Source organism: Peromyscus leucopus, chromosome X (assembly GCF_004664715.2).
Source record: "Peromyscus leucopus breed LL Stock chromosome X, UCI_PerLeu_2.1, whole genome shotgun sequence".
Taxonomy (NCBI): Eukaryota; Metazoa; Chordata; class Mammalia; order Rodentia; family Cricetidae; genus Peromyscus; species Peromyscus leucopus.
Window position 1 is genome coordinate 120,874,205 of NC_051083.1, and position 72,089 is coordinate 120,946,293.

Genomic DNA, 72,089 nt, shown 5'->3' on the forward strand with positions numbered 1-72,089 from the left:
AGGGTTACAATTTCCCTACATCTTTACTGACATTTGTTGTCTTAGTTTTCTTGATGATAGCCACTTGGCATGATATAATGTGAACTCTAAAGGTAATTTTAACTTGTGTGCTCTGGCCCCACCACTTCTTTATGACACTGGTTACACTGGGTTCTCTCTGTGTTTCCACCCTCCTTGGCTTTCTTGAGGGCAGAACCTGGAGTTATACACATCTATAGAAGGTATGTAGTGAGTACTGGACTTGACTATAGGAACAAATTAATAAAAGATTCATCTTTGCATTTTGATTGGTTGTGGTTTTCTGTAATGGTCTCCATCTGCTGCAAAGAGCCATTTCCTTTTCTGGGGGCAAGGATTGCATTTATATTTTGTATAAAAGCAAATATTTAGGATGTGTTTAAGTATTATACTGGTCTAGCAAAGCAGTGATGCATCTATATAAATAACAACAATTAATGAAAAATAGAGGCTAAGAATTTGAAAAAGAGTAAGGAAGAGTATGTGGGCATGTTCAGAGTGAGTAAAGTAAAGTGGGAAATGATGTTATTATAATACCAAAAATAAAAGTAATAATTAAAGATTAATCTTATCAGTCCTTATGAAAATTGCACAAATATATTACCCCTCTAATTTACTCACCTTCACCACTGCCCTTTGTTTGACCTTATCTTTATTTCTTATCTTAACAGGCAATTTGCATTGCAGATATAGCCTTTTCTCAAATATATTATTAAATATTAGTAAAGAAATCATATGAAGAGTAACTTTTTGAAATGTTTCTTGTTGCATCTGTTCTAAATTTTTATGTAGAAAAAGAGTGGGATTCGTGGAGGGGAAGCAGTCAGAGTCCCACTTTCAGATGACCTGTCTGTTTGCTCTTAATGTTGATTTCTACAACAACTTAGATTTGAATTGGTGACAGCAGACATCAAATAAAGTATACAGAGACAGAAGCAATTTCCAACTCTATGGGAAAGTGCATAAATTCATGGGCTGGCAAGGAAAATTGTCTCCCTTGACTCTTTTGTAGTATAATGAGGACCTTCTACATATTTTTAAAATGAAGGCTTTAGACGCTACCAACAAAAAGGGATTTCTGTTTTTTACAAATGGATGGATGTTTTAAATCATTTTTTCCAAGTTACGAAAGATTTTAATATTTCTACAGCTTCATTTTTTTTCAATCTTTTCTGGAGAAGATGTGCTGTTCTTTGTGAATTAAAGGGAGGTATAGAAATGCAAATGTAGATTATAAAATTGTACAAAAGGACTGTCTGCTAAATTGATTTCAAGGCTATATAGGACATTGTATGCTGAGACAAAGGAGAATTGGTACTTAACAAAAAAGAGAGATTTAGGTAAAGAACTTAATGCAGAGATCTTTAAATAGATATGTAAGTTAATAAAAAATGGATTTATGTAGAAGTGACATATCAGATTGTTCAATTTAATTGTCTACCATCCTTGGTAGCTTTTGGCTCTCAAATTGTAGCAGCTATATAAAATGCCATTCTTTACTTCCAGTGTGGGACAGCATGAGAGATACTAACACAGGACAGCATATATGAAAGAATCCACAGCATACATATTACATTAAGAGCAAAGTCAGTGTCCATTAGAGCATATGTACTTATTTGAGTATTTAAGATAAGCAAATCAAGCCTCTGCTATTAAAATTATTAAGCTGATGCTTGCAGAGGAGAATCATTTATAAACTTGTCAGTGTTCTCATTTGAAGAGAGAAAAGAAAGTGACAAGCGATTAAAAGAAACTGATTAGTTTCCAGAAGTGATGATAAGAAAAGTCTCTATATATTTTTAAATCTTGTGGTGCTAATTTTTATGCATCCATCCCTACTCTTCCTCATCAGTTTCCTGGAGAATGATAGTTACTCCTTCATACCCTTTATAAGTGGGAACCCAAAATGGGTTCTAGGCTTGAAGCTTTCAGAATATGAGAGTTACATTTTCAATTAAAGACCAGTGACAAGGTGTTTCTCCTGATGGCAGATTACATACCTAACTTGAAGCCATCATAAGTGGAGAGTTCATTATAAGAGCGTGCATATGTCTCAGTGCCAGTACTCAGCGTAAATAAACATGGCCCAAGTTCATGTCCAGAGAGGGATCTGTAGCACCAGCATAAGTAATGAGCATGAAGAAAGATTATCATGTGAAAGTCACCACACCAGGTGCTATGTAGCACAGGACACTGTATGAACTAGACAGCCATCTTCAAAGAAGTTTACAAGTTTATGCAAAGGAAGATACATTTCATAGTATTAAAATAGAATGAACTGAGTTTGAGGAGTGGACAGAAGGGGAGGCAAGTATAAATGTTTGTGGAACTTCAGCTATCTAATACCCTAAATGGAATATGGGTGATATGGTCATCTTTAAAGATCGACTTTTATTCTAATCCCTCTCCCCACTGGTATTAGCTGGAGAGATACTTCTCAGCAATACTGATAAACGAATCCCTTTGACAAACTAAATACAATTGTTTATTGGTTGGGAATTATTTGGGAATGAAGCATAATAAAGACCATCTCTGAAACAATGAAAATGTACTAGAAGCTCTGTGCTTATATTTGCCCTTTACCATTCCAAGTGTTTATTTAATAGCCAGAGAGGTTTTTTTTTCTTTTTAAAAATTAGCTCTTTAGCTGGGTAGTGGTGGCACATGCCTTTAATCCATGATTCAGGAGGCAGAGGCAAGCAGATCTCTGAGTTTGAGGCCAACCTGATCTACAGAGCAAGTTTCAGGACAGCCAGGGCTATATAAAGAAACACTGTCTCGAGATCTGGAGAAACCAAAAATAAAAAAATAATAATTCTTTCATTATTTCCTTTTTCTTCCAACATAGTATTTTTATTGATTATTTTGCAATTTTACACAATACACCCCGATCACACTTACTTCCCAGTCCTCCCAGGTATTTTATCCTTTTTTTTTTTGTATATCCACTGTATCCAGTTAGTGCTGTCCATAGGCCCATGGATGAGGGGTTCAACACTGGACCACGGGCAACCTACCAGTGGTCACATCCTCAAAGAAAACTAAAACTTACTCTCCCTTCTCCAGTAGCCATCAACTACCCATAGCTCCTGAGCTGGCAGTGAAGGCTAGTGAGTTCCTCCTCCCTCCATGCTGGAATACTAACTGGTTTGATCTTATGCAGGCCTTACACAAATAACTACAGCTGCTGTGGGTTTGTGTGTACAAGAGTGCTTTCTTTTCATATCGTTTCTTTCCAATAGGTCTTCAGTGAGCGTAGTCTTTTCTTGTGGTTTTGCTATCCATCTTGTAGCCAGAAATTAAAGTGAGGTTGAAATGGTACATATTAGCTCACTAAGTCTATGAAACCTCAAGGACATATTTTTCTGAGGTCTAGACACTCCTCCAAGTTTTGGGAAACCAAAGAATGCTCCAAAAGATTCTAACCTGGCAGCTAATGACACTATAAATATCACTGATTGTTTTCTCTTTAAAAAGAGCAGTATTAAGAGCTCAATCAATGAACTAACTGAAAGGATAAGTGATAGACTGGGTGACTCACTGAACTATCAAAGCTTTGCACAGCAGTTCATAGAACACCTTTCGTAATGAGTGAAGTGTCAAGCCCTAATAGCCGGTTGGCTTGGATATGATAATCAGAAATGAAGTAGTTAAAAGGATTGTTAATTAAAAAACCCCTTGATTAGAGGTCAGGCTGAGTCTTGGAAGAGATAAGTAATGACAGTGTGCTTTGGGGCAATGTACTTGTCCAACACAATGGGATATCCATTAGCTGCCATTGTCATACTTCCTTTGATGTCAGAAGTGCATAGTGACTTCAATATCTGAAAATTAAAAGGATATTATTTGTGAATGAGAGCACAGGTAGTCTTTTCAGAGTATTAAATTTAGGGGTGTCTGTATGGAGGGGGAGGGCATACCAATGAGGCTTATTGAAGGAAGCTGTCCCTGAGTATACCTGCTTATTAACTTTCCTATCCAGTTTAACACATTTCACTGTAACCCCACAATACTGAGTCAATCTTACATAGAAAGAGAGAAGAAAAGGAGAGGCTTTTTACTATTTATCAACATACAAAGATGAATTCTTGAGGAAAAAATGTGCTTATATTCTCATTCAGCAAGTTTGATGAAAGTAACTTTTTGAAATGTCCTTTGAAAATATTTATTTTTGTTATTATATGCATATGTGTGTCTGTGTGTAGGAATGTACATGTAAGTGAAAGTGCCCACAGAGTCTGGAAAAGGGTACTGGATCCCCTGGAGCTGGAGATACAGTTGGTTTGTGAGATACCCATCGTGGGTGCTGGGATCCAAACTCAGGTCCTCTGAGAGAGCAGTGTGCATTCTTAGCCACTTAGTCATCTCTCCAGCCCCAGAAATGACGTTTCTTGATTTTTTCAAATATATCTCTGCAAAGAGTACATTTAAAGCTGAATGTAACAGAGTACATGCTACACAGCAATAGCTTGATGATAATGTGTTTAGAAATGGAGGTAGTATAATGTATAAAAAGCTGAAGGGTCCATGAACTTTTCCAAAGGGGTGAGCATCAGTGGAAAATTCACAGACTCTCATCCTGCATTAATGTTTTGTAAGATATCTATAAACAGTGGTACTTACCTGGCAATGCTGTAGTCTAGGCATGGTACATATATTGTCAATGGAACTATTTATATGAGTAGTAGGGCCTTTTGGATCATGTCAGGCAGTATACCTATTATGAAATAACTCATCTTGTGCCTATTTAAATTTTGGTCAATTGTTTTACCTTATAAACATACAGTTTAAAATGCATAGTTTCAAATCATGGGCTTTCTGATACAAATTTTCCCAAAGTTTATATATTGTAAATTTAACCCTCAAGTTCAAATGTTAATGAATTTGGAAGTAGGGACTTTGTGAGTTAATGAGGCTTACTTAGCTGGAGTCATGGAAGTAGGACCCATCATAAAGGTATTACTGACTTTGTAAGAAAGACAGAGATACTTAATCTATCATATTTGTTTTGTTTTGTCATTTGATGCTCTCTGTCATGTTATGTTGCAGGAAAATGCCCCTCAGTAGGTTCAAAGGAGATGCAATGGTCATACTCTTAGTCCAGCCTCCAGAATCATGAGTTAGGAAATATTATAAAATTACTGGTCTTAACGTTTTATTATAAGAACGTAAAATGGACTAAGACATAGATACAACCAAAATTCAAACTGTTCATCCCTGTATCAATTCATTCATCCCTTCAGTCACTCAATATCTATTGGGCAAATGTGATGGATGAATTATCATACAGAAAGCAGTAAGATAGATTCTATAAGGCCTTGTTTAATTTTTGGTGTTTCATCTCCAATACCCAGTATAATACAAAGAATATATAACATGCTTATATGGGGCTTGTTGACAAGTGAATGAATAATAAGGGATCGCTACACACAGGAGTAACTGTAATGCTTAAGTGATATAAGCTAACTGCCATGGGTAGTAAAGGAAGGGCGCAAGTAGCTCCACTTTGGATAAGGTTAATTAAGAAAGATTTTAAAGAGAAAATAGTATTTTAATTCATCTTTTTGGAGTGTATAAGACAAGGCACACACATATTGCAGACTATGATATTATGAAAAACAAATGTTTGTAGCAGGGTAAAAATACTTGGCATACTTTGGAAATGCTAAACAGGATGGTTAGATGAGGTGATGGTAGATGGGGCTGAGGGGGAAAAAAAGCACAATTTATAGTCATAAAAGACTGCGAATGTCCTAAGAGCTGTATAGCACTTAAGGTTTTAGAAGGGAGGAATAATAAGATCCAACCTAGTACTCATCATTTCTAAAAGTACACATGAAGCACCTATCTTACACTCCAAGGAGGATTTGCCCTCACAGAATCTGTAGTATCCATGTCTAAGTAAATAATTTCCTTTGGGAAGTATTTCCTGATTCCAGTCTGCAGTATTCTCTTTCCTTCTCATTGTAACACCTTCACAGTGCGGAGTAATTGCTTATTTCGTTTTTAGTTTCTTCCACTTGACTGAGATCTCAGGGAGGGCTGGAACAATGTCTACCTAGTTCATAATTATAATTATAATCCAAGTGCTTACAGCATGTCCCTGGCATGTAGTAGATATTCAATAAACACATGCTGAGTAAATAAGAAATTAACCAGTATATGGATCATATGATTAATTTGCTATATCTACAAAATGCAGAAGTACCCTTTGTGGAAGATTTCTGTTAGATGGAAAGAATTCATTTACTACATTGGAGAGTCTGTGGCATTTAGAAATGCAAAGCTCTGAAAAATAGGCAAGTATTTGTTAGTTACAGGGGACTTAGTTTCAAATTGAATATTTTCATTTAATTGATGGGATTTTCCCATAATGCCTTGAGGCTCAATATTGACAGAGGAAACTTCAGTGGACAAGTGTTTATCTCTGAGATGGCAAGATGCCTTATGAGAATAATACTTGCAGTCTCTGAGGACAACTGTAAAGACAGATTTGCTTGGTAAGTTTTAAGGGACAACTTAGTTGAACTAGAATTTGGGGCTATAGTGCTCTAGTACACTACTTATCCATGCAAAGAGGAGAGGTCCAGCAAATAGTTGCAGAGCCATGTAAGTATTTATTGAATGCCAGATTATATTTCCTAGGATGGTCTCATATATATATTTATCCCATCATTTTTGCTATAAAGAAGTGGAGTCACAGTTTTCACTTCAAACAGTATTTGTAACTTCCACTACCAATAAAGTACAATGAAAGTGAAGCTATGGAATTCTGGATGGCTTAGAGACAGTGGAATGGCCTTTGTCTAGTTTTCTTTCTTCATATCCTCTTCTTTCTCTTCTTCCCCTGTCTCCATTTCCCCCTTGCTCTTGTCACCTATCATGAAACCATTGGAAGCAAGCCACCAAGCTGTGAAGAAACAAAATTTTTCTCATAAAGACACTACATGGGGTAACACATGTGGAGCAGAATCAAGACCCCTTGTTGATAGTCAGCATGAATCAACAAACAGGCAAATGAATAAACCTTCAGATGATCTCTGCTCCTAGCCATTGAGCCTTCCAACTGAGTCCCCAGACATGGTAGGCTGAATACAAGCTTTTCTTCCCGTGATCTGGTTGAATTTCTGAGCCATAGAAATTATAAGAATGAATGTGTGATTATTATTGCTGTTTTTGAAATATATATTTTCCTTTTATTGAAAATAGATTTTGAAATATTTTTACATTAGCTGATTTATTCTCTGTCTGTGTGTGTGTGTGTGTGTGTGTGTGTTTGTGTGTGTGTGTTTGTGTGTGTATGTGTACACATACATAGATAAGTCAGAGGACAACTCAAGGAACTCATTTGTCTTCCTTGTACCTAGTGGGCCCCTGGGATTGTTGTCAGGCTTGATGGTAAGTTCCTTTATCCACTGAGTCATCTCACTACCCCTATTTGTTGTTTTAAACCACTAATTTTTGTTTTAATTTTTTCCAATTATCCTTAGGTCATGAATACACTAGATCTCTGTTCACCAGGCTAGTAGTATAAATAAACTTAAAAAACATATAACCTAAAAAAACCCAGACCCATCTGAAAATCATATGACAGCTACAATGGCCTCAAGGACTCTCATCTTCTGATGTTCACCCTTCTATAATCTCTTCCCCTAAAGTGTGGGCAGGACATTTGACTCCCTCACAGTCAGTACACAGTGGCTGATGAGATTATGTCCTTATATAAAGATTCCCTTGCAAGCAAACTCATTCTGTAGTCTTGCTGCCCTTGTTAATTTTGATGAACCAAGCTCCCAGGAATCCCATAATCAGGAGGAAATGAATTTTCACAACAAATAGAGTAAAGTCGAAGACCTTTCTCAAGACAAACATGATGGTTACACCAGAACCCAGGACTACACTTCAATACAGTGGTTTAGTTTCAAGTTGAATATTTTCACTTAAGTGATGGAGTTTTCCCATAATGCCTTGAGGCTCAAGATTGACAAAGTTCAAAGAACAAGTGTTTATCTCTGAGATGGCAAGATGCCTTATGAGAATAACACTTTCAGTCTCTAAGGACAACAACGGCACTCTCATAGGGGACTCTTCTTCAACTCCAGACCCACAAAAAGTTTGACATAATTGATAAGTACATTTTTCTTAAGGAAAAGCTGGATCTTCAGTGACTAATAGACAAGCAAGAAGGGCAGAGAGTAATAGTAATGAGTTAGTCATTCACAACATTAATGAACACAATTTGGTAAGTGTGCTACACTTTTTTTTAACTTTTCATTGGGAAGTTAAATTTAAGATACAACAATTTTTTTCTTTTGATCATAATTAAAATGCAACACAAAATATCTCTTCTTCATTATTTAAAGGTTTCTTTATACTTTTCTTTATTAATAACTGTTATATATGCTAATAAAATTGGAGGATATTGAAAATAACACCTACTATAAATTCTCTGACACTAGCATGTGGACATCCTCATTAAAGCTAGTGATCTATGCTTCGTTGTTTAGACAAATGTCTATGATTCCTGGTTATTGTTTTTTCCCCATATTATTCATTTCTTTGGTGAAGAAGCACAATCAAGTTCTGACAGTTTCAATTCCAATTTTTAATGTTAACAAAATGAAAGGTCAGTTTCTTTAGGGACCTAAATGAGGTCCTAAAATATATAGCCACACATGACACAAGACCTCTTGAAGCTCCCTTCCTCTTCAACTGTGTTGAGATCTTTGAACCCAGGACAAGCAGCAAGCAAATATTCACATGACTTATGAAAATGTCCTGCTTGCCCCACACTGGATAGTGTGGTACTCATCCACATATGGATCAACCTTGGACTGCATGGAAAAGTCCTCTTGCTGGCTTCATAACCAACAGGGATACAAGTTGCATGCAGGCATACAAACTGACTTAATCCTTCTCTACTTTCCCAATCACAATCAATTTGGCTTTGCCTATTGATTTTGGAGATACCATTAAAAGGAATACCATTGCTAATGTTATATCAGACCCCATTACGCTAGTGAGCTGCTTCTATTTTTTTTTCTTTCATGCTGTGGCATTTCCTTTCCCCTGAAAACACTCTTTCACTCAGTCTAGCAATTAACTGCTTGAACAGTATAATAAGGAAGCAATTAAGAGGTGACAGAGAAAAATTAACACTCCATTTCACATTAAAGGCTAAGTGAGTATCCTTGCCATTGTGAGTTAAACGTGTCTTTGAAAACCTGTAGTTTGGATGTATTTTCCTTTTGAATAAGAAGCCCAGCTCCATGTTTTTTGTCTAGCATCCCAATCTGAAAATGGATGATAACTAATTGGGTGCTGTCTGCTTAAACAGGCTATATTAATTGCAGTTTGTTCTCCTGTAAGTGTCAAGGAAAACAAAATCTTTGTAATGTGTAGGCATAATGTACGGCTGCCTTCATTTGAATATGCAGGCCATGTCCTGGTGCAAATAAAGCAAACTCCTGGATGCAATGTTGCCATGGCAGGCTGCATTTGCATAATAAATAACAGCTATCATGAGACTTTCTTTATGAAGTTCTCTGTTGTGTTGTCAGCTGTAAGGGCCTCCACTAAAGCAGCCAATATTGAGGAAGTACAGTGTGTTTTGCTTGCAAATGCAACACACCGACTGGAGTCACTGTCAAGAATACATTATTTTAGTGTTGCTGGCTAAATGGAATGGATTGTGTTAAATATGTACACGCAATACACAGAAAATTGTATCAACACACATCCACAAGATGACAAGAATATGACTTAACTCCAAGACAGTGGCTGGATTAAGTCAGGAACATACCATTAGCTTACTCTCCCTGTGCCAAAGTCTTTCAGCACAGTAATGCTATGCATAATCTCTTCATCCATTGCTTAAGCCCAAGTCAAACAATTGAGAAGTTCCTCTTCTTTCTGCCTATAGGGATTTGAATGCTATTCAAAAGGCAAGGCGTTCTCAATTGATTTATCTTCCTTTGGGATGCTAGTCTCTTAATATATTAAGGCTACTAGAGGTTTCCCAATGCTTTTTGGGGGCTTTCATGTAAGTAGTTTGTAAGTTTACTTTGAATGAGTATTAGCATAGGAGACTGGGAAAAAAAAAAAAAAACACCTGGTTTTACTATTGAGTCTAAGTTCTCCCTTTTCCTATTTGTAACCCTCCCCCCTTTTTTACCCATTGTACATTCCTTGGATCATAGAAGGACAGAAGCTAAACTGTATGGAGATTTCTCCACCATTAACTGAAAGTAATAACAACCTTGCTTCACATGGACTTAAACATTCTGCCTCTCGTTTTTGGTTCAGATCAGGTCCCATCATTTTGTTCATGATGAGGTTTAGGGTGGGCTACCTGAGAACACAGGAGCTTGGTACACTATATTACAAGTGGAAAAATACAATAAAGAGTTCTGTTGTAGCAGGCCGTGGTGGAGGAGTACCTAGAAGAAGAAAACACCTATATCTCCCAAGATGGGAGAACACCTAATGGAATTTGAAAAATAGGCGTTGATTACATTCTCCCATTCTACTACTACTAGTTAACATGTTCTTTTGTTTAATAACTTTTTTTTTTTTGTTTCTCCGCTCTTTGCCAAACTACATATGACACTTAGGTTTAACTCTTTTCTTGGGATCTTCATTTCCTTATGAAGCTTTGTATCATGTAAGACTTTTATTAAATGCATTTGGATATCTGCTTTTTATTAGCAGAAATCCAACACAGAAGAAAGAGAGTTAGGGGAAATTTGTTTTTCTTTCTCTACGTTTGCAAGGAATGAAACCCCAGCCACCATACCCATCACTTTTGTACTTGACTCTGGGTTTAAGTGGCTCTGTGGACTTCATCTCATTTAACCCTCACAATATCCTTAGTCTCTTGTAAGCCTGAGAAAATTCAGAATCAGTCTGGCACCTTCTTTGACTTTGCACAAGTCACACACTTTGGCAGAGGCAGGATTTGAATATTGTGCTGTTTAACTCAAAGATCCGGCTCTTTTGACTACGTGGTGCCCCAAGGCTAGAATTCCGAGAACTGAACCTTAATGAGAATGTCCTTTACAATGGCTAATTTAATGACTACAAGCAGCACTGTAGGTTTTCACCCTTTGAACCAATGAAAATGGCCAGATTCATGGTTCTCCTAAAGAAAAATTCCACAAATCTGGAGTTGATTCTCACCTTTTTATAGCCTGATTTATAAGAGCAAAGAAGTTAGATAGAAGCCTGGTATAGAATGAAGCCTAGTAGATTATCTTTTATTTCCAAATGGCAAAAAGAAAAAGGGAGGGGATCACGGAAAGATAAAAAGAAAAAAAAAAACCATTAGCGAAACCTCAACAACTCCATTTTTACTTTTAAGAGCTCAGAAAGGTAGTCTAAGCTATTAAAGACTATTTATTATCCCTCCCCGTTTTGTTAACATTTCATCATCTTAAAATTTCCTTGTTCATGTGAGAACTTGCTGTTCAGGGGTCTTTACAGAGCAATTTTCTGTAGCCAAGTTACACATCTTAAAATAATGACTCATAATGGAAATTGGGCATGAGGCGGCTGTGGCATTAGCTAAAGAGCACCATTAGAATATGCTGTATTACAAAAAATAAACACTTGGGTGCTTCAGCTTTTAAAATGAAATCCTTAAAAGCAAGACATCTGTAGCAAAATGCAGTAATAATATTTAATAATGGTGGAGAGAGTGGTGAAAAATGGCAAAAAGTGACCAAACGGAGAAAGTGAAAAGGTTGTAGCGTTAAAGTGTATCCTCTCCCTTTCAGAGGACTTGAGTACCAAAAAGAACTTCTTGAAACTTCCTTTTCTTTTTCTTCTTCATGTTTTCCATCGTTCCTGATCTGGTGTGGTGTGAGTCATAGTTTGAGAGGTAAGTCTCTTTTCTTTTCCCTTCCTTTAATGTCCCTCTCAAATAAACATATTTTTCAATTTACAGCATTGTCCATTCAGACATTTTTCAATCATCAAAGAGTTTGTTCTTCCTTGATCATTGATGAAGTGTTATTAGAAATAAATCATTGCAAAAATAAAATCAGTATCTCTCTATATGGCTTTGATACCGTCAGTACTTTAGTGATCTATTATTAGGTAGACAGCAGTTTTATTATTAGCCATTGCTTACATACTGCCTGTGTTCCCAGCTTACCCACAACCCCATGTCAGGGAATACTCAGAGATGGAGTAACAGTGCGTATTTGGTACACCCTTGCCCATTTAGGAACTTGCATGAGCAATCAGCAATAGGATAAGTAGAGTATGAGGGAAGAAAGGGATTCCTTTTGGAATCCAATTCAGTGCATTCCTTACTCAGGTCAAGGGTTCCAAGGATTTGTACTTTTTTAATATCTCTCTCTCTCTCTCTCTCTCTCTCTCTCTGTGTGTGTGTGTTTGCGTGCATACATGCATGTGTGTACATGTGTGTGTGTGTGTGTGTGAGAGAGAGAGAGAGAGGAGAAAGAGAGAGAGAGAGAGAGAGAGAGAGAGAGAGAGAGAGAGAGAGAAGAGAGAATAATCACAGATACTTGACTTCTTGCCTTCTGCCTTGTTTGAGGCAGGTCTATGTCTGTTTGTCTGTTTGTCTGTTTGTGCTGTATATGCCAGGCTAGTTGGCCTGAGTGCCTTCCATCTTGTAGAAGGAGCACTGGGAGTACAGAAATTTACTACATAAATTGTAAGGATTGGAACTCAGGTCCTCACATTTGTATGAATGAGCACTTTACTAACCGAGCCATCTCCCCAGCAGGAGACTTCAGGTATTCCATGTGTATTGACACATAGATATATGTGCATAAGGACATTCCTTTGTAAAGCATGGATACTATGCAAAATGTTCAAGGGAGAGATAGATAGTCCAAGATTCTGTGCCCAAATTCCCTGAATGAATACCAAATGATGTGGGGTGGTAGGATCTTAACTCTTTGTACCTCATTGCCCTCAATAGGGATAGATTTCCTTTATTTGTCCCTCAGTTTTCTGCAGTTTGTGGTCTGCTATGTATATCAATGTAGAAAGGTGCCTTGTATCTCACTCCTTTTCTTCTCTGCCTGACTCTAGAAACAGCAGGGTCTCTTGGGTTGTCACATTGATTAGTCTGGAAGAGAAAGCAAGTTCTTCAAGAAATTCTCTGTACTAGAATCCCCAAGCTTCTCTGAGTCTGTCAAGGACCTTGTAGCCAATGCACTAAGTGAATCATTTATGGGCCTTTTTGGTCAAACTTGTTCATTGCTGCTACCGTGGCAGTAAATAAATAAAGACTGTTTGCAAACACTCACTGCCAGAATGAGGTTTATGCATCTCTATCAGGCAGCTACACATACTCCAATCACTGAGAGTGGTGTATAAATCTATGAGATTTGCAATGTATTCATGCTTCTACCCCGGAACCATCTTTCAAGGCCCCAAGCTCTTTTTTTCCCTTTGTTCTCTCTCCTGCCAGGAAATTTCTGTCTTCTTACAGATGAATATTTCAAGTCCTCACATTTACCCACAGCATCCATAAGAGTAACTTTGCCCACTGGTAAAAGGAATGTAATTATATCACATATAATTGAAAACTGGATTGTTCATTACACATCTGCAAACCTCAATAAGTTGTTTGTAATTTGTCTGTGGACCTCACACCAGCACCTTGCTGGAGACCTGTATAGAATGTGAACATTATTTACCTTGTCTTCTTCCTGGTGATGTTTCCTTTAATTATGTAATCATTAGACCAGTGTCAGATATTTAACATGCTAATTCTGATGCTTTCAGTAAAGCCTCATGGGGAGCTGAAGCAAACTTAAATATACGAGGAGTGGAGACTCAAATAAAAATAAGATTAGCTGACAGTATTAGTCACTCTTGGCCATTGTGACAAAACATCTGAGCAAATAATATAAGGAACTTTAGCTTAAGGTTTCAGAGATATCAGTCCATGGTCATGAGTCAGTGGCAAAGAAAGTATGAAACTCCCAGATCCTATTTTTTCTCTATAGGTGTGCAGTGTGTTTGCTGCAAAGAGATGGAGCAAGCATAAGCACTTGGAACAGCTAAGAGGCAACATTTAGAGATATGTTTGAAATTACCCAATTAACTCAAACATGCATATTACCCTAATACAGCAAAAACAATGACCATAAAAAGACCAAAATGTGAATAACAGGTTTAGTGTGTTCAGTCACCAGCACTTGCTTCTGTATAAAGTATTTCTTTCGATTTGTGACCCCAGATCAAATCCAGAAGCACAGCATGTGTCAGTTCACACTGTGTCATGTGACACACAGCTACTTAATATAACCTGACGCAGAGTGCAGAGTGACATTTCTATTGCACTGCCTTGCAACAGAAGGAAATAACACTCTCTTTCACAAGTGGGTAATTATCTCTGCCAGCTGATATTGTTTTGCTATTTGCAGGTAGAAATGGAAAGCAGGTATGTTCTTGAGAGTACATCCTTAAAAGAAATACCTACTGGGGTAAGGAATTTGTGGGAAGCCTATTTGATAGGGTTACAGGAGTTCACATACCAGGAATGAAAGAAAATATCATGTTTAAAGAAATATGTATGCTTGCTTTGAGAAGTAGTCTGGTTGGAAGGCAAAGTTTGAATACTTACACAAGAAACAATCTCAATGAAGTGTGGCAGCTACCGCAAGCTGAGAGCAGCTCCTTGAGAGTCTAAGACTTCCATATAGAAATGGCCATTATGAAGTTACTCCACAAAAGAGGATAAATGGTTTCACAGAAAAATAGTGTCTACAATATTCCTAACACACACTTCTGGGCTAAACATTATTCCAAGCTCTTTATTGGTTTCAGGTCTTATACATTACAATTCCTACATAATCTACCTATTAATATGCTCACTTTATTGGGATATTTGTTTGCTGGAGATCCCGTAATAAACTACCACAAACTAGGTGGCTTTGATAACAAAAATGTATTTATTGTCTTGTGGTTTGGGAGTCTAGAAGTCTGAGGGCAAGATATGTGGAGAATGGTTCCTTTCTGAGGCCAGCAAAAGAAAGCTCTCTTCTAGAGCACTCTCCTTGGCCGTTGTCCAGTCATTCATTCTCTGTCTCTTCACATTGTCTTCCCTCTATGAATATCTGTCTCTGGGGACAAATGTCTCCTTTGTATAAGAATGTCAGTACCATTGAATTAGGACCCACTATATGTTTGATTCAGTCACTTCTGTGAGACTCTTTCTCCAAATATGATCATACTCAAGGTCCTGAGGGCAAGACTGTGATATGTGAATCTTGGGATGGGGAAGCAATTCAGCCTGTAATATCATACTGCATAATAAGACTCATCAACAGGAAAGAGAGTCTTCTCTAGCCTACCACTTTATAGCAGCTCTCAATTTTTGACATCAATATCAAAACTAAACTCTGGACTTGGAGAGGAGAATGTCTTCTCCTGAAGTGAAAAACCATCTGTACTTTTAGTCACTTCCCTACTTGACTTGTATATTGTCAATCTTAAAGCTACTTTAAAAAGAGTGGTGCTTAATATTAAATAAAGTAACAAGTACTAAAATAGTTATTTCTAATTGAGATCTAAGCATAGGGTTTTATATGTAATAAATGTTGCAGAAATATTGCTTGGATGAAATTGAAACGTACTTTCTCACCAAAGGATCTAATGTATTGAAAAAAATCTTAATTGTATCTATTTCTTTTTCTTTTTGTTTTTTCCAGACAGGGTTTCTCTGTGTAGTTTTGGTGCCTGTCCTGGATCTCTCTCTGTAGACCAGGCTGGCCTCTAGCTCACAGAGATCTGCCTGCCTCTGCCTCCTGAGTGCTGGGACTAAAGCTGTGCGCCACCACCACCCAGCTGAATCTATTTCTATAAATAGCCTAACTTACATTTTTAATTGCAAAGGATGATGGTAGATTGAGGTAAAATTCACAATATATTTACACCAACAATTTCTTTTAAAATTTTTTTTTTTTTACTTTAACTTCTTTATTGATTCTTTGGGAGTTTCACATCATGCACCCCAATTCTGTTCACCTCCTGGTCCTCCTGTATCCTCTCCTCACCCCTGAAGCACCCCCACAAAAGAAAACAAAAAAAAGTAAGTAAGCAAGCAAACAAACAAGAACAAAACAACAACAACAACAACAAAACCTTTGCTTCTCCTTCTTTCCCATCTCTCCAATACCTCTTCATTTGTCCTGGTGGCATTGGAGGCCTCATGTCCTGTCAGCTTTACTAGCAAATGTTCATTGCAATGAGTCACTGGTCTGGTTCAAGGCTTCTGTTTTTTGGTACACCATCATCACTGCAGGGTGCTGCCAAGGACCATGTCATGGTTCATGGCCAGGGTTTGGATTGGTGTATGTAGCTCCTGTTGCCACCGAGGGCCATGAGGATGCCCAAGGTCAGATCAGCCACCTGAGTCCAGGTTGGTGTCCGAGGGCAAGAAGTTCTTACTAAAATAACTCATATTATAATCTGGGCTGAGCCATGAGCCAAAATAACTACTTGTATTTGAATTCATGTCTTAGGCCTGGCCTAGATATTTAAGAACCACATTACCAACATCTTTCAGAAGAAAGAGTACAGACTGGTTGTACATAACTACAGGTACATGGAACATAGCTCACAACAACACTTTTGCTTGAGTCAATAGATAAGTGAATCTCAAGCAAATGAGGGGATGTGGGGATAGAGGTGGGGTAATGGGTGGATCATCAAATCATCCATAGAACATTGCAAACCATACCCACATCTGGATATGTTCTATTCTTTTAGGACATGTCATATTCCTTTCAGGGTATAGGAATACTCTCAGGAAAGTGTAGCAGGAATCTTAAAAGTTCTTATTAATAAAATCAAACCTGAGCCAGGTATTGGGGTGAACTGGAAGATCAGAGAACCAGAACAAGCCACAGCTACCTCACCTTGCCAGATCCTCAGCTGGTCTTCTTTCCTCAGACTGGAAGCCTCTGAGTCCTCATCCAGAATGGGTCTCAGCTGAACTGTGCTGGTAGAAACCTAAAAGTGTAACCAGCCAAATGCTTCTGGTTTCTGGTCCTCACGCCTTATATATCTTTCTGCTTTCTACCACTACTCCCTGGGATTAAAGGGTCGCTTTCTGGGATTAAAGGTATGAGTCACCATGCCTGGCCGTTTCCAATGTGGCCTTGAACTCACAGAGATCCAGAGGGATTTCTACCTCTGGAGTGCTAGGATTAAAGGTGTGAGTGCCACCATTTTCTAACCTTTATATCCAGTGGCTGTTCTGTCTCTGACCCCAGATAAGTTTATTAGGGTGCACAATATTTTGGGAAACACAATACCACCACAGGAAAGTGTCTCAGAATTCTGATAGCAGGAAGTGGGTATAAGAGCCTGTATGTGTAAACTGAAACATTCCATGTTGTTCTGATATCAGCTTCACTTGTGATCCACCATTGAGAAGAAGTGGTATAAATTAAGATTGTGTGTGAATTCTAGATGAATTAATTATTTGTTTTGATTCATCTATAAGTAGCTACAAGCAAGGTATGTACATATATTTGCATGGGTTGTTCATTGCACAAGGGTTCCAGGCCATGGTACTGAGTGAAAACTGAGATCCAGCCCATGTTCTAGAACCTTTGTTTTGTGATGTATCTATATTTCTTGATCCCCACACTAATACAGTGTACTTCACCTCTAAGAGGAGTTATCAAGGTTCCTGTGTTTGTTTACAACTTCCTTATTTCCAGAAATTATGTGAAATCCAACAACTTATCACAGTATCTTGAAATTCTCTAATAAAGGGCATGTTTTCAGTGGATTTAAATATGCATTTAATCCTGTGTCAAACTTTGTGTTGTACTTTGAGGGTCAGATATGTGTACAAAAGAGTTGTTACTCTCAAAGAATTTCTAGAGCAACAAAGAAAGCAGACAAGTAAACATACCATCACAGGAAGTTTGACAGGTGTGATGATAAAGATATTTTGGAGGAATTTGGGGCATCATGGAGGACACCCAACTCTATCTGTTCTTGGAATGCACATGAATGAGTGTGAATACACACACACACACACACACACACACACACACACACACAACTGTGTATATTGGAGAAAAGACTGTAAAACTTCCAGAGAGGAGGGAAAGATTGAGATTTGAAAGATGAGTAACTCAATTAACCTTTCAAATATGCAGACAAAGTAAGGAGGAGACTTTTAACCTGGATAATACTAAAACCAAAAAATAACCCAAGAATTGTGTGTGTGTGTGTGTGTGTGTGTGTGTGTGTGTGTGTGTAGAATGTTGAGGATTGATGATGAGGGCCAAAATTGGAGAGGTACTAAGGGTGAACAGATGATTGATGGGAAGAAAACACTCTCTTCTACTGCTGTTCTATAGAGGATGCTTGCCAAGGGGCCAAGCCTGAAAGGAACAAGAAGGTTTAGAGGATTGTGAGAAGATTCCACATGAAAGATGAGATAAATCTAGCTTTCCACTTGCTTTTGTTGGTAATGCTTGATTAAAACAGCACCATGTTCAGCCTTTAAGAATTGCTAGGGATTGCTATTATGGTACAATACCAGAGCAGAGTAGTTGTTACTGAAATCATAAATTACATGAAGTTTAAATTACTTACTGTTTGACTCTTTACAGAAAGAATGAGTTAACCTATAGACTATGGCAATGACTGGGTATAAAAAGAAGGAGAAAATTGTGAGTACAATTGATGGGCTTTTCTATACTATATTTATTTGTCATTCCCTAAAATTTTCAACCATGTAATAAACAGAAGCATATAGTGAATAAAATTGCCTAAATTTTGTATTTGATAGCATTTTGCCATGTATGTCCCACTTCGTTTTTCCCTGAATTACATGACTACAAGTATTTAGCCTGTAGACATGTTTATCTGATTAAAAACTTAATAACATCTAGCAACATAATCATAATATGCCTTATGAACCTAATAAATTAATACGAATTCAACAATATTAAGAGGCATTAATTTTTCAATCCTCTTATTTTCACCACTGCTTTTCTTAGCTGTTTATTCAAACATGGTTAAGGATTTAATTTGATAAGAAAACCTTTATAGGGTTCTTACTGGTCTTTGTGGGAATCACATAGCAAAGAAACTCAAAGAATTATTTCCTTGAAAATGCTTCTCAACCTGAAGAAGTTTGTACTATTACCCACTTTACTTAACAGACACACACACCACTATTCAGAAAATTGCTTTGCCTAAATAACACATCTAGTGAATAACAGATCCTGGCCTTGGAATTCAGTACTTTCTTTTTCCTTGCTTTTTCCTCAGACATGTTTTCTCCGTGTAACACTCCTGGCTGTCCTGGAACTCGCTTTTGTAGACCAGGCTGGCCTCGAACTCACAGAGATCCTCCTGCCTCTGACTCCCAAGTGCTGGGATTAAAGGCGTGCGCCACCACTACCTGGCTGTACTTATTTTTTTCTATGATCCTTCATAGGATGTGATTTAAAAGACTTGGTGCCACATGTGAGTTGTGGAGGAGAGAGCAGTGATCAAGGACAAAGCTCACATAGTTTTGGACCAGAGAGCTAAGATACACTTACTAAAAGAGAAGATATTAAAAAGAGCAAGTTTTTGCTTAATCAACAATTCAGTTTTGAAATGAATGTGCTGATGTGCTGATGCATTATAAATACAACGTTTAGAAAGCTCTATAGGGTCAGGGTGAAAAGGTAAAGTTAGAGGCCAGAGGACTAGCTAGGGTGGCAGATTTGTGGCTATGGAGAGGCATGGTGGTTCTGATCTATTTGCTATTGGTAAGGTACTTCAGCTCCATTTGCTGAGGTTGAGGTCAGTAAGAGAAGACAATCAAAAGAAGGCTAGAGTGCTCAGGATGCAAGGTGTAAGGCAGAGGACAATGGAAAGGGATTGGCAAACTCTAAGGGAGGCCATTCACAAATTCACCTGGTTTCTCTATGGCAAGCAGATATATGGTCAAAGGTAGAGGCAAAGAGAACTATTTAAGAAAGGACTTCACTGCTCTGGGTGGGAAAAGTCAATTACCTTAACTAGAGATGAAGCTATGAGTAGGGGACAGTTTTGAGAAGTGCTAGGTGCCATAGTAGGTAATGGAGCCAGTTTAACAAGCTACAATTATGACACTCTTTGCTTGCCTATGCCCTCTTCATTCTAGGTAGGATTATGGCTTCTTTGAAAAACAGAGTATGGGAGAAATGGCATTGTGAGTTCTGAGGCTTGCTCACCTCCTTTTCTGGATCATTTGCTCTTGGAGCTCTGAGATGTTGCATAAGAAGACAAACTACCCAGATGTCTAAATACTGGAGAGGGCCCAGATAGCCTTTTCTATGGAAGGTCCACTTGAATCCTCTTATGCTATTTCTCCCAGGCACAAAACATATAATTGATAAAGCCAGCTTCGAAACAGAACACCCCACCACAGGTATTATAGTCCAGCTGTTCTTGTCACTTAACCAGTCAGTTGTGACGTTGATCTGAGAGTCTCCAGCTGTTCACAAGTGGAAAAGTGCTGACCCTGTTGTGTCCTTTTCAGATTCTTCACCCAGAAAATCTAGGAACATGAGAAAATGTTTCTTTAGCGTCACCAGGTTCTAAGATGGGATTGTGATACAGCTATTGAGAATCAGAACCAGGCTGACTATGGAGATGTATAAAATACAGTTTTTGCCTTCCAAGAGCCCGAGTTTACAATCTAAGGAAGGACAGGAAAAAAATCACACCAGAAAAATGAAAAGAACAACAGAAAAATGTTAGTCGTTGTTTCAGACATATACTATGAAAATAGTGAACAAAAGCAGCTAATAATAGCAATGGCTAACTTTATCCAATTGCTCCTAAATTATTTCCATATTAAATGAGGAAAGCTACTTACCTATGTGCTTCACCACAACTTTTTGAGACACAGAAATATACTGAGCACATTTTAGATGAAAAATTAAAGACATAGACATGATAAGTAATCTCAAGTCTCAAAAATTTGGTTTTGAACACTTATGTTGGACTTCTTGCCTGGCACCTGTAAGACATAGCACTTCATTTCTTAGTGACTGGAGAATGAAGAAGCTGAAAACATGGACTTTCCATGCATGTTACCTTCCTTCTTAAGGAAATTTGATGGGTTTTTAATGGTAAGAGAATGATGGCAAAATCAGTGTTCAATATAATCTTAAAAATGATAACAAGTGCACCCTTTCTTTCACATTTTTGTTTTAGTTTAGACTCCCTATTTGTGTCCAAAGCAAAGTTCATCTGGCAGCCCTGCTTCTACACACAAGCAAAGAAATTTAAATAGAGTGTTTCCTGAGATGAGTATCCACAGCAACAAGGCAGCAGCAGCATCTTGTGGATTGTAAAGAGAAAGGCACCTTTGGAGTTTTCTATGCTCCATCTCTTTCAAACGATACTGCACAGCATAATGAGTCTGCCTTCTTGGGACCCTTCTTCATCATCTTCAACCTGATTATATTCTTGACCTAAAGATATTGCTTGCTCTAGATGGACAGACTGACTACTCTCCTTTTACGGTGACTCAGCAGTTTCCACTTATTAATTTGGATTTCCTAGGACACTCCAGCCAGAAACCATTCCTAACTCTCCTGCTATCCTTGCACGTGTAGTTGGACCCTTATTTTGCTTATGTGATAAGCTCCCTCTGCTCCCTCCTCAACACATATCTCTGTACAAACCTGGCCTCGGCTGGCTTCCCAAGTCATCTTGGAGGAGGACATGCCACTTGTCTTTGAGGCTATGTATCTTGTGGGTGCTGCTGCTTTGCGTGTGCTACATCACTTTCATAATACAATTAACAAATCGCCATTGTCAGTTGCCTGTACTCTCTTCTCCAACAGCAACAACAAAATGAAGAATATGTCTCCTGTGTCTTGGAAAGGGTAATATTTTATTTTTTGGTTCCACGCCAAATTGTAGGTTTATTTTGATCTCTTCCAGTAGACTTCGCTTTCTTGAATCTCTCACCAGTTTCCCACAACCCTCAGAACTTTCTTCTTCACACTCATTCCTTCCTTGCAAGTCTCAGACTGGGAGGAAGCCTGGCACTCCCAGTTCAATGTTCCAGCCCCCACTGGTTGCTTTCCTTCATCCTGTTCCTAGACAGCCCCACCTGTGCCCATTTCAGAGATACCAGCCTAGGTCACCCATGGAAAATAACGACTGGACCTTTTTCATGGAGTTGTTCCTCCTGTCTCAACCTGAAATCAACACATTTGAAGCATGGTCCTCCCTTAAGGCTTTTCCTTTCGTGACAATGACTGTGCTGCGGAGTTGCCTTTGACTTCTCCTTTCTGTCACCAATTATGTGCTTGAGGCATAGAAATCCACACTAATATTAGCATAAGAAAAAGTAATTAGGAGTGCACACCTGCCACATATACACACAAATCACACAGTGCATTCTCGGAACCAAATCTGAGTGATTTTTGGATTATTTATTGATTGGGCACAATACATGCTCAGACTCAGATTGCTAAGAGTATACATTAACAGCCCTTTTTGGAGTTATTGCCTGGCATCCTAATAGAGGTTACATTGTGGAGCAGCCATCTTATTTAATAACATAAAATTTGGGATACTCCTTTCTTCTCAGCCAGAAGAAAGCAATGTTCAAGCCATGTTAATTGATGTGTTTTGATCAAGAAGAAGGCAAGGTTAGTGTGAGGCTTATTTGCACAGTGACTAAGTGGAAGAGTCAACACATCAGTCTTTTTGAGCCCACCACAGAACTCTCATTTCCATTCTTGTATCCCACAACTGACACTCTAAGTAGCTCAGATTCAAATGCAAATGCAAACACAAGAATCCAGACACACTTTGAAATCAATAACATCGTTTTGTCAGGCAATTCATTTAGTATTTCTAAAAAACCAGTGAAGTTTAAAAAACAAGGGAGTTGAAAGCTTGCTTTCCTGTTCCTTGAGTTTTAATGAGCCTATTCCTCACTCTGGGACAGAGGCGCCCTCATTATAACTTGTCAATAAAGCATTAGCACCCAAGATGGAGGGAGCTCCATCATTCTGGCTAATTTTCTTTCCTTTTTTCCCATCTGGACATAGTTGAAAAGTCTTCTATTGGGAAACCTAACCATTTATTTGAACTCTTTCTTTCTAAATCATAGACTTAGCTACTTAAGAATAGCACACGACTCTTACCATGTCAGTAAAGACATTTCAGGCCAAGATTTTTTATGTTGGGATATTATGTGCTCATAATCCTGATGCTGCCTGTCCCCTCTCCCAAATGAACTCCGCACATCTGTGCCAAGAGGCGGAAACAGCACTGTGAGAGGGCACTCCACACTGCCTGAGCACTTTTGTCCTTCCTCTTACCCATACTTTGCAGTCGCCTGCAAAACAGGAAAATCAGAGACAGGTTTCTTTTTCCAGAGGGGGCTTTAGCTAAAGATGAGCGTGGGGCTAGTGGGGAGAGCATTGCACCTGGACTTTTGTATATCAGCATCTGTTTCACTTGCTACCACCACACATGTGAGAAAAAGCAGAGTGCTCATCACCCTGTTTTCCTTTGCTGTGTCTGATAGGTGGTTTCACATATTGTCATATTACACAGGTTACTTTTCATTGCTTTCAATGACTCAACCTCATTGATCATTATATATTTCCATGATGTAAGATTTTAAAAATAAAATATGCCTACCCCTCCTCACCCCAATCTGCTGTATAGTCCTGGATTCAGTCTAATCTAGTGTATGTAATAGACATTCAATCACACAGCACTCTTCAGTTCCATAGACTCTGAATGATATCCCAAATGGGATCTAATGGTGAGAGTCAGTATCTTTAGGTGGATCTGTTCATTTCCAAGAGCTACTTATAGTAGTACAATAGATTCAGAAGTAGGAATATTCATGGTTTTTCAGATTCTACCAAATCCATGCCCTATGACAATCTACAGATGCACCCATTTAGCAAATAGGTATGTAATTCCTTGACAATTGTTATGAACAAACACTGTGTATCAGACACTGTGTTTTGCAACTGGTACACAAAGGAGAATATACAAAATGCCTAGTTTTAGGAAGATGAACAGAAAATATACTAAGTTGTATTAGTTGTTCAAATAGGAGAAACTGAAAAAAAAAGAAGTGTTAAGAGGAATGACTAAGAATCTGGGCTGTCTTGACTCAAATAGTTTTCTGTTTCCTTTGTCTATATTGATTTTACATAACTGTGTATGTCAGGGCTTCGAAAATGATGCCCAAGGTTTAGCACATTGCCATGATAAACATTTTGAGCTGAAGGATATTGGAAGGCTTCAGAGGTAGCCTCAGCACCAAGTCTTTCCCCCAAAGCCATTCATAGGAAGCAGAGTTCCCCCTTCCACAGAGTGTGTCACAGAGATAGTATTACTTGGACCTTCCATTTCTTTTCTGTGTAGGAGCTGGCCATAAAACAGTTCTCTCATCTACCTTTTCTGAAAGCAGATCTTAAGACTTTCATGATAGTGGGTCCTGCACTACACAAAGAAAGGCAAAGAAGGCCAGGGAGCGCCTGAACAGATAGACCTGGCGATATTTCCCTCCTCAGTCAACTAGCATTAAAACCAAATTCTTTTGTCCAATCACACATCTATATAACTATGTATCTTCACCAATTATAAGCACAAAAGTACCTCCACCAGATCTTTATGTCTTCATTTCTTTGGGGATTTGTATATATGCACACTCATAGTGTATGTGTGTGGAGGTATGTGAAGTTGTATCTTATATATGTATATGCATGTGCACAAAGCCCAGAACATTAGTACTGGGTGTCCTCAATCACTCCCACCTTCTTTTTTGAGACAGTTCCTCTCACTGAACCCAGAGATCACTAATTTATCTATATTAGCTGGCCAGTAAGCTCCTGGGATTCAACTTCCTAATGGGTGAGACTATAGGCATATGCTGCCTATTGGGATTTTTACATGGGTGCTGGAGATCCAAATTCAAGATCTTATGCTTGGGTGGCAAGCACTTGATCAACTTAACTATCTCACCAGCCATTGTTTCTTCATTTCAGAAAATTCATATATCATGTAAAATTCAATCAATGCACCATGTCTTTTCTTTTGTTAGCCTATCATTTGTTCTGGGGACATTGGTTGGTTACCTTTTGATGGATGATGAGAGGGACCACACTTTTTTTTAACATTGCATGAGTCAGAACACTTTGCATAGACGTGTCTTTGAAATAGCCATAGATACATAGCAAAGTTGTGTTGAATGTCACCTTTGTTTTTTTTCTTAATCATACAATAATCTCCACCACAAAATTTGATTACATTTACCACATTTGGAGAGAGTATTTGATTGCAGCAAGACTCCAAATTCAACAAGGTCCTCTCTGTTAGTTAAGTTTGAGACTATATCCTGGCAGGATACTTTATTGATTTGGGGCTTTCTTCTTTGCTTCATTCTAGAAGCAATGTGTTTTTTAAAATAATCAATCATGTCTGTGTTAAAATTCTGACTCTGATTCTTGCTAGTGTGTGGCCATGAAGAAATTATTTAGTTTAGCTTTTTTTCCTGAAAAACAGAAAAAAACTTAATATCTTGAAATTTAAACTGACTAACACAAATGGGAAGTCTGTGCTCAAGGCACAGTAAATAATCAGCAAATAGCAGAGATTTCTTTTATTATACTGGCTCTCTGCTTAAGAAAACATGGAAATGAAAATGCCCAGGTTCTAATCCTGGCTATGAAACTAGCCCCATGATTTTGCTTAAACTGCTAGAGCCTACATTTCTACCTGAATAGTAACAACAGTTGCCTACATGACTTTCAATATTTCTTTCACTGCTAGCAGTCTATGGTTGACTTAGCCACTTGGAATGACTTTGTGAGCTCTTGGGCATGACAGTCACTGTGGATGTCCCGCAGGGTCTAGAAGCACCCTACTTCCTGTGCAGTATCAAGATAATGCTGTGCTTCCAAAAAGAGGTTCCAAAGGCTGTAAAAATGATGTCCCTGAAGGTCTTGTAATGATTTGTTACCCAGAGTTTTAAATGGAATATGTAACTGCTGAGGAGGCAAAGTCTTCTATTAACCCCATAGGGGTTCTCTTAACTATGTAGAACTAAAGAGATTGTCACTCAAAAGAGATCTTAATTCTAGGGTTTATTCAGTTATGCTTCTTTTTTTTTTTCCTAGCAAAGACGCTGAAATAAAAAAGGAAAGATCAAGCATCTTGCCATTACTGTTCAAAATTTCTGTGAACTTGTTAACCCTGTGATATTCTCCGAAGCATTTGAAGTGCTCATTACAAAACTACCTTGAACATAAGCACTTCAAAACTCCTTAAAGGCATCATAAAATCACACGCAATTTCAGTTATTTCTCTGCAAAGAAGCATAATGTCAGACATGAGTCAAATTAACCACCACATTCTGCTATCCACAGAGGCTCACATCCTTATCACTCTCATCTCTGTTGCCAGTACTCCTTAATGCTTGTTTGCATTTTCATGATGTCTGAGGCAAAGGGTCTCATACATTAGTGATCTCTTACATGGCATTCCCCTGGTTGTGTCTTTGTATTTTTTCAGGGTTAAAGCGAGCTAGTCTTCTCTTGACTTTTCCTTCAACAAGCAAGAAACAAGAGCAAAATAAGATCTGTGAACCCCTATGGGAATTTTTTAACTGTACTTTCAAAATTCAACCTATAAATATCACCTCTGTACAGTATTATCCAGGCAAGTTCACAGAGTGAAGAAAGCAACTGACTGGGTATGCTAGAGGAGTTCTCAAAAATGCTGCAATAGTCTCCTGTTACCTGCTTCAAGAGCTTCAGTGGATGCCTGAAATCCTGAGTAATATTAAACCCTATATAAAGTGCTCTCTTCTCTCTACATATGCATTTGTTACCTTTGTCACTATTGTAGCAAAATACCTGACAGAGCAATTGAAGGAAAGAAGGATTCATTCTGGCTTGTGATTTAAGAAGATTCCAATCCATCATGGTGGGGAAGGCAAGGCATCTCATTCTTTATCAATAGGAGTGTGGGGTGGCTGTCCACTTCATGGCAGCAGAAAAGGAAGTAGAGAACAAGACCAAAAATGGTGCTGGGTTTTCACTATCAAAGGCCCACCCCTAGTGGACCACCTCCACCAGATAGGCCCCACCTCCTTAAAAGTTCCATAATCTTTCAACAGAACCAGGAGCTAAAAGTCCAGTTGTTCAAACACATATGCTTGTAAGGGGCATTTCAGATTTAAACTATAGTAGCATGTATACCTATAACAAAGTTTGCTTTATAAATTAAATATGGTAAAAGCTTAAGAAAATACTACTAATAAATTAGAACAATTAATGCATGCTAATAAAAGTTACATGGATATGGTTTCTTCTCAAAATATCTCATTGAACTTTTATTTACCCTTCTTCTTCTTCTTGTTCCCTTGAGTAGGGTGCCTTAGACCACTTGGCCATCCTGACACTTCCTTCCTCTTCTTTTTGTTATGATATGGTATGATACAATCTGTGTAGATGTAGCAAGAATCTTAAAAGTTCTTCTTAATAAAGATAAACCTGAGGCCAGTTATTGGGGTGAACACTGGAAGAATCAGAGAGACAGAACAAGCCACAGCTAACCTCACCTGGCCAACTTCTTAGCTGATCTTGTTTCCTCAGACTGGAAGCCTCTGTGTCCTCATATCCGAATGGCTCTCAGCTGAACTGTGCTGCTCAAAACCTAAAAGCTTAACCAGCTAAATGCTTCTAGTTTCTGGTCCTCACACCTTATATACCTTTCTGCTTTCTACCACTACTCCCTGGGATTAAAGGTGTGAGTCACCATGCTTGGCTGTATCCTTGAACAGATGGATTTCTGCCTCTGGAATGCTAGGATTAAGGGCATGTGCTACCACTGCCTATCCTAAGTATCTAGTGGCTTTTCTGTTCTCTGACCCCAGATAAGTTTATTAGGGTACACAATATTTTGGGGAACACAATATCATCACAGTGTATAATTAAATGAAATGAGGTGAATGATATGGTCATTGTGACATAGCATTAGGCTACCTACCACATGAGGGTTACTTGCACACAGGTTTTTTGAGACTGTGACAGTTGATCTGACAACTGAAAAAAACTACTAAGTAGTACGTGTCCTAGTATGCACACTGTGAACATGTTGGGCCAAGATACCATTTACATCCTAGATGGGATGGGGTACATTAACAGTGATATCTCATCACACTACTATTATGGTTTTAGTATGAAATGTTCCCCTAGGTTTGTGTGTTTGAATATTTGGTCCCCTCTTAGTGGTGCTATTTTGGGAGTCTGTAGAAATTTTAAGAGGTAGGGACTAGTTAGAGGAATAGATTGCTGGGCAGTGAATCAAATGGGCTATACCTGCTCCTCCCCCTTCTCTCTCTGCCTCTGTCTGTCTGTCTTTTCAATGGCCAATATAGGAGGAGCTCCAGGCAAATGCTCCTGCTACCGTGAATTCTACCATGCCCTCCCTGATATGTTAGAAATATATATCTTGCACACTGTTATTCAAAATAAATCCTTCCTCTTCAAATTGCTACTTGTTGCTTATTTAGTCATTGTTATAAAGAAAGTAACTGATACAAATCTCATGATTTGCTTTTTAAAGAATTTTTCAGGTAATATGTTTTGGGGTATCAGTTGACTACAAGTAACTGACAACATAGAAAGTGAAACTAAAGATTCATAGGCATCATTGTAGTTTAAAACAGGTGATCACCAGGCTGTGTCCTGAGTTTATTTTCAGTCTGACTGAATTCAATTTTGCTTTGTTTTCATTCTAGCCAGTAACTGTACTATGACTCTGTGACTGTAGTACCTAGTTATTTATTGTCAACTTGACAGAGAGTAGAGTCACTTGGGATGAAAGAACCTCACGTGAAGAATTGCTTACATCAGATTGGCCCACAGGCATGTCTGTGGGCTGTTATCTTGATTGTGGGTTGGTAGTACCCAGCCTCTTGTGGGGAGTATGGTTATGGGTTGTATGAAAAAGCTAGCTGAGAATAAGCAAGGGAACAAGCCAGCAAAGCAACATTCCTTCATGGTTTCTGCTTCCTGCTCATGACTCGAGTTTCTGTCATGGCTTCCCTCAATAATGGACTGTAGCCTACAAGATAAAATAAATCCTTTATTCCTCTAAATTGCTCTTGGTCAGAGTGTTTTTTTTTATCACAGCAACAGAAATCAAGCTAGAAGAGATGTTGGTACCACAGGTGGGGTATTGCTGTGATGGACCTGGTCATGTTCTTTTCAGGGAAGATTATGAAAGTGTGTGGAGCTTTAGACTGGAAAAGCCATTGATTTCTCACAGTTCAATGTTTTCTTCTGTGGGACTTTGGGAGATATGTGTTTAAATTAATGCAGATAGTGGAGGACTAGCTTGAGATGCTTCAGAGTGAAGCAAAGACTGTATTTGGGTGATTTGTATGATATTGTGGATTAAGAATCTAAAGAAGTGAAATCTACTATGCTTGACTAAGACAATGGATGGTGGTCAATGGAGGCTGAGAAATCAGTTGTGGATAAGAAGAGGCCAGAATCATTGAGGTAACATGTTCTGGGAAGTGTTCCTCAGGGTCAGCACATAGAAGCTGTGCTTCAGAAAGGCCCAAGGATAAATCTCAGGTTCACATTGAATTTGGTGAATGATGATTCTCCCACATACTATTGGTTTTGATGGCTTGAGAGGGCCATGAAGAGCAGCTGAGGCTTGGCACCATGTGGCAGGGTTGGAGTCCCTACAAAGAGGCCCTAAATTACACTGAACTTTTAAAGCATTGGAATCTTTAAACACTTTAAGACTTTTAAAGTTGTATGCTCTTTTATGCCATATTAACATGAAATCTTGGGAACAAGCGAAGTATTATGGTTTAATAGTGATGTCTTTGTATGTCAAGATGACAAAGGTTACATTATGTTAATTAGTTTTTATTGTTGAAGTGACTCAAACTAGAGTCATTTGGGAAGAAGTAGCCTTAATTAGGAATTGCTTATATCAGATTGGTCTGTGGTCATGTCTTTTGGGGGCATACTCTTGATTTCTGGCTGATATATCAGAACCCATCTGACTGTGGGTGGTACCATATTTAGGCAGGTGGATATGGGCTGTATAAAAATATCTAGGTGACCCTGAGCTGGGGAGAAATCCAGTAAGTAGCATTCTTCCATGGTACATAGTTCCTTCTTTTTAGTTCCTTCCTTGAGTTCCTTTTCTGAGTTCCCTTAGTGATGAATTATGATGTGAAAGAATAAGGAGAAATAAGCCCTTTCTTTCCTCCCCAAGTTGCTTTTGGTTATTGTTTTATTACCACAATAGAAAGTAAACTAGTACAGTGACTAAATTCTTAGAAAAGCCTCATAACCTGGTTCCAATAATGGAACTTAACTGACTTTTCTCTGTGCTATCAACATGTCCAGTCCTTTCTTCAAACAGTTGTTATCATACTGCTGTAATAAAATCATTTTGTTGTCTTTTCTATTTGATAAACACTCTGAAAGTAAAAATGTGGTCTTACATCACCAAGAACATGCAGGAAACGTATTTGATTTTTTGTTGTTGTTGTTGCTGTTTATTTGTTTCAGACAGGGTCTTGCTTTTAGTTCAGGCTAGCCTCAAATTTGTGGTCCTTTTATCTTAGTCTCTTCAGTGTTGAGATTACAGGTGTGTGCCATCACACACAGTACTGAAATTTTTATCATTTTTGTATTCCAGAGTTCCAGCAAGGTAACTGTAATGACCATAAGTGGTGATGTATGTAGTATACATTTCAGCTATCTTGCCAAGAAATACATAGAAATTAACCACTAACTTCCATGTCCCTATAGAAGCAGTGACCCTGAACATTAACAGAGTCTCTACTTTACTACTGTGCCCCCTTCATGCTCCTTGATAAATATAAAGATGTTTATAGCTGAATGAAGATTAAAGGATATTAGTTACTGATTTCGTTGCTTTGGGCCTTTCTAGAATGAAGGTACATAGGACATATTCCCAAATCTCAGGAATATATATCTACTCAATCATCCTTTGGTATATTTTTGCTCATACATATTGGGAACATGTGTAATATTAGTTAAATTAAATGTAAATAAAAAGGAAAACAAATTATAAGCTCTGGACCATATTCTCTCTCTCTCTCTCTCTCTCTCTCTCTCTCTCTCTCTCTCTCTCTCTCTCTCTCTCTCTCTCTCATTTTTGTTTTTAATGACAGGGTTTCTGGCTGTCCTGGAATTCACTCTGCAGACCAGGCTGGCCTCAAACTCACAGAGATCCACCTGCCTCTTTCTCCTGAGTGCTGGGATTAAAGGCGTGCGCCACTACCCCTTTTGTTTTCTATCCAAATCATTCCATGCAAGAGAATGGAGACTATCTGTATAATATACCCTGCACAGTTAGACCACCAATCCTGAGCTCTTTTGTCTATTAGTCTTCACCTGTCTCTATTGATATTCTAACTGCCTTTAAAGCTAAATGTATCCATGCAGACAACAAACCCTCTCAATAATCACCAGTAAAAGGGAATCCAGTTCTAGAAAGGAAACTCAGATTTCCCAACTCGGTGTTTTTCATCATTTGCCACATTTTAAAACCACACAGGAGAGTTTATAGAAAAAGCACAAGTAAAGCCAATCAAATAAAAATCTCCATGTTCGAGGGACATCATGAACATCAGAATGTTTCCATATGCCATGAAATATTAGTGGTGGTAGCAAGGAGAAAAAACTCTGGTAAGTTCTAATTCATGTCATGGAGTTTAACCCATGTCTTAGAGGCTGAGAATCAAATATGGATTTAGTCAAGAAGTAATATAGTGCATTCAAGAAATTAAAGTTCCTTCTGAATTTTCTTTCATTCATCCATTCAATGTAGTAAGCAGAGTAGTAGGTGTTTTTAAATATCCTTTTTTATTACAGAAAAAAAGAATATTGACAGAGTCAACACTTCTCCCATAGAAGCTCTGGAACTAATGGCTACCCAACTCTATCTTCACCTAAATGGAGGCCTTTGAAGAATAAGTCATTCTTTCAGAGGACATGTTTTCTTAGGGGACTTTTAGAAGGGATGGCTGCTGACAATCAGCTTCTGTCTCATCAAGGTATTGACCTCAGTGAAAGAGAGTACCCATTGATTATCAGGCAAAACCTAGGAGGCCAAAGCTACTGAAAGGGCTTTCCTTGTTTTGGAAACAGACTGGCAGCCATGGAAACCTAGGTCTAGACCCAGCCCTGCCTTTGCAAGAATGTGACAAGAGCCCAACACAGATATGTGTTGAATTGACTTGAGCACTGCTTATCAAAAATTTACTTGAAATAATTGTTAACAAATATGCCTTAATTTTCAGACTTGCCATTTTCTAGGCCATGTCATGGGTGAAGCTTCCAGAAATGTGACTTCTAAATGTAGCATTGTGTGTGCACACACATAGGGGCACCTACAAAGACATTTAGCTGTTTATCACTGTGATCACTTGAAGGACAAGGGAACTTTACATGCTGAAATTGGGTGAGCTGCATTTGGCTCAGTTCTTTTCAGTACCATTGTATATCACTGTTCTTAATAGTAATAATGCCTATCATTTACACGGGCTTGAGAAAAGAGTCTGCTTGGTAGGAATGAGCCGTGCTCATAAGCAGCTGCATGGATATGGATAGACTTCTTCCAAGTGCAAAGGAGGCAGCCACACATATGGGTCCAGTTCAGAATAGATTCCAAAAATGCATGTGCTGTGTATTTAAGGACCAGAGTCTTATCTCCCCCATGTCCAGCCAATGTCAGCTTCTTTTTCATCTTTCTGATGCATAGAGAAGCAGCACATCTGTCTGAAATTATATTTGCTTTCCATTGTCATCTGGAAAGAAAGGCTGCTGCTAATGAAGGTGGCGAATTAATATGGATTACTCAGGACTAAATATGATGGATACTCTCAACAAACACCTGCACCATTAAAGGCAATTTTCTGAGACCAAATGCTGTTTTAGGGAAGATAGAAGCTACTGTAATTGAAGTCTTGGGGGAAACGTGACCCTTTATGCCTTCCCTTGAGCAGAAATTATCACATGTTGTTATGTTGAGGTAAGCATAAAATTTCAATTACATTTTGGGATCTGAAAATGAGAATGCCCTACTTTGCCCTCATTTAATTCTCTGGCGATATCAGCTGTTTATCCCTTCCCTCGCTGGGTAAGAAAGGATTAGGGATTTAAAAAAAAAAAAAAAGAAATCACCAAAACCAAGAAATCTTAATCCATGTAATTACTCTAATTGGCTAATGGGAGTCTTTTCTCAATAGCAGACAGTTCTTCACAGTTTACGGACATGTGTTTATGTTTTGAAAGGATTTGGTGAGTGTGGTTCACTTTTCTGTCTCTCACTACATGGGTGAGGAGAAAACATGGCTTAGATACTTGGAAAATGGATGCAGCCCTTGAATTTTCCTCCACATCATTTTTTTTCCCTAAGTTTCCACCCCACTTGTTTGTTGAGATGATGTCTAATGAAGTATTCATTGATGACAGCCTCATCACTAATAAAACATAAATCAAATTGGGCTCTACATACCATTCACACACTTGAAGGAGGCAGCAGTGTGCATGGGTGCTTGTTTCCAGCTGTTTTCTTGTCATTAGCTTTTAATTTCAACAGCTACCTGCTTGGGCTGCTCCTCTCTTTTTCTCAGCTCAGGTATTTGTGCTGTTAGTGTGATTGTCAGTTCTGTTCTGCTTGAAAGGTTTCCGTGTACGTTGCTATGGTTACAAGTGCCAGAACTGGAAAGAAATGAAGGGGGTATCAAGGGTTTGACGTAGCTGTGATGAAGGCTTAGTGCTGAAATGTTAGCTATTACTTTGGCAGAATCTATGTTATTTGACAATGAATCCATTTTAATAGAATATTTAAATGTATCTGTGAATATATGGCACATCAAAATGCAAATATAGGTAACTGGATTTAAAGCAAATGAATATTTTAAAACAGTTTTGAGTGTATACCCTATGGGACACTCAGGAACTAAATGAACACTGTAAGTGTAATATGTAGAGTCAACTAAGTCATATGAGCAATTTTATTAGCTCTCTGCAGCTCCTTAGAATGGCAGCCTCTTCTTATTTTCTTTGTTTGTTTTCTCCTTTTCCTCTATAGTAGGGTGGAATTCTGTGAAGTTGCTATTAAGGAGATGAACACTTCAGTCATTAAGGTGTCTGGGGAGGTAGGACTGATGGTGGTGTTTCCCCAAAGTCCATTTGTTTCCTGTTGGAAATGTTAAAGAGCTGCCTGGGGAGTGGTTGCCTCCATCTTTCCGATTGGGGGATCCTGAGGAATGCTAGAGGCTCTGTTGCCTTCTCTATATAGCTAGTTATCCAAGACACCAATTTCTTCCTTAAGCAATGGAAAAGGCTGCAGTTTCCAGTTGCAAAGCCCACCTCCATCTCCTCTCTTTACACTCTAAAGTCTAGCTCCTATCTCTTTGGATCTGTGATGTCCAAAGGCTTCTTCTGCCCTGTCCTAATTCTCATGGAACTTACTCACTGCTTAGTATGCTACTCTTTTTATTAGCTGACTCAGCAGAATGAAGTCACTTGTTTCTTTAAAATACATCTGATTTTGAAATGTTTCCAACTCATCTTTCTGTCTTCTTCCCACTATGCTGACAATGGCCTACTAAGTATGTACTCCACAGTGGAACCATAGTTTTAACCCCCTTTCTGTTTTCTTACTGCTGTCTGCAGAAGAAAGCCCCTCCATTGCCATTCCTAATGCCGTGTCATCCTTGGAGTGCAGCATGATGGTCAATAACATGGCAGCAGAATGCTGGACTCAAATCCTAGGTTTGGCACTAAACTAGTTCTGCCTTCCTCAGGATACTATTATTTAAAATCTGTGGGTGTCAATATCTTCATCATAAACTGGATCAATTACACCTAGCCTATAGAGGTTTTCTGAGCTACATAAAATACATCGTATGATAAGTTGATCAAGAGATGTACATCTTACAAGTTCTCTGTGAACCAGTTGTAATTCATAGATGCTGGTAGTCTCCAGGTATTAGGCAAACACATATGTTAGGTAGTGTACAAATATTTGCTTTTACCAAACAAATGTTTGTTTTCTTCTATGTGCTAAGCTCTAGGCTTGGCCCTGGGGGTAGAGCAGGGAACAAAAGAAATGTGGTCCTTGTTCTCACAGAGTGTATGTGTAGAGAGAGAGGGAAAGCAAGCAGCAAGTAAGTAATTATAATCATGGGTGATGAGAGTGAACAATTCTTGCAACCCACAGTTTTCAGAACTGTCTAAACATGTCATCTCATGAAAACCACCTGTATAGCCATGGCAGGGATTTCTCTGCTCTCTGAAGTGTTTTGGGTCTACTCAGACAGCTCTGGGAATGAGGAAAGGTAGTTGGCCTTTCAAGAAGGACTCCCACAGAGGGCTCAGGCTAGAGGGGTCATGTGACTGACAGCAATAAAAGTTTTACTTAAGCCAGAGTCTGGCTGGGACTTTCTCGCTTTTACAAACAACACAAAGGATCTAATTCTCTCTAATAAGCAGAGCTACCAACAGTGGTCTGTACAATAACTTTTCGAAACCTGACCTTGTGACCCACAGGCTATCCTGAAACCATTGCAACCCACTCCCCCCCTTCTTCCCCATCACTCAATAACTATCCAGCCTGATCTATTGTCCTGGGGAAGAGAAGGCCCAAGAAATAATTAGCAATCCCCTCACTGTTCTGCAAAACTTACTCCAAACATTGAGCTTTCAGGGGCTCTGGAAAGACTAAGCAAAGATGATGTCCTAACCAGGGCGATTAGATGACAAAGAGCCTGCTGCTAGTCTTCCGGAGCACCCTTGAATGCAGACCATTCCTTAGCATTCCTGGAAGTAGGTTATTAAGCACTGGACCTCCTTAAAAGACTAACCTCTTTCCACACTAGAGGATTGTCTGGTTATAGCAGGACTACTAAATAGTGATTGGGACATAGACATACTTGGAGTCCTTTTCATTGAGAGATTTTAAACTAGGCTGTGCTAATGTTTCTACTGGGAAAAGAAAGGTTTAGACGTCACTACGTCACTGTGTCAACTTTGTTCAAAAGCCCTGTTGGGTAGGTTGGTGCAACTCTTTGCTTTTAACCTGTCCTTACAACAATTTCTGAGCAGTGATCTGGATCAGTAGGAAATGGGAAGTGTTGAGTGTTAGGCAAACTACATGGACTATGGCTAGAATAAGACAGAAAGATGGTGTTGGGTTGCATTGGAGAGTAATCTAGAGCAGAATGTGTCTTCACAGAAATAGAGCATCATCTCCTGGGATGGCATGGGCTACTTCCAACCCCAAGGGCAATAGCTGAGTGTAAGGTGATGGAGATGAGTTTAATCAAGAGGTCAGAAGGTGAAGCTATAAAGACAAAGAGACAGTACAAACAGTGCTGGAGAGATTGCTCAGCAGTTAATAACACTGGATGCTCTTCCAAAAGACCTGGGTTAGATTCCCAGAACCTATCTGTTACTCTAATTCCAGGGAATCTGACACACTCTTCTGGTCTCCAAAGGCACTGCCTGTACATGGTGCCCAGACATACACACAGGCAAAAGACCCAGGTTAAAAACTCATAATCTTTAGAGACAGGATACCTGGATGGGTGCAAATTCTTCTGACTTCACTACTTCCTAGCTATGTGATAGTCAATACTAGGCAGTTATATGACTGATCTGTTTTCTCCTCATGTATAAATAGAGGTATTGTTATAAAGTGGGAAGATTCTTACCTATATGTCTGTAGGGGGAAGTTTCTCAGTTCTGCCCGGGTCCACAGTCCAGACAAATTCCCAAAATATTGTTTATAAATGTTTGTTTTTATTTAAAGGGGGTTGATGATAATAGTCAATGGCCATAGTCAATCTCTTTCTAAAGTAAAAAGGGAAATGCTGTGGGATAATGCTCTTGTACACTGTAAAGATCTGTTACTCCTATTGGTTTAATAAAGTGCTGATTGGCCAGTAGCCAGGCAGGAAGTATAGCTGGGGTGACCAGACTAGGTGAAGGCTGGGAAGAGGAAGGGCAGAGATGGAGTTGCCAACTAGACACAGAGGAAGCATGATGAGAATGCCACACTGAGAAAAGGTACCAAGGCACATGGCTAAAACACAGATAAGAATTATGGATTATTTTAAGCATAAGAGCTAGTTAGTAATAAACCTGAGCTATGGGTTTATTTATAAGTAGTATTAAATAAGTAAATTTATAAGTAATATTAAGCCTCAGAGTCAAGTACTTGGAAAGTAGCTGCTGGGATGGGGAGCAGGCAGTCGGGACAGGAAACTTCCACCTACACATGTCTCATTCATTTATGTGTTTAGTCTTTGCCTTTCCCCCTCACCTTTCCCCTCTTTTGCCTGTATTTCAAGAGCATTGCTTCTATAAGCTGTAATCCTCAGTCACCTATGCCACCAGGTTGTCCCCTGAGTTTGGCAATGAATTACCAACAGGAGACTGGAAAAGGAGGGGGAGAAAGAAGTGGGATTTCCCTCTATTACAAATAGGTGCTGGTAACTGAGACAGGTTACCGGTCATAGCTGGGTTTCCTCTATGACTCTGACTCTTCCTTCATAGCCTCCACCCTCAGCTTAGGTCCTGTCCAGTGTGATCCAACAGAAATATAATTTGAACCACATATATCAATCTACATTTTCTGGTAGCCATGTTAAGGAAGTATAAGACATAGTCAAAATCAATGCAATAGCACATTTTTGTCCACCTAGTATACACAAATTATTATCATTTTAATATAGTAACACTTTAAAGTGTTAGTGACATGTACAATATATGTGTTGTATTACTTTCTCATGTTAGTATTTGAAATGTGGTGTGTATTTTCCACACCTATAGCCTGTTGTTGTTGTTGTTATTTCACTCTTTTGGGGGGCCCGCCACCCAGCTCTCAAATAAATGACACACGGAGGCTTATTCTTACTTATGAATGCCCAGCCTTAGCTTGGCTTAGTTTCTAGCCAGCTTTCCTTATCTTAAATTATCCCATCTACCTTTGCCTCTGAGCTTTTCCTGTTCTCTTATTTCTGAAAATCTTACTCTTATTCCATGGCTTGCTGGTTGTGTAGCTGGGTGGCTGGCCCCTCATGTTCTTCCCTTCTCTGGCTCCTTCTAGATCTCCCTTTCCAGTTTTCTCCCTCTATATATTTTCTTTGCCTACAAGCCTCACATATCCTTTCTCCTGCCTTGCTATTGGCCATTCACTTCTTTATTAGACCATCAGGTGTTTTAGACAGGCACAGTAACATAGCTTCACAGAGTTAAGCAAATATAAACAAAAGTAACACACATTAAAATAAATTTCTACTACAATAGCCCATCTCAGTGAGGATTAGATACATTTCAAGTTCTCAGTAGCTACATGTGACTAGTGGCCGCTACACTGGGCCATGCCTGTGTGGCCTGCCTGCCCACTAGCTCTAGTTTTGTGCTTTGCCATACATACCACTTCCTATTATTGTGCTCTCTAATGTAACTGAAGTTGAGCTTCCTGCTACTGATAATTACCAAATTGTCTTGTTATCTTCTGTTGGACTCTCAGATCTTTAGTCAATCATATTATCAGTTTTTTGTATCAAATTATCTCCTTTCAAAACACTTAGGTCATCATCTTTTTCTGTCAGAATCCAAGTAACTGAAAGAAGCATCTGTGTATAATCTGTGTATAATGTCTATAAGTATTTGTGTATAATGTGTATAAGCATCTGTGTATAATCTGTGTATAATGTGTATAAGCATCTGAATATAATCTGTGTATAATGTGTATAAGAATCTGTGTATAATCTGTGTATAATGTGTATAAGCATCTGTGTATAATCTGTGTATAATGTGTTTAAGCATCTGTGTATTATCTGTGTATAATGTGTATAAGAATCAGTGTATAATCTGTGTATGTGTATAAGCATATGTGTATAATATGCATATAAAGTGTATAAACATCTGTTTAATCTGTATATAATGTGTATAAGCATCTGTGTATAATGTGTATAGGCATTTGTGTATAATCTGTGTATAATGTGTATAAGCATCTGGGTATAATCTGTGTATAATGTGTATAAGCATCTGGGTATAATGCTGTGTATAGTTTGTATATAATGTATATAAGCATCTGTGTATAATGCTGTGTATAATCTGTGTATAATGTATATAAGCATCTGTGTATAATGTACTTGTCATAGTGCTGGAACATTTGCAGTGTCCCACACCTAGTGTTATTCAAAATGTAAGGGTCTCAAAAGGAAGTGTAAGGCAGTTGGATGCTATGAATATGATGAAGAGACAATGAAACCACAGTGACATCGTTGTCCTACTACCCCTAGGATTGTGTCCAAGCAACAACTTAAGCAGATATATCTGCAGCCTGCTTGGCTCCCTTCCTGTTGCTGCTATGCAGAGAGGAGTCTACGGAGAGAGGATGAGACAGCTGTCACAAATCCTCAGCTTCTATGAGAAAAGACTTTTACCCTTCATTTTGCTCTGTCACTAGAAGACCACATAGATCAAAAGTTCTCAACCTGTGGGTCACAACCCCTTTGAAGTCAAAGGGCCATTTCATGGGGGTCATATATCAGATATCCCGCATATTGGATATTAACATTATGTTTCATAATAGTATCGAAGTTACAGTTATGAAGTAGCAATGAAATAATTTTGTGGTTGGGGGTCACCAGTATATGAGGAACTGTATTAAAATGTCATGGCATTAGGAAGGTTGAGAACCACTGACAGATTTTCAGAAAACCTTTCAACCACAGTCAGATGTGTGCTGGAAACAAAGTATGTGATGTACTACTGAGTGAGGAATGTGAGCTTTCAAGTAGGAAAGCACATGATCGAAATGCCTGCACTGCCACTTCCTGGGTATATATAAAATTGTGGGTGAGTCACAGATGCTCTCTGTGCTTCAACAACAAGAAAGCAAGTAACCAATCCAAAAGCAAGACAACACCTTCAAAGAACATTTTGTCTTTAAGATGAGCAATGGTCATGCTTAAGCCATAGTATGAGGATAAAGTAAAACATGCAAATAGAACATTGTTTGGCTTAGAATCAGTGCTTAATAAAAGCTAGCTTTTATTTCCATTTCTCTTAGACTGACTACAGATGTTTTCATGATTTCATGTGACTCAGTTTATTGAAGTTGAGCTAAAATAAGATTCATGTTCTTTAAGCTTTCCATAGCTTTATCTGTTAGTCACTTGTCCTTCATTGCTGGTTGATCTTGTCCAGGATAAAGATGTTCAGAATATCCATTTCTACCCTTGCTAAAAGACAGTCCTATTCTTTTCATGCCATGGCTGAGTACAATATAATTAATTTATCATGGACAGAGGGCAAAAATAGGTTTTATCTCTATCCTGACTTGTGTTACTGTTCAGTGATATGCAGTACAAGATAGAAACATGAGTTCCAGGCACTACTGTTTCTCAGAATGAGATGAATGAGCAGGAAAGTGGTATAGGGTGATGTGATTTATCTGAAGCAGGGTCCTAGACTATGAGCTAGACAAGCCACATCACAATCTGGCCTCTAGGGAGAGGTGCCAACAAGAACATGGTTAGAGGCCATAGCTTCGAGTCAAGGTAGGTCACACTTCCCAATAGGACTCTAGCAAAATTTCTTTACTGAGATAATTGTATGAATTTATAGAATGAGAATAAATGGCAGTAGATGGGATCCAAGCATATAGTGCCTGGATTGAGGTAGCAAGACTAAATAACATGTTTTGATAGCTAATGAAGCCAAGTCTGCTGGAGATATTCTAAGGCCGAGGACTGAATGCATGATACACATAGTTGCAAAAGCTGAGGACAGATGTTCAATATTATTTTTAATTGATCTATTAATATCTATGTATGGCTATAGGGTAGAATGTAATGTCTTGATATATGATTACATCGTGAACTAATTAAATTAATCTAATTAACATAGCCATGACCACAGATATTATTTCCTGTGGTGGATCACTTGAAATCTATTCTTTCAACTATTTTTAAACATGTGATATATTTACTATAGTTCTTATATGTGTAACTAATCTTCAGAACTTAGTTCTTTTAACTAAGGCTTTTAACTCCTCAGTTGTCTATTTCCTTTCTCACCCTTTGCTAGTCTTAGTTTTTAACTTCCACAGATACAGTAGATAATGCTGTATTTTTCTTCATGACCCCGACTTGCTTAGAATAATGTTCTCTAAGTTCATCAACATTGTCACAAGTAACAGGATTTTCCTTTGTATGAAGGTTGAATAATTGTCTACTGTGTGTGTATGACCCATTTTCTGGATTCATTCATGGATCTTCTGGCACACCCTCCAAACTGAATGCTCAAATCTGCCATTTTTATGAGTTTATAAGCTACTTTGTCTTACAGCCTTTTCAAACAAGACAGACCTAAATCAGCCATATTGGGGTGATTTTTTTTTTTTTTTTTTGGCTACAGGTGTATGATCTCATCTTTTCTTCTTTCCACACTCAGATATCACAACTTACTGAAGAGCAGATAAATACTCTGTGTAAAAGTTCATTAAACTTGCCACTAGACTATGACAGCTGTACCCAACAAGAACATCCTTGACCAATCAAACTCTCACTATGTAGAATGAAGGAGCTAGATACTGATGGCCTGCGGTCCACATAGAGGCATTGTAATGTTCTACAAGTAAGCTGAGCTCATAAGGAAGCAAGGACCCTGGGTAGCCTGTAGCTGTGCTGTAAGGAAAAACTGGAAGGGGCACAGCAGCCAGATGGATTAAGGGAAGTGACAAAGAACACATAGATTATAGATGGCTCTGGTTACTAACACAGGACTGGAGAAAGTCTCTAGCAGTTCCTGCTATGGACATTTCCAGGGCTATCTTTAATTCCATCCCAGTGATCACAAGAATACTATCCTATTTTGGCCTCTGGCTGTATTATTTAAGGAATGGCTACCTGCTGTGACAAGCCAACCTGTGTTTTTAGGGGCTTAAAGCTTGTCATTCATGTCATAGGCTAGTTAACACAGGTTTTCCCAATGGAACTTCCTTTCACCTATGATCATTCTGGAACTCAGGTGTCTCCTCTGGTGAGTAGGCACTCTTCAAATGCTAAATAGAAAACATGAGTAAGGAAATCCACCATTTTAGGATACAGGCTCTGATTAAACAGACACAATCCAACAGTGCATTAAGTACGAAAGTGGAGCACTTATTTTTGTCAGCTGCCCTTCCTTATTGCAGAGTTCTTAGGTTCTCTTGAAGCCTGTCTCCTCATTTATCCAAATCTTTAACACTGTCCCGTCCCATGTACCTTGTTTCCCAGAACTAGACTGAGTAAGCCACTGCTCTTCACAGCCTATGAGCTTAGTTTTAACTGGAGCTTTGTGAGGGAAAAAGTGTCTTTCTTTCAGTCAGTAGAAGTCTACTTATACATCAGCGTTGCACAGAAATGTGTGGCCAAGGTAGAATGTTCTAACATGTAGGTCCTTTGTCATCTGAAATAAAGAGACAAATCATGCTGTCTTTCACTTGGTGGGCTCTTTTGAAACTTCAAATTCTGGTTCTTGGTGTTCCCTTTTACCTGCATGTTAGGAATCCACTAACTCTGGAGAGCTCTTCCATAATACCTATGTTATCTTAGTGTCCCCAAAGCATGAAGGAGAGTTGCTTTCAAGGCCAAAGACTAGCATCGCTATATTTCCAGGAAGGGATGTTCTTATTCCAGTTTGTTCCTCATCCTGTCAACCTGGGTTAAGTACGCTCTGAGATATGTTCACTCACTGGGAAAAAATCAAACAAGGAAAGAATCTTAAATCATATATGGATCCACGTTAGTTCCATGTTAATATTCAGGGTCACTCTCCCAACTGTATCCCAGCTTTGTGACAGGAAAATCTCTGGATGAGAAGGAGAAAGGAGAGAAGAAGAAGGGAAGGCCCATGAGGCTGAAGTTCTCCACACAAGAACCAGAAATTTGGGAACATAACTATTCTTAATATTTTTTGATGAGGCTAAATGTTTTTACTTTCAAAAAATTTAATAACAGTATCAATTTAATCCTCTCCTAATATTTTTGAAAAGTCAACAAAAGAATAGCCAATATAAGCCATAAGTAAAAGATGATGAAAATAAGCAATCTTATCACATAGGTCCGTCAAGCAATATAAGGATTATGCCTTCTCTAACATGCATATTTCTAGTTTTATTACTTAAAAATGAAATAAACATGTTTCTTATTGATTTTCCAATGATATCTTTGTTCTTATACTCAAAAAGCATCTTGCAAAACAATGTTTTCCCTGATAAGCTCTTTCCCTGTGGTCACACCAGGGCTGTCCTACATCAATCAGTTACACATATGGATTTTCTTGGATTGATGTTAACATAGGGATATCTTCAAGGCAGTTATTCACAGTAATCTTACAGTAGTAGAAATGACACTGATTAGAATTTCTCAACTCCTCTTTTCAGGGTACCTGAGGTAAGCTTAGTTGTGGTTCCAGCCAAATGGGACAAGCTCAGCATTATTTCATGAAAGGCTGATGCTCTGGTCGAGCCCACTTGAAGCTATTGGAAGCTGAGCCAAATTCTTTAAGTGGTTCTAGCAGGTCAAGCCAGAAATGGCAGGGACCAGATGCCAAGTCTAAAGGGGCAGGAGACAGAGAGGGCTACATGCCAGAAACCAAACTGAGTCATGATCCTTGTGAAAATAAAAACAGAATAAGATCAGCCTGGGGGAGAAGTAAGAAGTAGCCTGGCAAGTCTTGAGATTGGTTTATCCATTTCTTCATGTAATCTCAATATGATTAGTAAGCATATATTGAATACCAAAAATTGTATGTGATCTTATTGGTCGATGCTCATATGTATACTTTCATTGAAAATTGTGTATGTAAGCAATACAAACTGAATCTAAATCCTAGCTCAGTAATTTATAGCCTTATGACTTTATAATGTATTCCTATCTGCAATATGAAGGATAATAACTGAAAAATATGTCATAGGCTTGTAGGGAGAACAAAAGGGATCAGCTTATAAAGCACTTAACTGATATATGGTAAGTTAATGTAAAGACCTTGCCTATTAATAATCTTGAGACTGAACATAAAATTGAGGGTGGAGCAGATATTTGGATAAAAAAAATTGTTGGATTATATGAAGAATGGGTTTGAAAATGAAATGAATGATAAACATAATTTAAAAATAATCTTTTAACTAACAAGATCTATTCATTTTTACTCAGGTATATGTTTGGCTCTTGCTTTTGGCCGTAACCAAGTTTTAGGTGAAATCACACTGAAATAATAATGAAGAAGATAGAAATAGAAATTGAATAGACAATGGAAGGAAGGAAAATACTCCAACTACTCCATGAGGGTCTATGTTTTGGAGTAGTAAAGGCAAAACAAAACAAAATCAGAGCCAGCAGTCAAAGTCTAGAAATAACTTAGAGGGAAGCATAGACATTTGTTACTGGAAAGAAAACCATTTCCTGTAATAAGTCTAAAGTGAATTTCCATAGTAGATTTTATCTAAGGGCCAGTGAATTTGAATATACACTTGAAATCAAGCAGATTTCTCTTAAAATTCATCTTGTATACAGCATATTCTATTCATATTAAATTTCATATCCAGTACTTGTTCACTGTGATCTCGGGCCTATAACAAAATTTTGGGACTCTGACTCACATGTAAGATGAAGATAATAACGCTTCATATCTATATGTTTTAGATTCTGTGTGAGTTAAATGAGATTTAAAGCACTTAATATAACACTTAATACATTATAATTTCCTCAATAAATAGAAGTTCAGTTGCACAAATCCTAATAGTATTATAATAAAAACCTGGAGCCAGATATTAGAGTAAATGCTAAAAGATCAGAGAGACAAGGGAACAAGCCACAGCCACTTCTCACCTCACCAAATCCAGGAATCCTCTGACTGAATGCCTCTGAGTCCTCAGCGGAAAGGGTCTGAGCGTCTGAGTTCTTGTCTCCTCATGTCTTATATGCCTTTTTCCACCCAGCCACTTCACTTCCTATCTCAATCTTGCTATTCCTGGAATTAAAGGTGTGTGTGCTTTCCAAATACTGGTAGCAAAAGCATAAGATCTCAAGTGCTGGGATTAAAGGTGTGTGCCATCACTGCCTGGCTCTGTTTCTTTTAGACTGGATTAATCTCCTGTAGAGTAGGGTGGCCTTGAACTCACAGAGATCCAGACAGATATCTGCCTTTCCTCCTGAGTGCTAGGATTAAAGGTGTGTGCCACCACTGCCTGACCTCTGTGGCTAAATCTATAGCTAGCTCTGTCTGACCTTCAGGCAAGCTTTATTAGAGTACAACAACATATCACCACAAAGTTCTTTTTTCCCTACACCTTCCCTTCCCTGTCCTCTTAATTTCCCAATCACCCCTCCTCCTCACTTATTTTATTTGGAAACATTCCTTCAATATTCATCTTCAGTATAATTCTAACAGCTATATAGCACTTATTGCATGAGAAGAATTAGTCTAAGCATTGTACTTACCTTCATTCATTTAATCAATTAAATGAAAGGATAAAAATCATGTGAAGTACTTAACAGAATGTTTTACTGATTCCAACAAGAAATTGACAAGTAGATGCTATCAACCAAGTTATAGTTCTTACCGGGTGTGTTTTCTTAACAGGTAACTGCACTTCATCTCTTGTTTACTTCTTTCAGATTTCATTTTTTTAATTTTTTTGTTTTTCAATTATAATATAATTAAAACATTTCTTCCCTTTCCTCCCTTCAAACCCTCCTGTTATACTACTCTTGTTCTCTTTCAAAATCATGGCCTCTTTCCACTAATTGTTATTGCATGAGTTCTCTCTCTCTCTCTCTCTCTCTCTCTCTCTCTCTCTCTCTCTCTCTCTCTCACACACACACACACACACACACACACACACACACACATGTTCCTGAATATAACCCAGTCAGTCTGTATATTGTTACTTGTATATGTGTTTTCAGGGCTGACCATTTGGCAATGAATAACCAATTGGTGTGCTCTTCCCTGGGGAAGACTATTTCTCCCACTCTCAGCCTTCCTCAGTTGCCCATAGTTCTTTGTGTAGGGTTGAGGCCTCTGAGCTTTCCTCTGTCAATTTTGGTGTCATCCTTGTTGAAAGTAGAATTGGAGCCAAAAAGTGAAATAAAATTTAGTAGATGGATCTATCCAACTCATATACACTTATGAATAGTTTCTCATTTCATTAATTTCTGCCTTCATTTCTTTACTCAATTGTAAACACCACAAAAAGAGGCTCAAACAAAGGCATTACTTTAATAGAGGTTTATATCACTCTCTGTGTTGGGAAACTTTGTAAAATTGTATATGAGCTGTGATTTCATGTATGTATTCCTGAAGGTGGTTGTTAAAATAGTTCATTATATTCTTTGAGGGGGTCTATGCTTCCATGCTATAAGAAACTACTGCTGTAAAAGACCCAAAGGAGAAGAATCACATGTAATTCAGTCCAGCTCACTGAAGTTGGACCACTCCCTGAAGTAGAATTTTTGTGGGACAGAGTTTTGACTTATTAGCTAAATGTTGGAGAAAGCATGGCAATTTTAAGTGGACCGATTTCCCAAGAAATTCTATTTCACAACAACTTTGTGAGGTACATGAGAGCAATCTCTCCATTGTACAGAAAAGGGAACTGAAACATAGACAAGTTAAATAATTCATCACAACTAGTAAACAGCATAACTGGGATTCAAATACAGGCAGCATGACTTCAAGGCTTACTGTTTTAAACACTGAACTGCTTTATTCACGTGTCCCCTGGAGCATTCCATTTTTGTTGTCTCTCTCTGATGAGCCTTAATATATCTTTTGAGGTCCTCCCTGGACTTAGCAGAGTATTATGTGTATCTGTTGGACAAGTACCTGTTGAGTGAGTGACAAGTCCATTGGGAAGGTATGGAGTTACTATAAGTGGTTTTGGACCCCCATGAAAAGGCAGTGAATTTTGTCATAGTTTATAGTACTCCTATTATTACTCATAAAACACAAATTTATTTCAAAATGTCAGACTTCTAATGGCTTGTGTTGTCATAAAATCAATGGAAATAAGCAAGGTACATTAATTTCAGATTTTTGATAATTTTTTATTATTTTATTTTATACGTGTGTGGCTGCTTCTTTGTGTGTACAATATGTATGTGCAATGTGCACGGAGTTCTGAAGAGAGTATCTGGTTACTTGGAGCTAGAGTTACAGGCAGTAGTGAGCCACTTGATGTGGGAATTGAACCTGGGTCCTCAGCAAGTGTTTATAACCACTAAGCAACCCATATGTATTAAGAGCTGAGGAGTTTATATAATACTCTGTGTCTTTTCTAGTAATCATAGGAAACTGTGAAATCCAAATTCATTTTTTTAACTTAAGTATATAAAACAGGAGGTAAAAATGATATGACTTTAAGTTAAACATACAATTCTTGACAAATAAATACTGTTTAGTGGATTTAATATGTTATGCAACTACTTTCTCCATCAAATAAGAGAGCTTTTTTCATTACTATAGAATGAGACCTTTTATCTATCCCTCATTTCTTCTTCTTGGAACCAGGGAAACTACTCTATGGATTTAAATGAGTTGCTCAAATGAACAGAATTAGCTTTTTTGGGTAACTTCTTTCCCCTGGGATGTTATTCATGGTTTATGTTGCATATGTATCAGTACTTCATTCCTTTTTACAAGTAGTGTCTTATCATATGGACTTATTAAATCTTATTTATTTGGTCATATACTGATGGGCATTTGATTTTTTTTTTTTTACATTTGGTTATTGTGAATAGTGTTGCTATGAATACCTGGTCACATGTATTTGAGTGCCTGTTTTCAATTCCATTGAGTATGTAGGAGTGGAATTACTGAGTCACGTGGTAAGTCTTTGGGAAATTGCCATATTCACCAAACTAGTTCGCATTCCCAATAACAATGTACATATTTTCTAATTATTCCACAGTCACAAACAGTTGTTAATATTCATTTTTTAAAAATTTAAAGTATCCTTATAGATGTGAGGTGATGTTCATTGGAGTTTAGATATATTTCTCTAATGACTAGTTATGTGAGATGTCTCTTAATGTGCCTCTTGATATTTTATAAGACTTTGAGGGAAATATCTAAGTTCTTTGTCCAGCTAGTCATTGATTTTTTCTTTTCATTGTTGAATTGTAACTCTTTATATAATCTGGATATTAGATCTCTCTCAGATATACAATTTCCAAATACTGTAGCCCATCCTTTAGATTGCCTTTAACCTTTATTGATTTTGTTCTTTGCTGTGCCTGACTTTCTTTGACTGTCATGTGGGAGTGGGGAGGAAAAGGAAGAGGAAGAAAGTGAAGAAGAGGAGGAAGCAAAAAAGAAGAATAGGAAGAAGGAGGAAAAACAGGAAGAAATGGAGGAAGAAGAGTGAGAGGAAGAAAACAAGATGGCTGACAGGTTGGCATTGCATTCACTTTTGATTAAATCTAAAAATCTCCCAGAGGTGAAGGTGTTATGATTTGAATACAAAATGTCTCCTCAACAGGCTCGTGTAGTCAAACTGATGGTGCTATGAGGGTGCTGACTTCATAAATTGATTGATTCATTGATGAGTCCCTAGTTGAATGAGCTATTAGGAGGGGACCTAGCTAAAGGAAGTAGGCCACTGGGGATATGCCTCTGAAAGGTATATCTCATTCCTGATCCTTCTTCTCTTGCTCTCTTTCATTTCAGCACCAACAGGGTAAGCCTCTTTTCTCTTCCATGCCTTTCTGCTTTACCAAAAGTCTAGAAACATGGAGTCAAGCAGCCATGAACTAAAGCTGTGAGTAAAAAACAAAGTCTTTTTGCTTTCTCACATTGTTACTCTCTGTCATTTTGTCACAACAATTGATAGTGAACAACACAGATGTCCTGATGTCTTTCTTGAGGATGCATCTTTCCCTTCGTATAATTATACCTTTCTAAATTCCCCATTATACACTGGTACATTTGGTACCATAATGTATCAAAGAAACTCCTCATCTGTTTCTTCCAGGCTTGCTATGCAGTTGTTTGTCATAACTGTAATATATTGCTCTAGACAACAGTAGATTATGACTTGACTTTAGAAAATTTCAAAAAATTCCCATGGCCTTTTCAGTCCTGTATAAGGTAAGATTTGGTGAAATAAAAACAAACACCTTGCGTTAGTACTTCAGGCATCTCTCCAAGAAAGTAAAATAATGAAATGCAGTTTTGGGGAATTGTGTCAGCTCTTCTCCTTCTGGAGCCAAGGTTTAGCATTCTGTCCTGGAGAGGTGCCATCTTGAAGGCTGACAATCTATGGAAGCATATGGGGAAGGTAATAGTTAAAGTACCAGAAAGTACTCTTTTGAACTTGTCTTTTTAATTGATTTGGTACTTAGTTGCTATGCTTTGGGTTTATTGTAGAGCGTTCCCAAGCTAGATTCAGGCATCTCATATTTAAAAAAATACAATTATCATTACTGGGTGGTGTGTGTGTATATGTGTGTGTGTGTGTGTGTGTGTGTGTGTGTGTGTGTGTGTGTTCTGTGTGTGTGAAAGTGGTGTATATTGTGTCTATGTGGGGTGTGTGCAGTTTGAGTGTGTGTGTGTGTGTGTGTGTGTGAGTGTGTGTGTGTGTGTGTGTGTGTGTGTGTGTGTGTGTGTGTGTGTGTGTGTGTGTGTGTGTAGAAGTCAGAAGATATTGATGTGAGTCAGTTCTCCCTTTCTACCTTTATTTGGTTTTGGGAATTGAACTCAGATTTAAAACAATGCTACCTGCTGAGGGATTTTACCAGCTTCCAGGCAGGTTTTATTTGAATTTTCACTGTTAATATAGAGAGATGGTCCCTTTGAGTCATTCACTGTCACATTTTCATTGATACCACTTAGACTTAAACTTTTAAATACATTTTTATATATTAAAACATGCAGGGGAATATGGGTATGTATGGGACTTCAGTCCAAGAACAATTTCAGGCCTTTTTCTTAGGGGGCAATTTATTAGTAAATGTGAATAAGAAACTCTTTGTATCTTTTGTATTGTCTTCTTTTTCCAAACCATTGCTGTGATACTAACATAAGACAGGAAGACATTATCAAATGACAGTTAAGAGCATGGCCTTGAATTAAAAGGTAAAAGATTTGATCTTGATTCTGCTATTTATCAGCTTTGTGGCCTTTGGAAAGTTACTTAATCCTTAAGCTCGATAAGCCTCAGTTTCCTTATCTGTAAAATGAGGATCCAGATTCCATCCTCCGGAGGTTTCAGGGGAAATTTAATGAGTAAATTCAATCCACATGAGAGATGTAGAGTACATATCAAGTTGTGTTTGGCATGCCCCATTTTCATGCTGGCCCTGCTATAAACCCTTCCCTGTCCTCCTTTGTCTTCTGGAGATCTGCCTAGTTTGGCCTACATCATCAGTAGATCCTTTATTGTCCTGGAGTTTTCATTTGGGTTTGGACAACATAGAGATTATCAGTAACTTGAGGGCAGGGGGGAAGGAAGGAAGAGTTTAGAACATTTGTTTCTCTGGTTCCTGCCCTACTGGAGAGCAGTTGATCAGTGACAGTGTCCCCTACCCCAAATGATAGCTGCTCTTGGCTGACCTGGCCTTTTGCTTTGTTTCTAGCTCTCCTAATCTCTGGCCGGTGTGTCTTTCCTGCTTTGTCAGTGTACCAACCACACATCCTTGCCGTTATCCTCCTCAATGCCCCTTTGAAGTTTCCCCTTTTCTTGCCAGAGTCTATGTGCTCACATTGACGCAGAAAGAATCGTATTTCTTTATTTATTATTTTAGTTTTTAATATAATATAATTACACTATTTTCATCTTCCCTTTCAAACCACCTACGTACCTCCCCTTGCTCTCTTTTGAATGACCTCTTTTTCATTATATATATCCCTAAAATGCATACATATAACCTGCTCAAGTCCATATACTGTTATATATATACTGTGTATGATTCCAGGGATGACCATATGGTATTGGATAACCAATTGGTCTGCTCTTCCCTAGAGAAGACTATTTCTCTTGTTCTCAGTATTCCTTAGTTGCCTGTAGTTCTTTGTCTAGAGCTGAGGCCTTCTGAGATTTCCCCTGTCCATACGAGCATGTCTATTGTTGTCCTTGTCCAGCTTATGCTTAAGTAGTCATGTTGGCCTACATCAGTAGATCCTTTACTAACCTGTAGTTTTCATGGGTGTAAATTTGTAACTTTGTGGGTGTAGCTTCTGACATTACTAAGAGAACAATCTCACAGAAAACTCTCTGATCCTCTGACTCATAGACTCTTTCTGCCCCTTCTTCCACATTAGGTATGGGAGTTGTGTTGTAGATGTATCAGCTGGGGCTGGATTGCACCCTGGATTTTGATGGGTTGCGGTTTTCTGTAATGGTCTCTGTTGCAAAGAGAACCTTCCTTGATGAGGGGTGAGGCCTACACTGGCTTTTAGTATAAGGATAATTATTTGGAATGCAGTTAGGGATTCTGCTGGTTTAGTAAAGTGACAGTTCTAGGTTCTCCACCAAGATCCATGACTTCACTAGCCCTGTATAGTTGACTAGGTTTCTAGTGCCAGGCATGGTTTGAGTACATATCCTGGAGCAACTGCATAAACCAGGAAAATAAAAATGGGAGACTTCTGGGGTTGAGGGTAGGGTAGAAATAGAGAGGGCAATAGTATGTTAATGTTATAAGTGATCTGATGAGAGAAATGGGAAAATAGGGGCCTCTAATTAGGGAGAAGGGGAAGATAAATATAGCAGGACAGTAAAATAACATCAAGGGTGTCTGAAAAAGTCATAAGAAATCATACTATTAATTATGCAGCTAAAAAACCCTATAATACATGATATATATATATATATATATATATTTTATATATATATATATGCAATTTAAATGAAATTGTCTCATTTGGGCTGATAATACTACCTCTAAAAGCCCAAAACCATATAACAAAACCCCCAACACCAGGCATGAGAAGTCTCTTTTGAGTTGTTGGCCAGGGCTTTTTTTTTTTTTTCCCCCGAGACAGGGTTTCTTGTGTAGCTTTGCACCTTTCCTGGAACTCACTTGGTAGCCCAGGCTGGCCTCGAACTCACAGAGATCCGCCTGCCTCTGCCTCCCGAGTGCTGGGATTAAAGGCGTGCGCCACCACCGCCCGGCACAACCAGGAGATCTTTAAATGGACTTAAGACCCACTGAAGAATTGTATTTTAAAAATACTTTGTAAAGCAAAATAATTAAGGTAACCATTGTTCAATGTTATTAACATGGACTAATGGTGGCTGATATCAGCAAGGTGGGAGCCAAAGTTATGGTCTCACATGGTTTAGGAAGAGTAGGAGGAATACTTAGTAGTTATCATGAGAATTGTACGAGATGTCAAGATATACATACACATGAGAGAGGAAAATTACAGTTTAATTTCATGGTTAGTAAGTCTGAGCCTCAAGGTTAACTTATAAAAGTGAGTGTAGTGGAACCCATTGTAGTGACAAAGAGTATGGACTAAGTACAAAATGTTTTAGGTTGAAATCTAGTCTCAATAACCTAATAACTATGTGGTTTCTATAAAATAAGGGTAATATTAGCACCTATACCAGAGAGCTCAAGTGAGTACTCAGTGAATGAACTCATATAAAATACCTAGAAAAGTTTTGAATACCCAATAAACAGAGTTTGGTTCTTAACTGAAATGTAGGTTTCCCTCCAGTTCTGATGATGTTATGTCCTAATGACATAAATTTATACATAAGTTGAAAATATTGTAAGTGGAAATATAGGAAGTTGAGACTTGTAATTGGAATCATGTGGTCTAGGATCATTTTGGAGAAGATCATAGGTTCTAGATAATGATAAAGTCCTTCTGTGGATGCCTTTTCTTACTTTCATGTGTCTACAGTAGTGCCATATGTAGTACCATAGCTCTGGAGTTTGGATATGTATATAATGAATACATTAACCTTGAAGAACAGAACTCTTGAATCTTTAAAAGGTGGCTCTTTGGTCTAGGATTCATATTTCATGTTTACCTTGCAGCAAGTACTAGGCTCTCAGAAGTCCTGACAGATGGGGTGATGGCCCTTCCAAAGATTAATGTGTCCACCAAGGGATTTGGTGGCACAGGGTACTAGAGCACATAGAGATGACATGATGACCTACTTTGGTGTAGTTGGAATGGCAGAGAAGTCAGTGAAGCATCTCTGGGCATGGGAAAGGACCTTTGCTGAGGTTTCTGGGTAAAGTGGACACTCATATCTGTTGTTCTACAGCCTCTTGTAAGTCATATAGGTATGGCAGGCATCATCACTCTGATTTTGTAAACAAAATAACCAATGCTTATAATGGTAGATCTAGGAAGTAGAAGAGTTTAGAATTTAAGTCAGACTTTTCTGACTTTTAGTCTAAATATCTTTGCATCAAAAATACTGCTCATTTTTCTAATTGGCTTTCTGAAATATGGCTTTCTGTGAGGTAGAGAAGAAAGCACTGGTAAAGCTATGCCAAGGGAAAAGAAAGTATGACAAGTCAAGAACTTAACAACTGGAAATAGTGTGATTATATTTTGCAAAAAGTAGAGATGAAACAGATGATATGTGAGTCATGGAGAATCAGCCTATTCCCCCTCTCTTATGCACACTTGACCACAATAGTTAATGTGACTACCATGATACTCAGGTCATTTGGCTAATATTTGGGGGGAGATGAGGGTAGGGAATGGTAGAATCAAGTCTAAGAACACAATATTAAGATACTGGGCAAGCTTACATTTCTACAGTTTGGGATGATTAAGGTGATATTGCCACCCTCTTCAGGATGTTTGTAGGTAGTGTCCAAGTATGACAGAGTCTGCAGATTGCCAGAAATCTTAATGGGATTTCAGGCTTTCTTGGCCCCTGACTTTCATATTAGAACCTAGTTGGATTAGCAATCTGGAGAACATATAGACAGACATATTAAGTATAGCTAAACAAGTCTCTACACACAGTTGTCAGAGGTGTTAAGATATTGGGACTATTTTATCATTATCACCATTTACATAACAGTATAATGTCCATGCCCCATGAATTCAAGTGTATTTTCTACATCAAGCAGGATATTCATTCATTCAACAAACATGAATTGTGCCCTGTGGGTGGTCAAATGTGCCACCTTCAAATATGAATGGTTCCTGAGTTGTAGACAAAAAGCAGAAGCAGCAAAGTTTTCTATTCTTTCCCTGTTTGCTTAAAAAGAGGACAGACAGTTGTAAAGATAAAAGGCATCCTGCCCCCTTTCTACCAGGAAGAACAAAGGTTAAAGACAAATGATGGATTCTAAAGACGACTTTGGACTCTTATCAGCCTGGCAGTGGGTACCACAAGAATCTACATTTAGAAGCTTTCCTAACTAGACTTATCTACCATTTATCCGTCTTCCCTTAAGTTGCCACCCATAGAGACTCAAAGTTTGTTTCCTTTATCTTGACATGTGCCTAAAAATTCACTGTTTTTCTTGAGGATCTTACAGGAGCTAGAATTCAGAGCCATCTCCTGAGAATTACTCATTTCCTGGGTGTCAGCCATGCACATGTGACATTTACATGTTAATACACTTCTCTTTGTATTTTCCTTGCTAATCTCCTTGTTGTTTCGGAGGTCCATTCCAACTAAAAATTGTGAGAGTCATTCTTCTGTCATCATCCATTATGCAGACCATATACTTCGTTAAGACTGGGGATGTAACAGTGATCAAAATACACTAAGAATCTCCTTCAAAGAATGTAGGTAGTAGTTAGAGAAAAAGGAATTAACCAACCATCTGTTGTTTCCCGATCTTATTTGAAAGCTATGGCTTTTGTGTTATCTCAACCCCTTTAGGTTATGCCTTTAGATATTATATTCTTTAGGGGGATATAAAACAAAACTAATATTTACTGACAGTCTCCTTTGAACCAGGAACTTTTTCAGAACCTTCATTTATCCTACTTCTCTGCTCCTCATAATAAACATACTCAGGTGTTAATTGTTTCTACACTTCTAGATAAGGAGATGGAAGACCAGAGAAGACTAGCAACTTGCCCAAAGTCAGGCATCAGCAAAAAGAGTTAAGAATTGAGTCCGTTTCTAGATTTTATCCTACAATGCATAGTCTTTTTATTTAAATAAAATATTTTGGAAGCATTATAAAGTGATCACCAACTTCATATCACAATAGCTCAGAGAACTAATGAGCCTGACAGAAGTTCTTAAATCTCTTTCATGAGTTCAGGACTTAACTCGCTATAGTAAATTATAGATTATTTCAAATTCATTCATTGTAGTTTGCTCCCAAATCCTTGTCAGAGGTACACCTTTTAATGATGGCTTACATCTTCTGTTGTTCAGTATTTGGTTAAATTTTGAGGAAAAACTTGACAGTATTCTCAAATTGAACAAAGCCTTTTGAAAAAAATAGGAACTGAAAATGGAAAATAACTTTTAATGAAAAGAAATCATGTTATTTCTCTTAGGAGTAGAGTGCTGTTTTGGTGTTTAGTTATGTGATTAGCCATCAAGCAGCGCTCCCCTGCTGTAAAAATATTCTTCATGAGTAATGTAAGTTTAGCTGTTTCTAACTTTGTTATTCTAAGTATGATTGACATAAACATTTATTAGCTTGTTACATGCTGAATAAATAAGCAGTATTGTAGAAAGACTGTGGATATGTTAATTTTGATTTTATTTTTCCATTCATGCTGTCTTTTGCCTCTTAATCAGTCATCACAACCAGGTTTAAAAGCTCAACAGTGTCCACTAGTGGCTAAATAGAAGTATAACAATGGGATTAAAACAAAAAAACAAAACAACCAACTCTTGGCTAGATTGAAATGTGAAAAATTTCTTCTAAAGACTACTGTACATGCTGTTAAAACAACACCTCCAGATAGCGTTCAGCTTTTGTAACAGGTTAGAAAATGAGGTTTGGGGTAATATTTGCTTAATGAACAAAACTCTAATTCCACTAAGAATTCAAGTGACATAATTTTAACTCTTAAAACTTAGTTTTCATTGCTTTAATATTATTGAAAACCAGAACTTCCTCGAAATTCCAACAAATAGATACACTTTAATGAGAGTGGAGGCAAATATAAAATTGATCTCCAGGGCCAGTACTTTCAAACATTAACATGCATCAGAATCATTGTGAGGGGTTAATGGAAGTATAGAAGTAAATGCCACCACTTGGATCACCCTCAGGACACAGAAGTGTAGCAGGAATCTTAGATGGTCTTATTAATAAAATCAAACCTGAGGCCAAGTATTGGGGTGAATTCTGGAAGATCAGAGAGACAGAACAAGCCACAGCTAACCTCACCTGGCCAACTTCTCAGCTGATCTTGTTTCCTCAGACTGGAAGCTTCTGTGTCCTCATCCAGAATGAATCTCAGCTGAACTGCCGCTCAGAAGCCTAAAAGCTTAACCAGCCTAATGCTTAACCAGCCAAATGCTTCTAGTTTCTGGTCCTCAGGCCTTATATGCCTTTCTGCTTTCTGCCATCACTCCCTGGGATTAAAGGGTCGCTTTCTAGGATTAAAGACGTGAGTCACCATGCTTGGCTGTATCCTTGAACACATGGATCTCTACCTCTGGAATGCTAGGATTAAAGGCATGAGTGCCAACATTTTCTAGCCTAAGTATCTAGTGGCTTTTCTGTTCTCTGACCCCAGATAAGTTTATTAGGGTACACAATATTTTTGGGAACACAATACCACCACACAGAAGCTTATTTCTCCAGGCACTGAGCTGCTCCTCACTGACAGGTCATGGCTGACAGTTTTGGAAGAATTTCCCTCAGTCACAGACTTCATCAAGAATCATACCACATTCTCAGGATGTGAAGTCTGGATTGGTACACTCTAAAAAACTTTTAAAATTGATTATTAAGTGTGTGTGTGTGTGTGTGTGTGTGTGTGTGTGTGTGTGTGTGTGTGTTTATACCATGCATGACTCACGTATGGAGCTCAGATGACAACTATCTGGAGTCGGTTCTTTTCTTTCACCTTTTCGGAGCAGTCGCTTTTATTTACGTTGCCTTACTGCACACCCCTCCAGGCTAGCTGACTTGGGATTTGAGTGTCCCAGTAATTAACTTGTCTCCATCTCCCACAATGCCCTAGGAATGCTGGGTTACAGATGAGCACCATGGCAACAGGCTTTTTACTTTGGTTCCTAGGATCAAACATGGGTTGTCAGGTTTGTGTGGCTAGTACCTTTACCACTAAACCATCTCCCCAGCCTCCTCCACTCTAAAAGTCTTGAATCCTGCCATTATCTAAACCTTGATTCTGCAGAAGTGCTCATTCCTTAAGAGATAATACAGAGGTTTCTCATCAGCAAGTAAAACAGAAGGCAGTTAGATACAGTCATGAGCATCAATGTTGGAGTAGTGGCCAGGATCCCTCACTATCAGAGACTCAGTTATGGGGATAGATAGTAATATAATAGTGTCACTAATGTAAGATACATATATTGTACTGCATTACTCAGTATATGTTATCAACCATAAGAATTTGAAGAAATGGTTTCTACATATTAACTCACTGTAACTATACTACCTTCTTTTCTTCATCCTCTTATTACCACATTGGGGTTTCTTATGAATATCTGATAATGGACAAGGAGGCCATGATTAAGATTTGTAAGAGAAATGCCAAAATATTGCAGGACAACCTCATTGAAAGATACCCTTATAGACAGAGTTTATAGACATGTAACTAGTCATCCATTCCATATAAAGAAGAAAACAGCTGTAGCTGGAGTTTTCTCCAGTCCTGCCCAGGTCCATGGACCCCCATAACCACTTATAAAATAATCACTCAGAAGCTTATGTTAATTAAACTGCTCAACCATTAGCTCAGGCCTACCACTGACTAGCTCTTACACTTAAACTCAGCCCATTTCTGTTAATCTATATATCACCACGTGCTCCATGGCTTTACCTGTTGCCTTTACATGCTGCTCCCTGGACGGCAGGCTGGTGTCTCCTCTCAGCCTTCTTGTTCCCACAATTCTTTTCTCTGCTTGTCCCACTTATACTTCCTGCCTGGCTACTGGCCAATCAGCATTTTATTTATACAGAGTGATATCCACAGCACTTCCTTTTTTCCTTTTTTTTCCAAAAAGGAAGGTTTTAACTTTAACATAGTAAAATTACATATAACAAAACAATTATCAAGCAAGAATTATAGTTATAATATCTAGTCTATTTGTATTTGGCAAAATTAAAGAAGATATCCTATCTATCCTATATTTGTGAGTCTAAGGTTTTATATCTAACTTATCTTTTATCATCACAGAAAGAAAGAATGTGATCTCAGTTACAAATGGTTGTGAGCCACCATGTGGTTAGATAATGGAATATTTTCTTTGAGCTTGCCAAATGCAAATGGACTAGACATTGTTTAGGTTTATTTATTTGTTTAGACATTATTTATTTATTTATTTGTTTATTATTTGTTTATTTATTGCTTATATTGTATATTGTTATTGTACTTATTGTATATAGTTTTTCTTATATTAGTTATAACTTTTTTCCTTTTTTCTTTTTATTAGACTAGAAGGAGGAAATATGGTAATATTTTATTTGTGCTGAAATGTGATTTTATTTGTATGTTAATAAATAAAGTTTCCTGGAGATCAGAGGTCATAGCCATTAAGCAGAAGTCTGGCAATGGTAGCACACACCCTTAATCCGGATCACATGGCAGGCAGAGTCTCTGTGTGTTCAAGGACACAGCCAGCATGGTGACACATGCCTTTAATCTCAGTACCAACCATAGAGATCAGGAGGTCTGTGTAGACAGGCAGTGATGAGGAAATCATGTGGTTGGGTTTAGAACAAATGAGAAGGGAGAACAGAAAGTCAATAAAAAGACAGGACACAGGAAGAAGGTCTGTCTCTCTCAGGGGAAGGACGGCAATGAGTGGTAAGATAAGGTGGTCTTAGCTCTTGGTTACTACTGCCCTGATCTCTGGGCTTTTAACTCTGCATTTGACTCTGTTTTTCATTTAATAAGACCATTTAGAATTACATCTACAAACAGCTAAAGTCTAGAATGTATGTAGATGTTGCAACAAGGGCAAGTCATTGTGTTGGCTAATCAAAAGCCTGAAGATGAAAAGTATAGAAAGTCAAGTTCACAAGATTTAGAGTAGATCCAAGTGGGTGGGCCCTTCAGAGAAAATATGAAATATAAATACTATCATTATACTACATATTGAAAATCAGCAGAAAATATAAACTTTAGAAGCAACTCTTAATAACCAAATACAAAGAATAATTTGGTGAAGTGATGGTAGTGAGTTTTTATCATTCTAGTGGCAAAGAGGTATGTGAAAGAAGCAGCCATAAAAGGTATGCATGGGCCTGTGTCAAAGTTAATTTTCTACTTCTGCTGTTGATTCTATCAGGACCTACTCTTAACCTCTGATTTGGCATCAGCTTTCAAAAAGAGACCTACTTGTTTCTTGATAACAATTTTATTACAATGAAAGTCTATCCTGGAAAAGAAGACCTTCAGCTTTATTGGAATCCATATGGCCTCATTAACATTTGATTTATCAGTCTGGGATTCTATATAACATCACAGCGGAACACATGATCCTTTTCATAGCAAAGGGACATTTATAAATATGGAACATGCATGTAGTGTCACATGCCACAACCCCTTGAAGATGCCTGCTAAAGGTACCAGCTTGGTGATGAAACCATGCAGATTGAGGTGCCATCCTCCAGTCTGCACTATTCAAAACATTTATTAGATATGCCCTTAGTAGGTTAAATACTTAGGTCTCACATGAAGGTCCACGATTATCAATACTTCCAGTAGTTCATGTGGCAAATTTGTGCTTCCTGTCCCTTAGACTCTATTATAGGTTCTGCGGAATTAGATGTCTTCATCTCCAAATATGGAAGGCCTGCATGTCAAAATGGGGCAAGCTCATTGCTTATTGTTGCATTGATTTTGATTTTCTTAATTTAAAAACTTTAATATATTTGTCATGTGCCACATGGTATTTCAAAAAACATACATACATTGTGGGATGGCTAAATTGGACTAATCAACATATTTATCATTTCATAACACCTACTATTATTATGTAGATAACATATAAATACATTTTCTTAATACTGTTTGGTAATACCACATATTGCTATTGACTATAGTATTGTGTTACACAATACAGGTTTTTCTTCTCTTTCATGGCTAGAAACATGAGCCTATGTATTCATTTTTAACATAAATAAATGAAATATCCATAATAAAGACAAGTGTAAAGAATGAAATTATCTGAAAAATTTCTAACCTAGAACATAATTCACTCAATAATATGTTCAATTTAATGTATACATATTCATGACAAAATATTCTTTAACTTGCCCTTTAAGTCAATAAAAGTATATTTCTATAATTAGTTTTAAAATAAATATCCCATGGCCTACCCTTTAGATGAACAGCAGTAGGTGAATGAGTGTTGAGAGTGGGAGAATTAGTCTTCCCCAGAAATGAGCTCCCTAAATGGCTATCCACTACCAAGTGGTCAGTCATGAAAACACATGCATATAAGTGACACTAACTGAGCTCAGCAGTTGGATTTATATCTTTATGAATATGAAGAAAAAGAGGTCATGAATTTGAGAGAGAGAGAGAGAGAGAGAGAGAGAGAGAGAGAGAGAGAGAGAGAGAGAGGGCTCAAGGAAGAGGAGCATGGGAGGGCTAGCAGGGAAGGGGGATATGATATAATTATATTTTAATTAAAACATATATCTAGAGGCTGGAAAGATGGCTCGTTGGTTAAAAATGTTGGCTGCTCTTTCCCGAGGAGTTGATTTCAATTCCCAGCACCCACATGATGGCTAGCAACCACTTTTTCTGGTCTCTGCCTTTCTTCTTTCTGTCTTTCTCTAGGATTTCCTGCCTGGCTATATACCTGACTCACCATAGGCCAGAGTAGCTTCTTTATTAACCAATCATAGCAACACATATTCACAGCATACAGAAAGACATCCCACAACATCTCTTCATGTGTCAGACTACTATTTTACTGTGTACATGTAATAAGTTTTCTCTCTTTATCCATCAGTTGATTTCATAATTTGCTTATTGTGAATAGTGATAGAGTGAATGTGTGAGAGCAATTCTCTCTCTCTCTCTCTCTCTCTCTCTCTCTCTCTCTCTTCTCTCTCTCCTTTCATTGATTCATTGTGGATTTCATGCCATGCATTCCAATCCCACTTATCTCTCCATCCCCTCATATCTGCCCTCTGCCCTTGCAACCTCACCCCCCCCCCCCGAAAAAAAAACAAATTTAAAAGAAAAATAAAAAACAAACCAAACAAAGAAACAAAACAAAATGGAAGCAAAACCAAACAAACAAACAAAAAAGAAGAATTTTGTTGTGGAATTTGTAGTATGGCCTGTGGAGTCAGTTTATCCTTTAGTTCATTCATCTTTAATGGCCTCAAGTCATTGGTCTGGGTTGAGGCCTCTGGTTTCTGCTATACTACTGATAATGGGCTTTCATTGGGGCTCCTCTTGGGTTCCCTGTTGTTGTCCTGTGTCATGGAGATCCTGCAGTTTTGAATCTGTAGGTTCTTTCCCTTCATGTGCTCCAACAGTTCATAGATGTGATGGATGTTGGAGAGGACCAACTCATAGCCCTGATTCTAGACTTGGATGGTAGCTGGGTTGATCAGCCCGCCAGCTTTCTCTCATTCTCACTACCCATGTGAGCTCTCCAGCACTGCCTGGGCTAGCTCACCCAATGTAGCCTGCAGCAATGAGGAAGATGGTGACAATTCTCCTGTTCTCTGATCTGGCTTACCCACACTCACACCATTAGTCCAGCTCTACCGGTTTGCCCAGGCGAGATGCAGGGTCTTCTCTCTGGATTGCTGTAGGTAGGGAGCATACAAGGAGTGGGTCCAGCTCTCTTGCTTTCATGTCCTCAGAGCTGGCTCACCTGAATCCCTAACAGGGTCAGCTCTAGTATGCTCCCCAGGTAGGATACAGGATCCGGAGAGTGCTTATCTCTTAAACAATACTGATTCATTTCTTTTTGACTTGTTTCTAAAAGCGGTACATTGCTTGCTTTTCAAAACAAACAAATAACTTCCCCCAAACAATAAAAAATTCTCATACTGTTTTCTATATGGCTGTACTAATCCACCACGAGTGTAAAACCATTCCTTTTTCCTTACATTTTGGCCAATACCTCTTAGCATTTGTATTATTATTATTTTTTTTAATTTTGTTTTGAGAAAGGTTCTCACTCTGTAGCCCTAGCTAGCATCAAACTCACTATATAGACAGACTGGCTTTGAACTCACAGAGATCTGCCTTTCCTCCCAAGTGCTAGTATTGAAATTGTATGTCACCATACCTGGCCTTATCTTTTGTATTTTTGATAACAGTCATTTTTTGTTGGAGTGAGGTGATGTCCCATGAGGGTACCAATTTATATTTTCTGGCAATTAGTAACATTGAGTGTGTTCTATATACTTCTTTCATATCTTTATGTCTGTTCATTTTGTTTTTTTCTTTTTGTTACAGAATGTTTTTAGTTTAATGTTAACTCCAAATGTCTATATTTGCTTTTATTATCTGTGTTTTTTGGAGTGTTGAAAAATAATCAGTGCCCTGTTCAGTGACATGGAACTTTCTCCCTGCAGTGTAATTATTTCAGATCTTCCATTTAAGTGTTACCCATTTTCAATTGACATTTCTATATACTGAGAAACAAGGGTCCAGTTTCATTGTTCTGACTGTGGCTATACAGCAATCTTTATCAAAAAGACCCTCCCCATTGTGTGATTTTGACAGTTGACTTGAAAATCAACTGACAAGAAATGTGTGCACATATTTCTCTGTTCTTTACTCTGTTCCATTGATCTTTGCTTCTACTTTTATTCCTGAACCATGTTGTTTTCATTACTATAACTTTGTAGAATATTTTGAAATTGAGTAGTGTGAAGTCTCTAGTGTTATAATTTTGGTTGAAGTTACCTTTGGCTATTTTTTATCTTTTCTGTTTATATGAGTTTGGGGGTTGTTTTTCTGTTACTGAGAAAATACCATTGAAATTTTTATTCCACTTATATTTGTAGTACAAGAGTCACACTGTGCTAAAATGACAACCGATACCTGTGCACTTTGAAATTCATAATGAGGATGTCAACAGGGGAAAAAAGAATCATCATTCAGACAGGGGTAATAGACTGATCAGTAGGAGAGAAGATGAGATACTGTTACAAAATTGGGATATTGAAGAATACACATGACACCAAGATGATCCATGTGGTCATCTCTTGGAACTCTTTTAAGATGCTGTGTTGCTAATTTTCTTTTTTTTTTTTTTTTGTCAATGTGAAACAAGCTAGGGTCATATGAAATGAGAGAACCTCAATTGAGAAATAATTGATGTAAGAAATCCCAGGCTAAGTCCACTGTGGTCAGTGTCATCTCTGGACAGGTGGTACTGGGGTGTATAATAAAAGCAATCTGAGCAAGCGATGGTGCCTGCTTTGGTTCCTGTCTCCAGTCTTCTTCTTTGAGGTCCTGCCCTGACTTTCCTTGTGTATGCTGACATGAAAATTTCCCGCCCCAAGTTGTTTCTAGTCATGGTGTTTATCCCAGCAGTGAAAAACAAACTAAGACAAATACTAACACTGAAGGTTAAGAAAACAGTCAAGAATGGGGTCTGGATCATGACACTGATAAAGCATCTAGACTAGCAGAGCTGTTATTTGTAGTTCAGAGAAATACATTATAGCTCAAGAGAGAGAGAGAGAGACAGAGACAGAGAGATAGATAAGTTGTGCAGAGAAACAGTGGTTATAGTTTATCCCACTAACCTTTTATAATTTCTCAAGAACAAAATTCTAGCAGAATCCTAAAGGACTGATTCCCAGAATTTATACAAAGAAATACATCTGAGAATCCTAAAACTATTCTGGAAGATGGAATATGATACCAAGCCAAAACTCAAAAATTAAGGGCTAGTTCCCACAGTGGCAAAGAATGTTGTTTAACTATCAACTCTGTCTAGAAATCATCCTCATCTGAAGAAATAGGTTGTACTCACTGTCAGAAATACAATCTTGACTGGCTGAAAAGACACAGCACTGTTGGCCAAGTTCTGGCCACTCTACGGGGCGATCTCTTGGAGCTCACTTGGCTGAGCTTTTTCTTGACATCGAGTCCCAGTAAACCTGTTCCTGTTCTGCTCTCCTTCCTTATCTTTACACATGCACAGGTTTTTATCTTACAAAAGCGTCTCATAAAATTGGCTGACCTCCATCTAAGAATTTGTTTTCTAGGGAAGCTAACTAATAATACTTACAATCATATACCTATACCCCATTCTCAAAGTTTCTCTGTAGATCAGAAGTGATATGAAGCCCTCTGATATTCATTGCAATAAGTTCTCTGCATAACTCTGGCTCAGGTCACTGCCCCTTGAGCATATAAGAGAATATTATTTTACATACTCTTTAATCTCCTATTTATCTCTTTGGTAAGAAGCTACTCCCCTCTCCTAAACAAGATGGCTACCACAGACATGCAGCACTACGCAGATGAAATCAAGCAGCATTTTACTAAGCACACAGCCCTTGAGAGGAAGCCTCAGGTGATTGTACTTGAGAACAGAATGATCCAACTGGGGCTGTAGTATGGCAGCTCCTTAGTGTGGGAAAATGAGACTGATATATCTGGACAACTTCACATGCTGACAGGGAGGGAAAACACATTAAGCTGAGAACTAGGTGGAATACCATTGGTCTGACTCTTACATGACACATCCATATGGGGAGCTGTTACCACTGAGTAGGGTGTAGGCACATATAGGGCTATCAAGGGAGATTACATTTAGAACTTTGGGGTCATGTGAGACTCAAAGACGTCAAGGCAGAACATTAAATGTTAAGCGTTTCAATGCAAAGACTTATAGTACTCTAGAAATCCAAGTAATTATTGTTTATTATACTACACAAAGTATGGAATGCCTCGCCGCATCTCTAAGGCCTAGATCCTTGTCCACTTCCATCCATCACTGAGGACATAATGCCTATGCTTTCTATGCATGCATTTAAAGAAGTTTAAAGTGGCAGATCTCACATTAATTCCTCTTACTACAATTAATCAAATACAAAAATCAGTCAATAAAACTGAAACACCTCTTTTAAAAGTCTCTGTTAAATTTTGTCCAGTATTTTGTTCTTACTCAAGTTTTGTAGTCCCTCTAGTGAGAGTGGATACCCACACTGACTGTTATTGTATATGATATGCTTCCTTTATCCCAATAGGTTTGCTCTGTGTCTGATCTTGATCCCTGCCTCATACACCCAGGACTTTATAGCACTTCCATTCATCATGGCTCACTTGAACCAATTTTGACATCTCCTTCCCACACAGTTTATGAGTTTTATGGATCATTGGCCAGGTTCATAGTTTTTCCTTAGCTATGACTTCAGAACAATTTATGTGCTTCAAACTGATATTTTCTTTTCTCACTTACAGTTGCTTCTCAATTTTTTCCACGATGTTTTCAGTGCTTATAAACCCAATGAGTAGTCCTGGGCTTTTATTGATTTTTTGTCCTTTATAGAATCATAGGTCCTATAGATTACTGGGCCAGGAGGACACTTAGACATATAAACAGACACATAGAGAAGACAATGCAAGGGAACACAGAGAGAAGACAGTCACTTGAAAGCACAAGTAATTTAAAACAGATCCTTCCTTCACTGTTCTCAGAAGGAATTGACTGTTAACACCTTGCCTTGGACTTTTAACTTTGGAACAGTGACAACATAATACATTCTTATAAAACTTAATTAAATTTAATTTATTTTTGGGTTTTGAAACAGGGTTTCTCTGTAGACCAGGCTGGCTTTGAAGTCAGAGATCCACCTGCCTCTGCCTTCTGAGTACTAGGATTAAAGGCGAGCACCACCACACCTGGAAAACCCACAATCCATTCTGTTGTTTAGCTCACCTGCTTCACAGCACTTTGCTGTATGAGCCCCACTCAGATAAAACATTGTGGAGTGGAATCTGAGCATTGCTTATATTCAACTCACATTCTTCCTCCATCATATGAAAATCCCCTCCCCTTGGCTTTATGTCTCCTTACTTCTCTTTTGTGTTAGTCAGCTTTTCATTTCCTGCTTTATTCACTAGATCCACTCATGTTTCCAAATTTGCTTTATGGGCTTCTGTGTTGTCACTACTTTCTAAGTCATCGTTGCCCACAAAGAGAGTTCTGATCGATAGTTGACAATCCTTATTTTTCTTTCACTTCAGCTACTTGAATTCCTCTTCTGTGGTCCCGTTCTCACTAGTAACTTTTCCAACTGTGAAATCCTGATCTTATGCAACTCCTTTACTGATCATAATTTAGAACACAAGGTAGCACCCCTTGCTAATTCCAGTTGAAAACCAACAGATGGAATTAAATGGCAACCTTCTTAGGCCCTTAATGTCTTACTCCTCCCAGGTCTGTTGAGGCTTCAAGGAATGGGAAAAGGCAATTCCAGATATTGTGGAGCTTTTCAAGTCTCCTTTGGCTATAATTACAAAGACTCCTCTAGTCACCAAATAGCACTTTAATATTATTGTACTATTTTCTACATGTTTAAGATAAACAGATCATTTTACTGTTTATGCTAATACATGTGTGGACCTGATTATTCCAGTCATCTGGATTGTTACACTATTCTCTGAAATATAAGGAACACTAAGATCTTGTGTTTTATCAGAGAGATGGTCTTGCTCCCCTCCATTCCATGCAGTATGTACAAAGATGTTGACTGCAGTCTCGGACCCCTGCCAGCTAACCCAAGCTATCAGTGGTGAATATGACCTATGTGTGGACGGAGCACTTTAGACATAGCAATGGTTCAGGGATGAGTTCATCATAATTGTCCTTGAAAGTTTTCTGAGGGAGCTAGTAGGGAAAAATTCCTTTCACTTCCAGGTTAGTGGTCCGAGGTCAGGACAGCCATCTTTCCTCCTATGTGAAGAAAACTTATTTGAAGAATAGAGTTTGTGCAGAGATAAAAAGGACAAAGAGATGCAGCTAGAGATATAGAGTACCTGTAACTTACTACCTAGCTCTGCTTGGAGCAGCTTGACTTTATTTTTGAGAAGCTGGGTCCATGAATTTCAGAGCCACACAACCATAAGTACCATGAGTTATAGAGAGTTCATGTTATTTGTTGTAGTCCTGAGTAGAGAGAACCAATTTTCAAAATCCAATATCTATGGAACAACATTTAACAAAAAAAGCTATGATTGGGGTTGGGGATTTAGCTCAGTGGTAGAGCGCTTGCCTAGCAAGTGCAAGGCCCTGGGTTCGGTCCTCAGCTCTGAAAAAAAAAAAAAAAGCTATGATCATGAAAGATCACAAAGAGGATTTGGATGGAGGAGAGGGAAGGGAGAAATAATGTAATTATGTAAACAACAACCAAAATAAAAATGAAATAATTCAGAAAATGAGCAGCCAGAAGAGAACAGATCTCCAAAGTTCCAATCAGAGAAGACTTATAGAGCGAGGGGGAATTTTAAATGGAGGTATAATTATAGATGGGCATTAACAAAGTATGTGGGAAAGGAACGGAAAAAAAGGAGAGAAGGGTGAATAGAAATGCCTGTATGGCTCAAGTCAATTACAAATCAGATGTGGAAAAAAAACCTCTCAGTTCAAGAGAATCTGCCAGGTTTCAGAGTAGAGTATTTGGTCCATTACAAGAGTTGAAGGGAGTTTGGGAAAGAGAATCATATCAGCCTCATCAGAAGCAAATCAGCTCTTTGTAACATCTAATCAGGACTATTGATTATAATCAACAGGAAAAAAAACTGTAGCTGGTTTAAGGGGGCAATGGTTTATGGGAAAGAGTTTAGGAATCAATGCTGGGACAAGAGCCAAGTGGTCAGAATTCAGCCAACACAGGACTGAGGTGTAGATGCTAGGCAGTTTATAACCCCACCCCTGCTGTCCAATGCACAGAAGAGTGAGGAACTCTGTTTATGGTCAATCAAGGCTAAAGATGACAGGGAATGCTTGCTGTGGGCAATCAAATGTTATTTGCCCAACTACCCAAGATTATACTCCAGGAAACGGATCAATAAGATGGTGCTCTTCATCTGCTGGACACTAGAAATATTGCTCCTGCCAATGGGTTGGTTTCTAAAATACACGTGCTCCTCTGTATTATTCGATTAAGAGATTGAAAACTTTTGATTTTTTTTCTTTTTTTGGTTTTTCGAGACAGGGTTTCTCTGTGCAATATTGCACCTTTCCTGGAACTCACTTGGTAGCCCAAGCTGGCCTCGAACTCACAGAGATCTGCCTGGCTCTGCCTCCGGAGTGCTGGGATTAAAGGCATGCGCCACCACTGCCTGGCCTTTTGATTTCTTTTTAACAAAGGTCACAAGTTCATGATTTAGCTTCTTAGTAGGAAGTATATTCCTTTTCATATTCTTAGGTTTTAAAAATGGAAGATTCCCCAAACTTAGGAATTGAATGAAAATTCTAAATGCTCAGATGTCCCCTGCTTGACCACAGAGAGAGATATCCCTTCACTTATGGTGGCATAGCATTCTGATAAAATCCTGATAAGTTGAAACTGTCTTAAGTTGAAGATTAGTTGAAAATGTCTTAAGTTGAAGGTGAACTTGATAGACCTGATCTATTGGGCAGCACATCATACCTTAACTTAGCCTACTTAGAGTGTGCTTAAAAAACTAGCAGTATTAACTAATGTAAAGCCTACTTTATAACAAAGCAAGGGATGTATCATGTGGTTTCTGGAATATCTATGCTAAATATGCAGTCATCACAGTACACAGTAGAGGGTTTAGTGTTTGCTTTCCACAGTAGAGGGTTTAGTGTTTGATTTCTCAGTGGGGTGACTGACTAGGGCCAGCAACTATACACAGTGCCATGAGAAATTTTTGTTCTGTATTTCACTAGCCTGAAAAGGATTGAACCTCCAAATTCCAAGTATGAGGAGTGGGCATAGTGGTTAGTGATACTTAGCTGCAATTCTAGCATTTGCATTGCTGAGCCAGGTGTAGAGCTATGAGTTCAGGGGCAGCCTAGCCTACACAGTGAGTTCCAGGCTAACCTGGGCTTCAGAGTGAGCCTCTGACTCAAAAAAACAAATGAAACAATGAAATATTTACAATCACTTGTACCATCACAGTATAAGTAAATCATTAAATTGAATGAATGTAAGTGAGAAATTGCATACAGTAAAAGTAGAAAATTATGACTTATCAGCCATAAAAGGTCAAGGATGAAAGAGATCAAATAAGTTCAAGCGAATATGGATGGTGGTGACCACTCACTGTGCAGGATCCCTCAAGCTGGTGATTGACATCTTTCTCAGACAGGTGTCTGTCTGTCTGTCTATCCTGTTTACCTATGGGAGCAGGGTTGGCCTAACCTGAGCCAGGAAGCTGGGCACTTTCCCAAATACCACAGTAGGTTTATCCATTCTTTCTGTAACTGGTGGATAGTATATGTATTGGAATAATTTGGGAAGTATAACCAGCCTGGATGAAGTACTGAAGTACCCTGTTCTTTTGGAGCAGGGTGATCATAGCTAGATTGTATGCCCTGGGTGGCTAGTTCTACATGGCATTATACAGTATCCATCATTTCAAATATGTGACATAGGACATGATCTGACCCTCTTATATACTGTTTTCCTTAACAGTGCCATCACAGTACTCCCAAGTAGACCAAACCCCATGTAAATATTTCTAATAGGAATAGTACAATATAGAAAACAAGTTAAAGAATGAGGTTTAGTGGCAAGCAATTCAGAAGATGAGATTTCCCTCTACCCTTTGGTAGCTATGTTTCTTCGGAATCATTATCTACTGTCTCTGATCATCATTTTGAATATGTAAAATTACGTTAATTATTTCTGCCTTGCAGAATTTCTTAAAAGGATTTAATAATGGTGATCACCCAGTATAGTGTGTGGTACATGAGGAACAAATGTAAACAATTGTTGTGGGTAATGTTACCACCTTTCTGACCTATTGAGTGTAAATTATTTCCTTTCCACTTCCTCCTTCTGCACAAAACCACGCCTCCTGTGTGTGCATAAAGAGTTGAGGCTGCTCAAAATAGCAAGGATGGGTTAGCCATGCTGCTTTTGTTTTTCTTTCTCCTTCAGCCTTCAGCAGCACAGAGAGGGCAGCTCTGCCCCTCCCCACACAACTGAGGGAAAGTGGGTGACACCTGCTCCAGAGGGCTGCTCTCCTCACTCATTGCTGAGCTCACCAGGCCAGGGATTAAAAGACAGCTGCCAGCTTAGCCTTGTTGCTATGGTGACAAGAGTTCCTGTGGAATTCGTTGTTCATGGAAAATGTCCAAATCTTTCTCACAGGGGATAAGGCCAGCGGGCAGCCAGTGGTTCAGTGCCTGGAGTGAAGGCCTGGGGGTCTGACTCGGGCCTGGGGCAGGGTGAATCAGTGCTGTAACATCCACGGGCAAAGTGTGTGAGTGGCACAGCAGAAAGCAGAGGCAAAGGCTTCTGTTTAAAGTGGCAGGTGCTAAACTGGCCGCAGAGGAAGGAGGGGTTAGTAGCATTGTCAACAATGATGGTGGACAGGGACAAAGACTGGCTGAAAGTTGAAAGTCTCACGACACAGGGTTGCCTACCATCTTGTCTTATGCACACGTTTCTGAGTCCACTTCCCCTAAACCTAGTGATGCTTCAGGACAAAGATCTGATTTTCTTTGCTCTGGTCTGCTTCATGCCTGGCACATATTAGGAATGTAGTGATGAGAATATGACAGATAGACAAAGTCCAGCTCTCCCAGCAAAGACTTGTGTGAACTTACATGGGTCCTTTAATCTCTATTTCTATTATCTCATTTGTAAAATGAGACTAAAAATATTATCTATATCCCAGCACTCAGGGAGGCAGAAGCAGGCAGATCTCTGTGAGTTCAAGGCCAGCCTGGTCTACGGAGCGAGTTCCAGGACAGCTAGAGGGGTTACACAGAGAAATCCTGTCTTGAAAAACCAACCCCCCCCAAAAAAAAACCCTGTAAAACAAAAACAAAACAGCATAGGAGGATTTTCTATCATTTTTATTATTTTCAACTTCACAGTTTATAGTATGGCACCAGGGAGCTTCAGGATGTGGCTCTTTACCTACCTCTCCAGCTCACCTGCAGTATGGCCATGTTCACTCTCCTGTCTCTTCCCAGAATGTGTTATTCTATTCAACGTCTAAAACTCACCTCAAAAGACATTGCCTTCAACAAGTTAACTACCTCCTTTGTGTTTGTTGTCTGTGTGAACAACTCTCACCGTACCTGGAATATTCTTTTGTTTGTTTTATGTACATATCTGTCTCTCCACTAAAATATGATCCACTCAGGGACTAGACCATACATTCATATTCAACACATAGAACCACGCTCAACATAACATTCTTGTCATGCAAATTCATGAATGAACACACAAGTGAAGAAAGGAATACATGTGGTGAATGGGGTAGAATATGCTACCAACATGACTAAGGAAATAGCACTTAGGATAACTGCTGAACAATAATCTCAATGGACTTGCTCATCCACAGGAACATTTTCCTCCTGCACAAAGAGTTTTCCTTTAAGAGGATCAGGAGGGAGAGGTACTGAGCCTCTTTGATGGAACCACAGTACCTGAGAGCTTTTCAGTCCTCTGGGATTTGCTGGGCTTGGCCAGGCCTGGAAGTAGCCTGTATCACCACCAGAAAAACTCATGCTCTCAAGGCACTGGCTGCCACCAACACACCGAAGCGCCATCTGCCCTGAGATGTTTGAAGTGTATGAAATGTAAAAATGGTGGTTGTGAGGCTCTTGGCATCATTAACACTGGCATTTGTTTTGGGTATTGTTCAGTGGCATTTGTTTTTCCTGAATGCTTAGATTTTGTTGTTGTTGTTTCCTGCAGCCAAGATGAAATTTGACTT